This window comes from Schistocerca gregaria, chromosome 11 (genome assembly GCF_023897955.1).
Source record: "Schistocerca gregaria isolate iqSchGreg1 chromosome 11, iqSchGreg1.2, whole genome shotgun sequence".
NCBI classification, from domain to species: domain Eukaryota; kingdom Metazoa; phylum Arthropoda; class Insecta; order Orthoptera; family Acrididae; genus Schistocerca; species Schistocerca gregaria.
In genome coordinates, this window is record NC_064930.1 from 29,822,921 (window position 1) to 29,895,009 (window position 72,089).

At 40.4% G+C, this 72,089-nt stretch overlaps 1 long non-coding RNA gene across 1 annotated transcript; it reads right to left on the minus strand.

The window, feature by feature from the left end:
- Nucleotides 1–9,599: 9,599 nt before the first annotated feature.
- On the minus strand, nucleotides 9,600–36,174 carry LOC126295095 (uncharacterized). Its single transcript, XR_007552382.1, has 3 exons — nucleotides 36,084–36,174; nucleotides 19,859–20,035; nucleotides 9,600–9,693 (listed from the first exon to the last, which is right to left on the minus strand). It is a non-coding gene; the product is annotated as an uncharacterized LOC126295095 (long non-coding RNA).
- Between the last annotated feature and the right edge of the window lie 35,915 nt (nucleotides 36,175–72,089).

The following is a 72,089-nucleotide window of genomic DNA, read 5'->3' on the forward strand; positions in this document are numbered from 1 at the left end:
TTCCAAACATGTTTCCTTCTCAAACAGGTATCAATTATTAAAACAGAGCGGATCACACTCTTCAGTGATCTAAAACACACAGAAAAGAAAGTATAATGAAATTACCTTAAAATAGAATAAGCAATTAAAACCTTTTACACTCTAAAACAAAGGAACTCTTTAAACAAAAGCCCCTTGCGAAAAGACTGTGAATCTTTTTGTGTAATATAATTTGAAATACAAGTAACGATGCTAGAATGGATCTTGAAAAGGATAAAAATCTGAACTTTGACTATGACTTGAATGAAAAAGATTTTAGCAATAGCTAGAGAAAATACTATAGATAAAAGTAATAAATAAAACTTTTGCAACATAAGATTTAAAAAGCACCAAGATTGAAATGAATCGCAGGCTACTCAAAACCCTTCTCTCTAAAAAGATTCAGTACACTAATCTTAGCCAAGAGGAAAATTACAAGAATTTATTTCCTTTTTATTATAGTTGAAAACATTTGCAAGAATAAACGTGGCTGATTATACATAATTTCAAAAACACTGCACCTGTAAAGATCAAAATGAGTAATCAAGATCAAATATGGCACTCAGCAAAAATCAAACACTCAAGAGGGCGCTGAACAGTCTGACAACACAGTCTACCGTTCATAGTATACAACTTGGACACAAACGATCCCATACACTATCAGGGTATTAAACAGAGTTAATCGGTGGTATACATTAATACTAGAAGCTAACAAGAGTTTCCATGCTAAACAATGAGGTCACCATGTATTGGTTTGTGTTCTTCCTTCTTTTCATATTATGAAAATCCACAATCTATACATTGGAATCCAGCGTAATTAGCAAATGGCAAATGCTGTACTTTTTGCGCCTGTAGAGCTTTAGGTAATCCAGAGAGCCCATTCAGAAATGCTTAAATAGCTCGTAATCTCGTCAGAAAACTAGATGCCCCGCCAAGCGTAACACCCTCACATCAATGCTCTGTTTGGACTCAAGATGTATCTTGAAATTCCATTTCACTTTCAGGTGACACTGCGACCATACACTCAAACTGACGTCACTGCGAATCATTCCAAAGTAACATTGTGCGGACATCGCTGCATCAACTGCACATGCAAAAAGCTACCCAGCTGTCCACCAAGAGTCACTAACTCTTTCATTCACTGGAAATTGCAAGTCCACAAGGCAGTCTGCTATGGCGTTTTATAGCCTCATAGCTCGACTCTGCTGATGTCTAGCGAGACACTGACGAATGTGTTGCCTAGGGATGCCTCAGTACCTTTGGGTATCGAAAGCGGACTGGCTCACTGTTTTTAGACTGTTCATTTTTACAAGTGAAGTATGGTTCACACTGTCTGCTTTCAAAAGAACTACAAGTTCTCTCTCATTACTATGTCCCAAGAATTCAGCCGTACATATACTTTCAGTTAGCTTTTGTACTGTAATTTAGTGTGCCTAACTGCACTCACCAAAGTGTGGGTATGGCAGGGCTCCCTATGCATGTCTGCTATTGAACTACTATATCCAGTACTATCTTTAGCTAATGCATCCTTAGACAGAATCATGACTGAAGCACAAAACTGACATTTCAGTCTCTACAGAACTGTCAGAGCACTGTAGCCATATACATATGTAAGAAGAGGAAGTAGTTTCTTCTACTCCTTCACATCTGTGGCACAATATTCAATGTGAACTGTGTCACTAATGGTAGATGTAGAAGATAGAGTAGTAGTTTCGAGATCACTTGGTTGGACATCTAGGAAAGTTGCTTTCACGAGTACTTGTCTGAGAAACAGTTACATTCCCAAAGAAACTGAACAGAAATGTTTTGTCTTACATTCCGTTTCAAAAATTTATCTTAAGGATACTAAGTACTATGAACGCGTTATATGTGCTGAAATTGCCAAACGTTGCCTTAACGGGGTCCTTCTGTACTTTATCTCATAATTAGTACTTGAAGCTGAGTTCATTAATGCAATACTTGTCCATATAAGCTAGGCCATGAGAGGTGTTTGATAGGGCCTCATGGACTTCTCATGTCAGGCCGTTATACTTTAACGCCATCTTCTGGTCCCAAACATCTTGTCAGTTCAAAATCTTATTCATAAACAAGAAATTTTCCTAATTTTCTTTTCACTGTCAGTGGACGCTTACGTGAATCTTTCAGACCTTCATATTTGTATTTTGTTTTAAGTCTCATTGCTGGCTAACACTTTAATGCAACGTAATGAAACCTCCAGTACTCTGATATTCACACAGACTGTGTTCCTCATCTAAAGATAGAAGCTCTAGCAAACATATTGATTGAAATAATTTATTGGGTATACTACATTCCGCCTTTCAAATTTCGACGGACACATAGATTTCATACAGACGACATAGGAGTATTTTATGACCAGTTTACTTTCCAGGGTAAAGAGCTTAGTTAAGGTAGAAAATAAAACAACTTTCAATGCCAAGTTTTTGTGTTTTTCTAAAATTAGGATATATGAAGACCTGTAGGAGACTTTCCTGGTTGGTCCTGTTGTTACGAATGCTTTTTAACACGTGCACGCTCTCAATGATAAAAATTATGCTGACCAAGATTCTGAAAGATGGGGATAAACAGTAGTCTCTTTGGTGGTGCTGAGAAATATTGTCATACAATCTCTGTTTATGGAAATGTTACCAGTCACAACACAACCCAATTTAAAATCAACACTGTTGATGCCCATTATTAGAATTTTAACATAAATGAGATCACATGCCTGAAGATGTTTATGGACACATCGTGCATAACTTCTTTAAATGAAGCCAGAAAGCTCTGTGTAATGAAAACATATAAAGAGGTAGCTACAGTGTCTCCATTAAATGTTGTCCCTAGAACATTACCCTATTTATAATTCAACGATTTAATGTGCATCTGATAAATCATTAATGAGACAATGTGATCCTATGTCTAAACGTAATGGTTACAGACTTGGACAGAGAGGTTTTGCAAGCATAGTAGAGTGAGCTAGAGCTATCTCAGAATGCAGAAAACAGCAGTCTCAGTAAATACCGGCCACAAAGAGCGTCCAAACACACAGTTGCCATGACATGTTTCTGCCAGCTTGTAGAAGTAGGACTGTTCTCAACGTGTGTTGTTTTGGCGTGGAATTTATGTCGTTTTCAGCTCACAATGTAGTTTTGACGAATCAGTATTTATTCATGGTAGCCTGTGAGACACAGTTATGACTGGTCGGCGTGGCGAGCGCGTTGTTACAATCGTTCCTTTGAAAATAAAGTAGTGGTGGTTAGTAACTCGGAGCTCGTGCATTTCTGTACTCAATGACAGCATAATTGTGTCAAATCAAGGGAGGCCATAAGCTGAGGACTCAAAACCCATAACCACCTTATAGGAGTAGTGTCAGCATGGGGATCAATTACGGAAAATCCTACAGTCCACAGACAGTGCATCGATTTGTGAATTTCCAATGATTTCCTGCCATATCTCCATGGCGATTAAGAGGCAGCAGCAGCCTGGACATCACCTGTATATCATCTGACAGCATGGAGCATCCAACACGAGAATTCATGTTACTCTATTCAAATTGGGGTGTAATAAGGAAAGGCAGTGATAGATTTTTAAAACATTTTCTGTAACATAGCGTTTTTGATGGTGTACATAAATCGACATTGCAGAATCCGGCCTGAGTAGCACCGCCAATCACCAAGCCCTTGTAAACGATTCACGAAATGAGATGCAGTGGTTAAAACAGATAGAAATGTGCGCATCCCTCCACCTTACCTGTCAAATGATGACTCTTGCAAAAGTTAGCCCTATAAAGCACCTTTCATTGTTGCCATCAGTACCAGCGTTTAGCATGAAACCTGAGGAAGATGTAAAAGCAAGTAGTGGAAGAAAGCCAATTAAATGCCACTTTTCCTTTTTTGCCAAATTTATTCAAGATGGCGGCAGGAGATGTGGCAATGTCACATTTATGCCATCACCTGACGATATAACCAGATGATGTCACAGGTTTCTCACTCCTCCCCCTCTGGATTCCCCCACCCCCACCCGATCTGTACTCCTAGAACATGTCACAAATGCTGCATCGGATCACAAAGTACTCAGACACCCGCATAGGATCCAACACAAGTGTGTGGTTGAATTCATCACATCCAATTCCAAATTGCAGACAATATTTCTGAAGTTAGTGGCCAATGAGTCGTTGGATTTTGTACCATTTCTTGCGACTCCACTGCAGTTAAAGTGACTCTCCACCCAAAAAGCTATTTTCCTTTGTAACGAAATTCCTGCCTAGAATGTTCCATAAACACCTGCTATCCAGTAATCGTTCTGGCTTATAGTTATGGCTTCAAAGACATTCCTGGATGCTGAGGGAAATGCTTTATTGCAAACCGAAATATGCTAAAAATGCTGGCCCCAGTGTGAACCAGTGTCTGTGCTTGTAGAGATGGATTTTCACATCTTACCACTGTCTAGAAACGTTCCTATTGGTTCCTGTCAAATTCTTACTGACCTCCCAAACAAGGAAATTCTCAGCCATCCCCACCCTTCTCCATAACTATCCCATCCCACATCTCCTCAATGCCCCTTCCTCATCTCCCCATCTGGAAATTGGTGAGAAAAGCTGTGCTGAGCTGTTTGTGTGGAAGCAGTTGTGGCTATGTGCAGTATGTTCGACTGATGAGATGTTTGTGTCAGACAGAGTGCACTTCAATGACTGTATTACCTGTAATCATACAGCCAACGACTGTGTCCATGTCTTCCTACAACAGGGCTGGAAAGTCATGATGACAGAGAAGTGCAAAAAAAATAATTTTCATTAGGTAATTGTAATGCAGCAGGATGGCTTGAAGAAGCATTTTGGAACTGATACCGACGATTGCTGGTGTTCAAACTGCCGACATTGAAGTGACTAGATAATCTACATCTTCCACTGTACAAGAGGCGTATCCCGCCTGTCCATCAGGTAAGTCATATTAATCTTATGTGCTACACTGTGTGTTCAGCACTACACACATAGTAGTAATATGATGAACTAATAATGGCTCTCCCTGGAGCCACACAGACAGTGTTGCAGCGAACTTTATTCTTCCACAGCCCCAGACCAACTGGTGCCTGCACAAGATCCCACAATGTGATATGGAACATCTGAGGTATAAGGCTGGCACAATTGCTCACCAGTTCTTGCTTTAGTCAGTGGAGGGATCATGATATGTCAACAACAGCTGAGATCATCCAGCACCTCCCAGCAGCATAGGGAGAAGCAATGGAATAGGTGCCCCCTGCTTAATAGTATCACATTGGTATCTGTTACATCTATGTCAGTAGTTGATGTTATTACTATCACAAGTAATGGTTCTTCTTCTTATTCTTATTCTTCTTTGTCTTTCTTCTTCTTCTTTGTTCAGTGTCACAACTGCCTTCCAGCTTGTCGAGACCTGCAGCAGTACGATAGCCAAGCTTGTCCGAATCTTCTCATGAAATCTCAATCACTATCTTTCTTATCTGAAGACGAAATTATTTGTTTGACACCGACCTTAATAGGGAGAAACGATTATTATAATAAAATAAGGGAAATCAGAGCTCACACAGAAAGATATATGTGTCCTTTGCCCTTGCACGGTTCGAAAGTGAAATAAAAGATACTTACTGTGAAGATGGTTCGATGAACCCTCTGCCAAGCACTTACGTGTGATTTGCAAAGTAGCCATGTAGATGTAAGGGGAGACCTGCAGCAGTGGCAGTAACCTCTGGCACGTGGGGTTCTATAGCGGAACTGGTTAGCATGTTGGAGCCAAACAAGAATCTGCTATCGTCTGTGTTTTCATTCATGAAGACATCGCTGGCCAGTGTGGCCGAGCGGTTCTAGACGCTTCAGTCTGGAACCGCGCTACCACTACAGTCGCAGGTTTGAATCCTGCCTCGGGCATGGATGTGTGTGATGTCCTTCGGTTAGTTAGATTTAAGTAGTTCTAAGTTCTAGGGAACTGATGACATCAGATGTTAAGTCCCATAGTGCTCAGAGGCATTTGAACCATTTTTTAACAATGAGATTTATTGATACATTTAAATGAATGGCTTTAAGCCTTGATGAACTTTCTTCAAATATGAAAAAGAATCAAATGATCGACACTAGAAATTTATTCCCAAAGGAATAAGTCAGTCTAGTGATTAAGAAAAGCATTTATCCTTGTGTGTACATGGACCTTGGAAGAAATTTGATGAAAAGCAGCTTCCACCACAAGACAGTAAACAGAGTAAGTGTGATACAAGCAATAAAGGCTGATATCATACACAACAGATTTGCAAAAAAATTAATATCAAATAGTTCGGTGAAAATCATGATGTGTACCTTAAAAATGATTATTGCTGTTGACTAGTGGCTTTGAAAATTTTAGAAAAATTTGTACACAAGCTTTCAGTTTTCATTCATGCTGGTATTTTACACCACCAGCATTATATTTGATAGAACGTTAAAAATGACTGGATAACCACACAATTTATTACATGATATAGTTGTAGTGATTGAGAGGGGAATAAGACATGGAATATCTCAGTGTTGTGAAAGATATGTGAAAGAAAACAATAAATATATAAACATATTCAATATAAGAAAGCATATTTAGATGCAAACAATCTGTATAGTAGTCCATTAAATTTCGGGAATGATGCCATGCAAATAAAATTTCTTCCACTGTGGTATTTCCACAGTGTATCGTCCAGAAATCCTCAGAGTAAGTCACAAGTCCTGCAAGTCACTCTGAAAATGGTCAGACGGTATGCAATCGAAATATCACAAGATGAAATTTTATTTGTTTGGCTGCATGCCTAAAATTTAATGAACTATTCATTATGCCATGGAAAGTTGAAAATGCACAAATCTATATGGTTATGCTATGAATCAATATTTACCATATGGTGGATTTGAATTGGATGAATGAAAATTTTTGATTAAAAAATAAGTGAAATTTCAGACACTTCTGAAATAAGTTATATTTTTGAAGTAGATTTAGAATATCCAAAAGAACTACACGATTTACATAAAGATTTACCATTACGCTGTGAAAATAAAGTTGTTGCAGGAACTAAAGGGAAAGAATAATTGACTACTTTAGATAATCAATATAAATAGGTTGATCATTACAGAACTGCCACAGTATCTCTCTCTAGAAAAGACAATAAGAAAAACACATGCCATTTTAAAATCTAAACAATCTGATTGGTCAAAGCAGTATACTGACCTAAAAACAGAAAAGAGGATGGAAGTAAAAAATAAGTTTGAAAAAGATTTTTACAAATTAATTAATAATTCAATGGTTTGGGAAACAGTTGGTAATATATGCAACAGAGTTGATATAAAATTAGTCTCACATTCAGATAAATGTAATAAATTAAGAGCTAAACCAAAGTTTAAAAATAGAACTTTGTGTAATGACAAGGTAGTTGTTACCCATAAATAAGAGTAAAATTTTGTTTAAGGAACCTATTTATATAGGGATGTCTATATTTCAATTTTGAAAAGACATATGATATTTATTAATATGTCATGAAATCGAAAAATAGGAAAATTATACAACTTAGCAATGAAGACACTGACAGTTAAATGATACAATAAAAAAAGATTTTTACGAATATATGAGAATGATCATTGAGTACTTTGATGCAAGTGGTTTTCCAACAAATGATGTGTATGTTATTCCTCTAGTAAATAAAAAATATTAGGAAAAATGAAAAATGAATGTGAAGAAAAGTAATGGAAGAATTTTGTTGTTCTTGCAGTGAAAATATATCCTTATCAAGTTAATGATACGGAAGAGAAAAAGTCAAAGAGAGTTAAGAAATGTCTCCTAAAGAACAAAATACGCCTTCAGGACTACAGCGATAATCTGTTCAACAATACTGAAAAATATAGAACAATTAACATGATTCATAGTGAAAAAATAAAGTCTATACAGTTGAAGTCAATAAGAAAGCATTGAATCCACACAACAAGAACATAGGTCTTGGAAAATAAAAAAATATTATTACCATATGGATATAATTTAATTAAATACTTGAATACGATTTAGGTTTGATTTTTTACACAATTAACATGTAATATGTTTATGTTTTTCATTAAAATATAAAACAGTTATATGCTCTTTCGTTCCTAAGCTATCATAATCAGCCTTTGAACTCATAACTGCAATAAAATTTGAGAATTGCTTTTTATCATTATTCTCAATGTATAATGTATATGTCATAGTTAACATTGCCATATATTTATCAAATAACACTTTTGATATTTCTTTTAAAATATATTTTATCAAAAATTTACTAACACTTTCAGAACTTTAAATATTATCATTTTTAGATAATTATTTTTTTATTTTTGTTATAATTTGGAGTTCATTTTTTACATTTCTTTCAAAAATTTTCTTTAGATTTCGGATTCAATTCAGTCCTTTTGTTACGTGACAATTTGCTCATTTTTTGACCTCTCAGAAGCCAAATCATAATTTTTTTATAGTTCCTGTAGGTAATAATACTTTTGTTCTTCATATGCAATTCGTTTTAAAAGCTCTTTCTAATAATATTTAGAATTTTTTCCAGAAACAGAAAGGATTTGATTTTTGCTATAGATTTTTATGATAATAGTTCAAACAAAGTCTACTCATTTTTCAGTAACCATCCTTTGTAAATTTCTAGGAAGTATTAATTGCTTTCTCAATCCCATATTTTGTATGAATCTTGGATTGAACGCCTTTTCTTACTTAGATAAAAATCAAAAATATTCCTTTATTACAACATTATTTTTTGAACCCAGCCATTATGAAAGTTATCAAAGGAAAGCCATTGAAAAAAACTTTGTTTTTCTTTTTTATAATTCTTTCTACAAGATATAATATCTGGAAATTTTGTTAATGGAAGTTATACTTACACAAATTTCTTTTTTTTTTTCTCCAGTCAGTAACTTTAATTTGTATGTGACTGTTTAGAATGAATACCCTCTTCACTATCAGAAATTTCTGTTGATCAGAAAGCTGTACAACCCTTCTCAAAATTCGAAGTTTACTAATTCTAATGTTATCATTACCTTTGCATTTAGCCTTATTGTTACATACAAAGACAACTGGCTTATAATTGTTTAATTTACTTTCGCTGGCTTTATTTTTTTAATTTTTGAATGCTTTGTGTTGTTCTGTTAAACGACTTATTTTGAGACTAAATCTATCTATTTATAACTTCTTTGGAAAGCAGATCTCATTCACCTACTTTAACATTGTATTACATCTTTCTACAACAGATGCTTTTAATTCCGTAAAAATAGAGTGGTGATTAATGCTACATTTATCATTATTTATTGAAAATCTCTATCATTAAATTCTTTTCCATTATCTGTTTGTAAATATCTTGGAGTACTCTCTATAAATATTTTTTCATAAGCATCAACTACATTTTTTACGGTTTTATCTTTAACTGAATAACCTAAGCAAATTTTGAGAAGACAACGATTACAATTAATAAATATTTATTTTTAAAATTCCATTCAATTTTCCAGAATCCATTTGTACTAGGTTTGTGGACATTAATCATCTACACCAAATGAAACTATGTGTCTTTATTTAAAGGTCTTTCTCATCAGTTTACATGATTCATTAATAAATTCTTCATTAGCGTTCAGACCAGACCGCCGATCTGTTCATGCTCCAGCTGACACAGCACCTACAAAATTATTTTAAAAATTTACTCATTGTAGTCTTGCATATTCTAAATAAATCATGGTGACTCTATGAGTGTAATGAGTCTCAGTAACTTATCTGCACTTCAAATACCAGATGTGATTGTCCATTTGTATAGAATAAATATTTATTATATTTTAAGTTATTTCACTAAATATAATTATTTTTACATTGACTGGTACTGTTGAATGTATTAATATTATCGTTAGAAATCATGATTTATGTTTTTCTCTATTGATACAGTGTCACTAGCTTCATTGTAAACTGTATCAAAAACACTTAATCTAATATCAAAATAATTTATAGATTAATTTTTATTTTTATTTTGACCAACATAAACCGCTTTATTAAGAAGAAAATCATGCTCGAATGAGTAAATTTTTGGTACTTCTCCTTAAATAAATGTAAATTCGACCGTTTGAATAGCGCATTTTAGTTTAATGTATGGAACTGAATTAGTTAATGCTTGCTCTATTTCTTTTTTTGTGAAGTTATTACACACATCAAGAAAAGTTTCGCATCACCTCAGTTCCGAGAGTTCCAGAACCTGTACAGAAAACTGGTATCGAGATCAACATAAACATTATTTCCACTCTTTTTATTGCTCATGAAAACCACACACTACATGTTGTATTACCATACAGCGAGACCTTCAGGGGTGGTAGTCCAGAATGCTGTACACATCGGTACATCTAATACCCAGTGGCACATTCTCTTGTGTTGATGCATGCATGTACTCGTTGTGGCATACTATCCACAAGTTTGTCAAGGCATTGTCGGTCCAGATTGTCCCACTTCTCAATGACGATTCGGCGTAGATCCCTCAGAGAGGTTGGTTGGTCACATCATCCATAAACAGCCGTTTTCAATCTATCCCAGACAACATGCTAGCCACTCTAGTCAGCGACGTCGTTATCCTGAATGAAGCCATTCACAAGATTTGCACGATGGGGATGCGAATTGTAGTCAATGAAGACGAATGCCTCGCCAATATGCTGCCAATATGGTTGCACTATTGGTCAGAGGATGGCACTCACTTATCGTAAAGCTGTTATGACGCCTTTCTTGACCATCAGCAGTGTACATTTTCCTCACATAATGCCACCAGAAAACACCAGGGAACCTCCATCATGCTGCACTCTCTGGACAGTGTTTCTAAGGCGTTCAACCTGACTGGGTTTCCTCCAAACACATCTCCAACAATTGTATGGTTTTAGGCATATGTGAGACTCATCAGTGCAGAGAATATGATGCCAATCCTGAGTGATCCATTTGGCTTATTGCTGGGTCCATCTGTACCGCGCCACATGCTATCGTGATTGCAAAGATGTACCTCGCCATGGAGGTAGAGAGTGAATTTGCGCATCATGCAGCCTATCGCACACACTTTTAGTTGTAACACAACGTCCTGTGGCTGCACAAAAAGCATTCTTCAACATGGAGGCATTGCTGTCAGGGTTCCTCAGAGCCACAATCCGTAGGTATCGGTCATCTACTGCAGTATTATCCCTTTGGCGGCTTACCGTGGCATGTCATCGACAGTTCCAGTCTCTGTGTACCTCCTCCATGTCTGAACAATATCGCTTTGGTTCACTTCGAAACGTTTGGACACTTCCCTTGTTGAGAGCCCTTCCTGGCATAAAATAACAATGGGTAAGCGGTATTGACCGCCTAGGTATGGTTGAACTACAGACAATGTGAGCCGCGTACCTCCTTCCTGGTGGAATGACTGGAACTGATCAGCTGTCGAACTCCATCCATCTCACAGGCGCTGCTCGTGCATGGTTGTCTACATCTTTGGGCGGATTTAGTGAGATCTCTGGTGAGTCAAAGGGACTGTGTCGGTGATAAAATATACACAGTCAAATCCTATATTCACGAGTTCTGGGAACCAGGGTGATGCTAAACATTTTTTGATTTGTGTATTTAGTTGTATACTATCTGCCCTTAAACCTTGTTGGGTGTCATAATTACTGGATTGTGTGAGCATACTCATATACTGAACCTTCCTGGAAATATCTTTTAATTGATTTTCAAAATATTGGTTAGTAATGGCGTTACAACCGGTTTTTGGATATTTTACATTGACTAATCTTCTTTCTTTAAAAGTAGCTTAATCATGGTCATTTGCAAAATTTTAAGTAATTCTTTCTAAAATTGTTTAACCATTTTTCTGTTTTTGTATGAAATTAATTTAAAGTCAGTTTTATTTTTTATTATTGTAACAAATTTATTTGGCAGTCTTTTTTCCAGTAATTTCCCTTTACTCTATTCAGAATTTCATTAAAATAATTATCTGACAATAGCCTTAGCACAAAAAGACACAAATGACCACATATGGCTTCAATAAAAGTTTGAATTCGATAACCACTATAATATAGCAAAATAGAGCCAAGATTTTTAAATAATTCTTTGGGAATATTTCCTCCAAATGAATCAAACTAAAGTTTTTTATCGTTGCTCTTATAATGACTTACACAATGAACGTAGGTTGATTAGATTCATGAAGATATCCTGAATGTATTCAATTTTTTACTGTTTAACAAGGTTTTCTGTATCAACATTTGATAAAGGTTTATTATATTTTATGATTATTTTTGGAAATTTTCTTGTCTTCACTCTACTGCCAGTTGAAGCCTTCTCAATTGCTAAATAATTTCTAATGTGTTATTCTAATTCATGATCTTTTTGTTTACATCTGTAATAGCTTTAGTTACTGTACCAGCTACTGTACTTGCAGTTGATACATATGATTTGTTAATCCAGTATCTCCTTTTTTCCTTAGGTATTCGATAATTTTTTTCACAACAGAATATCTAATGTTGTAAGCAAATTTCCACCTGTCATCTCTCTTTCTTTTTTGGGCATCAGCTAAAATTTGGCAGTATTAGGTAATTAATTTTTATTGAGTTCAATTTTAATTAATTCTCTTTTAGTCTTGCCACTAGGTAATAAAGTATAATCAACGCTGAAGTTTTTCATTCACGCTAATTAATTTTTTTTTTACATATCAGTGTTCTCATAGTCACTATCCATAATTGTCAGCATCTAAATCCATTCCTAATTTTCGCTTTCCAGACATTATTCTTCTAACTACAATCACAGCTAATTTACCTCCTATTCATGCATTGGTGGTACACACTTTTTATCTTGCACCAAGCAGTAGTTCCTTACTGCTTTGTGTCCCTTTCCTAAGTCTTTATGATCTCTATGTGAAATATCATGTTTTTTTGCAAGCTTCATCAAGTGGATTTATTCCTAGATCGCCTCTAGCTAATCTTTCCTCTAATTTTGTTCCTAGACCACAGTAAACCACTTCAAAAGGTAATTTATTAAGTATAGTATTAACTAATCTTTCCCATAATTTTCGTTTTTCCAAAACGTGTGTGGAAAGCTATTGAAAAATCTAATCAGATATGATATTCCTTTTGGAGTGTTGACGACAAGACCACAGCTTTATTTCGATAACATTTATTAATTTCAACTTTTTCATTATGATACTTATTAGTCCTCCATTTTTCTCAGCTGAAGAATCTGATGATTATCTTAATTCGGAAAAAAACATCTTCAGCAATTTTTTTTATCAAACTTTTCTACTTTTGGCCTTTACCTGATTTAATTTTATTTGAATGATTTTCAGAATTATTTGAGTGCAGTACACCTGTGTAATTTGATAAATAAACATCATCCATAGTAATACTTTTGTTAGTTCACACACTCATTAATCCATCTGTGACTTCATATACTTTTCCATTGGTTGTTCATCTGTTGTTGTTGTGGTGTTCAGACCAGACACCTGTTTGATACAGCTCTCCATGCTACTCTATCCAGTGCAAGCTTCTTCATCTCCCAGTACCTACAGCAAACTCTATCCTTCTAAATCTTCATTTCTTAGTCTTCTATGATTTTTGCCCTCCATACTTCCCTCAATAGTGAATTGGTGCTTCGAGTCATTTCCTACCAACCGATCCCTTCTTCTTATCAAGTTGTGCCACAAACTCCTCTTCTTCCCAATTATATTCAGTAGCTCCCCATTAATTATGTGATTTACCCATCTAATCTTCAGCATTGTTCTGTAGTACCACATTTCAAAAGCTTCTATTCTCTTCTTGTCTATATTTATCTTCCATGTTTCGCATCCATATATGGCTACACGCCACACAAATGCTTTCATCAAATACTTCCTGACACTTAAATCTATAATCGATGTTAACAAATTTCTCTTCTTCAGAAATGCTTTCCTTGCCATTGCTAGTCTACATTTTATATTCTCCCTACTTCGACCATCATCAGTTATTTTGCTCCTCAAATAGCAAAACTCATCTACTACTTTAAGTGTCCCATTTCCTAACCTAATTCGCTTGTCATGACCTGATTTAATTCGACTAAATTCCATTATCGTCTTTTTGCTTTTGTTTATGTTCATCTTATATCCTCCTTTCAAGACACTTCTCTTCCAGGTCCTTTGCTGTCCCTGAATTAGAATGTTGCCGTCAAACCTCAAAGTTTTCATTTCTTCTCCATGGATTTTAATTCCCACTCCATATTTTTCTTTTGTTTCCTTTACTGTTTGCTCAATATACAGATTAAATAACATCGGTGATAGGCTACAACCCTGTCTCGCTCCCGTCTCGACCAGTGCTTCCCTTTTGTGACCTCAGACTCCTATAATTGCCGTTTCGTTTATGTACAAATTGTGAATAGCCTTTTGCTCTCTGTATTTGACCCCTGCCTCCTTCAGAATTTGAAAGAGAGTAATCCAGTCAACATTGCCGAGAGCTTCGTCTAATTTTAAGCCTTTCCTCAATGTATATTCTAAGATAATTCGTAGGGTCAGTATTGTCTCACATGTTCCAGCATTTGTACAGAATCCAAACTGATGTTCCTAGGGGTCAGCTTTTACCAGTTTTTCCATTCGTTTGTAAAGAATTCGTGTTAATATTTTGCAGCCGTGACTTATTAAACTGATAGTTCAGTAATTTTCACATCGGTCAATACCTGCTTTCTTTCGGATTGGACTTATCATATTCTTCTTAGAGCCTGCGGTTATTTCGCCTTTCTCATACATCCTGCTCACCAGGTGGTACAGTTTCGTCACGGATGACTCTCTCAACGCTGTCAGTAGTTCTAATGGAAACCTGTTTACTTCTGGGGCCTAGTTTCGACTTAGGTCTTTCAGTGCTCTGACAAACTGTTCATGCAGTATCACATTTCCCATTTCATCTTCATGTACATACTCTTCTATTTCCACAATATGGTTTTCAAGTACATCGCCCTTGTATAACCCTCTATATACTCCTTACACCTTCCTACTGTCCTTTCTTTTCTTAGAACTGGGTTTCCATCTGAGATCTTGATATTCATACAAGTGGTTCTCTTTTCTCCAAAGGTCTCTTTAATTTTTCTGTATGCAGTATCTACCTTAACCCTAGAGTTATATACCTCTGCATCCCTGCTGAGTAATTTTCCATTTCATGTCGATCTCATTTTTAAGGCGTCTATATTCATCTTTGCCGGCTTTATTTACTGCATTGTTATACTAGGGTCCGACCTTTAATAGTGGCAACTATTTATTTACAGCTCGTACGCAATATATACGTGTTTAAACCTTTTACTGAGCTTCAGAGTAGTCACCAGCATAGTGTATAATCCATTGCCAGCGATGTGGAAGTCGTATGATATGCCGGGATGGTTCCTTTGAAAGGGCACTGCCGATTTCCTTCCCCATCCTTCCCCCACCCGAGCTTGGGCTCCATCTCTAATGACCTCATTGTCGACGGCACATTAAACACTAATCTCCTCCTCCTCTACTAGCCCTCGCCATTCCACCTACTCGGTCCTCTGCTGCCTTCACTATTTCATCTCTCAAAGGTACCCATTCTTATTCTACTTTATTTCCCTCCCCTGATCCTGTAAATCGTTCGCTAATGTTTTCCTTAAAATTCTCTACAACCTCTGGTTCTTTCAGCTTATCCAGGTCTCATCTCCTTAAATTCCCACCTCTTTGCAGTTTCTTCAGTTTTATTCTACAGTTCATAACCAATAGATTGTGGTCAGAGTCCACATCTGCCCCTGGAAATGTCTTAAAATTGAAAACCTGGTTCGCGAACATCTGTCTTACCATGATATAATCTATCTAAAACCTTCCAGTATCTCCAGGCCTTTTCCATGTATACGGCTTCCTGTCATGATTCTTGAACCAAGTGCTAGCTACGATTAAGTGATGCTCTGTGCAAAATTCTACCATGTGGCTTCCTCTTTCATTCCTTATCTACATTCCATATTCACTGAATACTGTTCCTTCTCTTCCTTTTCCTACTGTCGAATTCCAGGCACTCATGATTATATTAAATTTTCGTCTCTCTTCGATATTTGAATAATTTCTTTTATTTCATCACACATTTCATCAATCTATTCATCATATACGGAAATAGAAGGCATATGAAGTTGTACTACTGTGTAGGCGTGGGCTTCATGTCTAGCTTGGCTACAATAATGAGATCACAATGCTGTTCATAGTAGCTTACTTGTGCTCCTATTTTGTAATTAATTAATAAACCTACCCACTGGCTGCTGTGGATGAGTGGTTCTAGGTGCTTTAGTCCGGAACCGTGCGAGTGCTATGGTCGCTGGTTCGAATTCTGCCTCAGGCATAGGTGTGTGTGATGTCCTTAGGTTAGATAAGTTTAAGTAGTTCTAAGTCTATGGGAACGGATGACCTCAGATGTTAAGTCCTATAGTGCTAAAAACCATTTAAACCATTTGAATTTAACCTACTCCTGCATTACCCCTATTTGATTTTGTATTTACAACCATCTATTCACCTGACTCAAAGTCTTGTTCCTCCTGCAACCAAACTTCACTAATTCCCATTATATCTAACTTCAACCAATACATTTCAACCTTTAAATTTTCTAATGTACCTGCCCGATAGGTTCGTTCCACACTCTGATACCAGAACACCACTTTTCTTCCTCCTGATAATGGCATCCTCCTGGGTAATCCCCACCCAGAGATCCAAATGGGGGATTATTTTACCTCCACAATATTTTACCCAAGAGGACGCCATCATCATTTAACCATACAATAAATCTGCATGCCCTCAGGAAAAATTACAGCTGTAGTTTCGCCTTGCTTTCCGCCATTCACAGTACCAGCACAGCAAGGCCGTTTAGGCATCCAGACTGTTGCCTCCGCAGGAACCACACGTTTGTCTGGCCTTTCAACAGATACCCCTCGATTGTGGTTGCACCTATGGTATATCTACCTGTATTGCTGAGGCATGCAAGCCTTCCCACAAACAGCAAGGTCCATGTTTCATGGGAGTGGGGTTTAACCCATCTCCATCAAATTTTACTGAATATTTATTAACAAATTTAAATGTACCAACAGGTTTTAATCAAAAAACCTGATCATCACTATGGTTGAAATACTTTGTTATTCTTTCACTTATATTTGTTTTTCTGACATCACCCTCCTTTATATTTTTAACAGCACCCCCAGCTTCAGCTACCTTTTTCCTATTTTTAAAATCGTCATAATATTTTTTCAATAAATCCCGTATTTCTAATTCACTTAGTGTATACCCATAATGAAACCAATTGTATTTTGAACTTATGTATCCTGGTACATCCTCCATTTCTTCAAAATATCTATAATGATATGGAACCATCTGCTTTTCGAGTTTTCCGTTTTCTGTTATAGCTTCCAGAACATCATCACCTGGAAATGCCTCCTTTTATTTTGCCAGTTCGATTTATAACAGGCTGATCTTCTTTTTTATATTTTTTGTATTGTGTTGTTTTGTTTATTCCATTTTTAAATTCCTTTTTTAATCGCTTCTTTTCCTTTTTACTTCTTTCAGACTTTTTACCAACCTATGGGCTGTATTCAGAATATGTACTCAATCCTTTGAGACGAACATATTTTACAAAAATTTAATAAGGATAAAAATCTTTTTATGGTTATGACTTATTTTCATGTTCATATTTAAAAAAATTTTTTATCTTATCAATGTACTTACCATTATTAATTTTTCTTTTCACATCTATTACAACAAAAACAAATTTATCTTCATTGCAGCATTTACTACACATTTCCTTAACATCATCAGATTTTAAATTGCCTCTGACAAATTCGTTATGAAGATGATTTAACGCTAGTACCGCCAGAACATATTATTTACCTAGAACTGCTGATGCAGTCATTTTGACCTCTATATGATAATTATTATGTTCATTCTCAATATCATTGTTTCAAATGTTTATTTTAGGTTTATGAAACTAAAATGAGATGACTAATAAAACTTTCCTCAAATTAAGTGCTATTCCTTTTATTAGAAACGAGAATAATTTGATACTTCCTGGTAGATTAAAACAGTGTGGGAGACCGACACTCAAAATCGGAACCTTCGCGTTTTGCAGGCAAGTGCTGTACCATCTGAACTACCCAAGCACGACTCACGACCCGGCTTCACAGCTTTACTTCTGCCAGTACCTCGTCTCCTACTTTCCAAACTTCACAGAATCTCTTCAGAGAAACTTACAAAACTAGCACTCCTGGAAGAAAGGATACTGCTGAGACATGGCTTAGCCACAGCCTGCGGGATGTTTCCAGAATGAGATTTTCACTCTACAGTGGAGTGTGCGCTGATATGATATTTCCTGCAAAATTAAAACTGTGTGCCTGTTCGAGACTCGAACTCGGGACCTTTGCGTCTCGTGGGCAAGTTCTCTACAAGATGGTAGTTTACCATCTTCACAAAGAAGATGATTTTGTCCAAACTTTATCTCAATCAATCGCAGTACATCATCAGGGCTGCTTACCTATTGCTGACCCATCTGACGCTTCGCTACACATCTAACCTCACAAATTGCAACTCCACATACTCACTATGCAGTCTCTACTGATTCAGAATGGTGTGGCGGAAAGGCGTATTCAGCGGCCTCTAATGGACGACTGTACTAGTTTGCAGATAACATGTATCACCCGCGCAGTAAGGCACCTTTAAATGATGCCACATCGGGTTGTGGTGTATGTAAATGTGTTTGTTCGATTACGAATACTTCCCTAGCCAGTGAGAAGTGAAACACATTAATTATATGGGGTAGGCTATAAGAGGCAAAGCAAAAATGAAATTGAATTTTCTGTTGCATGTATTAACAAAAGGTGGAAAATATCTCGGCCGTTCTCCACATGTTGTAACAGAAAGTCGCAATGAATAGCAGTGTGACCGTACAAACACAAGCAGTCAATGTCAACTGCCATTTATGTGTCATAAAGTGCCTCCAGTTTTTGTTAACGTAGCTCCACGTGAGTCTCTCTCCAAATTTTTGAAAGGCTGTATGCGTATAGGCTGATGGAAGATGTCACCCAGGAGGGTGTCATTCTTGACAGGCCATCCGATTTTCGACGTGGCCACTCGACTTCTCACTGCGGCTGGTAGAGTCGTCGATGGAAACGCTGGAAACAGTGGAATAACTTTGGGCACTGGTCCTCGACGAATCCAGGGACTTTGATTGTGTGTGGAATGATGGCCTTGTGAATGAGCTATTTGTATTTGTGTTGCTGATGCTGCATGGGGTTCTCTAAGATGGGACCTATCAGGCGAACCTCCTATGTTAGGGAGATTATGATACGTCCATGGATCATCATATACGTGCAGGGGTTCGGCAGGAGTCGGTAATCGGCCCTCTGCTGTACTTGCTGATACACTGCTGGTAACACACATTGAATTTCAGTTTGACGTATTACACATTTGTACCAGTTTTAATTTGTCATGAATATTAGCATTTTCATGCAGTTGATAATTAATAGTTAGAGGGCTAAGTTATTTTTATTAAAAACATGATTCAGTTAATCAGTATTTATATTTTTTAATAAATTTGTAAATAAAATATAAAGGAAAAATGGTAATAGTAGCATTATTTGTAACAGCAACTTTACAGTTACTACATTTTGGCACTACACTCTAAGCTACCAACGACTAAGTTATGTTTCAAACGTTTTGTGCTTAAGAGCTCCAAGAGCTTCAAAATCTATTCTTTTGATTTTTTTCTGAAGTGCAATGTAGCCAAATGATGTAAGAACAATGACCCCAAATCTTATAGCATGCAAGTCGACGAGGGCACAACAGTCCTTATGGTTACCTTGCAGGGCGGTACTCTGGTAGAGGCTCATTTTCTTCTCCCGGAGCTCATGGCTGAGACCGGTTCACACTAGACGTCAACGGAACGGAATGCAATGCAAACTGAAGCCACCATCAAATGGCGGTGTCTTCCTGCGAGATGAAACGTCAACACGACGCTGTTTTACTTATCTCGCTACTGAAAAATGTAAGCGACGTTATGAGACACTGCTTGTGGTTCAAATGTCTGAACAGTGTCATAATCAAGAAAGTAGCAATGATAAAGTTTATTAATGGCCAAAGCAAAATTTGCAACTGATGTTTCTGGCGAAGTTGGGGATAACTGAATCATTAGGAAAAGTGCTGCCCAAACATTTCAATGTATATACATTTATTTGACAGAAAATATACACATGCAGACACACCAAACACATTTAAAAGGCAACAAAGAGAGTTTATATAACTTTGCCAATTTCTTCTTTCTTAAGCACTAAATAATGTAACGAATAACACTGTATTTTGTGTTGAGAAAGCGTTATTTAATTAAAATCACTTCATAAATTTATATTCGTATTTTTACATGGTGTAGATTTTTCCCTCCGACCAGGTGTCGTAAAACCTAAATTATATTTTGTTTTTCGATATCTGGCCACCGTTATAGAAGAATATACAACAGAAAAAATGCCCAACTCATCATGGAAAATCTGTAAAGTGCCGAGAAGAAATCCATTATTACCACATGAGTGGGCGCAACGAAAACAGGTTTCCACGTGATGTCAGCAGGAGACGAATCAGCCTCCTGCCCCTGCCTACCGCCCCTGCCCACACCGACGTCGACGCCTTCCCGAGATACACTGACGGCGGCACCGTTTTATGTCCCTTTGCCGGTCTGTGTGAATGCTGTCATTTAAAAGTAATTGCGCAACACTTTGATGTGCCATTCAGTGAGGGCTGAACTGACTTTTCGGACTACATGATTGATGAACACGAAGTATCTAAGTTGTGAGGGTAAGTTTCTTCAATTTACATTTCCTCTTGTTCCACCCTCAGTTACTACACTTTCTTACAGTATGTTAGTGTGTCTCATGCGGTACTGCACTCAGGGACATTTTGTAAAGTGTAAGGATCCTCTACAATCCATGGGTTCTTAAAACACGGTATTACAGAGGTCGATTACGAACTCTCTCTTGACATATACTCCAGAAGTTTTATTTACTTGCTGGTGGGGAGAGTTAGGTTAACTGGGCCACATTTTAAAAAAAATGGTCTGAATCATTTTCTGTACAACTTATCAGTGTTTAATTTTATGGGAAGCCTAGGATACATGTTTTTTTTTTGCAATGTAGTGTTCAAGGACACTGTATTACTTTCAGTTTGTGTGAAATTTGAGGTAATAAACTTCTTCGCAAAATGAACACTTAACCTAACCAGTAAGGTTAACTGGTCTGAGGTGGTATGGTTAACTGATCCAGGTAGTAAAATCAATAGAAATACAGTAAATACATTTAATTTTGAGTTTTACAATGTTTTAAAGTATATTTCACCAACATTTAGTTTTTATTACATTACATGTCAAATGTACTGTTTGAAATTTTAAATAAAAGCAGTCTTAGCGAAGTCTCTATTCTTATAAATCGACATTGAAATCAATCATGTCTTCAAATCTTTGACGGAAGTCCTTAAGGGGCTGGGGTAGTTTCATAATAACGTCTGCAGTGGCAACAAATGCACTTTCATCTGTTAGACGATTTGTGCCGCTTACAGAAAATCACTTCAGCCCCTCAAGGGGATGAATTTCCATCACATCAACTACTTAAACGAGTGGTTACTTTAATCTAATAAAATTATGTTTTGAATTTTCCTACATTAGTACTATGTCTACTGGAAAACTAGATGTCTCCCACGGACAAGTATTTTATCACTTACTTTATCTGATCAAAGAAACTTCAGGACTCTAAATCTTCTAGGTATTAGAACCTTCTTTCAGATCAGATTCACTATCAAAAATTCAAATATGTTTCCATTCAGTATTAATAATTCACATCTGCACCAACTGCTACAGTTCAGAGAGAATTACAGAACCATTTATAAACAAAGAAGGTTGTGTGGTTTCTTCCCTTGTCAACAGTAGTTTTGAGTTTTCCTGATTGCTATCGCTGCTCTTCATTGTGGTCAGCTTCTCAGCCTCTGGTCGTGAAAGTCTACCAGTGATTTCCCCTTTACTCTGTCTCTCTTGTGTCACCATCAGAATCTGTTCCTTTTTCTTTGTAACACCAAACATATCCACACCTCAACAATATTGCCTAAAAAATTTGACTCGTTTACTATTGATGACTATGGGAGACGGTGGTATAAAATTATTTTGATGATTATTGACATATGTGGCAAAATGATAGCTCCATTTTGGCTTATCACAGAGCCTTCTTTTCTTTGGATCTCATTAAAGACCATCCTCCATTACTATAAATATCATCTTTCTTCATTGTATCATTATTATAACATCCTATCACCTAATATATATCTTCTCTACCTATTTAGAAAAATGCAAATCAAGAAATGTTGTCAGAACTTTTATGATATATTACTGAATGTTATATATCGTTCTCTTTGCTGCAAGAGTAGAATTTTTGCCTCCTCCAGTTTCATGTAACATACTGTAATTGCCTTTATTTAATTTAGAATATTTCTCCATAAAGTCATTCATTCTACACATGGATATAATAAAGTTAGTTCTGATTTCATATTCCTAAAGAACACACAAGCAGATTTACAGATTGGTTAACCTTTTTCTATTTGATTTCTGGATATCTAATCTTCCAGTCAATTGTCATATGTATAAAGTGGCAGGAAATTAAAAAATTGTCGGTAAATTCGAAATTTAGTGAGAAACTTAAAGATGCCCAAGTGTGACAGGTGACTTTCCTCACTCCTATGAGAGAACATTGGATATAAGGCTTTAGTCCTAAGTGTAAATTGGCTGGAAATCCTTGATGGTGCATGATCCTGCTGCCACTTGTAATGAATAATTTGGGATATGGACACAGCCTGGATTGTTGCAAGATTTCGTGTGTTCCCCTGTGTCTATCATCTGAGACAATGTTTTCTTCGCCTGCAGGTCCAAGTCTGTCTGTTAGATGAAGGACGCCACTCAGACCTTGTAGATATACAGACATGTTATTCACCCTGTGGATAGTAACCATTTCAGCAACATGAAAAGCCACATAAGATGGTTGTTTTAAGCCAGTAGTCACTCAGAACTGCATGGTTATTTATAACAGTCTGGTCACTTATAGAATTCCCTGGATATCGCAAACATATTGCTTGTCCTAGGCCGAATTTTCATTACGTTTGGATCTGTCCACTTGTGCTACGCTTTTAACACTATGTGAGGGGGGAAGGGACCTCCCCATTCTACACCACCATCCTGTGCACCTCCACACCCCATGCCACAACACTGAGCAAGTGTGTACAATGGGCAAAATGTGCCATAGCTTCCACCTCTGCCCATGCCGTGCTAGATAGCAGCCAAGGTGCATCACCATCAACCAGGCTGGGCAGTCAGATGGCAAATTTACCTGTGTTTCACTGTCACTCAATCGACAGAGCACTATTCCAGTCATCTGCCCAGCATTAACTATAATCATATTATAATGCTTCTAATGAAGTGTAAATAACGCCATCTTAGAGAAATAAATGTGCAATGCAGATGTACATCCCTACTGTAAAAAAATATGGTACATTATGCAGCCATTTGTGACTGAGTGTAGCAAAAAAGAAAGAAGTGTAATTGCATTCATTCTTATAGAAAAAGATTTAAGATTTGTACAATTCAGTGCAATCCAAATGTAACTGCGCGTTGTTATATATATATATATATATATATATATATATATATATATATATATATATTGTACAAAAACTGTGCATTCAATATTTACAAAAAATAATTTAACAATGTACAGAAATATATACACAATATCTCTCCTAGGTTAATACTTTTTTGTCTGCAGTTGATGCACTCATGCATTTCCCTTCCAACAGCTAGGAGTAGGCATAACACAATTTAAGAAGTTGTAATACATTTGATGAGCTTATACATTTATGCACTTTAACTGCAGTCGCCAGGGAATTTTTATTCGCAAATTTCGTGGGAGATACAACATTGATTTAAAATAAATCCCTTCTGGCATGGCCAGCAGCAGCAGAACGTAACCCATTGTACAGACATACACACATGATATAACTCATTCATATTGTGTGCAAAAAACAAACTCAAAGTATGTATGCAATGTATGCATTCACATATTGCCATGCACATGCACTTTTATATATATATATATATATATATATATATATATATATATATATATATATATATATATATGATGGTCCATTGATAGTGACTGGGCCAAATATGTCACGAAATTAGCATCACACGAAAAAACTACAAAGAAAGAAACTCGTCTAGCTTGAAGGGAAAACCATATGGCCCTATGGTTGACCAGCTAGATCGCGCTGCCATAGGTCAAACGGATATCAACTGCGTTGTCTTAAATAGGAACCCCCTTTTTTATTACATATTCGTGTAGTATGTAATGAAATATGACTGTTTTAATTGGACCACTTTTTTCGCTTTGTGATAGATGGCGCTATAGTCACAAAGTACATGGTATCTCGTAACATTCCGCCAGCGCAGACGGTATTTGCTTCGTGATACGTTACCAGTGTTAAAATGGACCATTTACCATTTGCGGAAAAGGTCGATATCATGTTGATGTATGGCTATTGTGATCAAAATGCCAAGAGGCGAGTGCTATGTATGCTACTCGGTATCCTGCACAATATCATCGAAGTGTCTGGACCGTTCACCGGATAGTTACATGTACGTTATTTAAGGAAACAGGATGTGTTCAGCCACATATGAAACGTCACCCGCGACCTACAACAAATGATGATGCCCAAGTAGGTGTTTTGCTGCTCTCGCGGCTAATCCGCACATCAGTAGCAGACAAATTGCGCGAGATCGGGAATCTCAAAAACGTCTGTGTTGAGAATGCTACATCAACATTGATTGCACCAGTACGATATTTCTACGCACCAGGAATTGCATGGTGACGACTCTGAACGTCGTGTACAGTTCTGCCATTGGGCACAACAGAAATTACAGGACTATGACAGATTTTTGGCATGCACTCTATTTAGCGATGAAGCGTCATTCACCAACAGCAGTAATGTAAAGTGGCATAATATGCACTATTGGGACACGGAAAATGCACGATGGCTGCGACAAGTGGAACATCAGCGACGTTTACGGATTAATGTATGGTGCAGCATTATGGGAGGAAGGATAATTGGCCTCCATTTTGTCGATGGCAATCTAAATGGTGAAATGTATGCTGATTCCCTACGTAATGTTCTACCAATGTTACTACAAGATGTTTCACTACATGACAGGATAGAAGCACCATACCATGGCCTGCACGTTCACCAGATCTGACGTCCCCGGATTTCTTTCTGTGGGGAAAGTTGAAGGATATTTGCTGTCATGATCCACCGACAACACCTAACAACATGCGTCAGCGCATTGTCAATGCATGTGCGAACATTACAGAAGGCAAACTACTCGCTGTTCAGAAGAATGTTGTTACACATATTGGCAAATGCATTGAGTTTGGTGGACATCATTCCGAGCATTTATTGCATTAATGTGGTATTTACAGGTAATCAGGCTGTAACATTATGCGTTGTCAGAAATAATAAGTTCACAAAGATACATGTATCATATTGGAACATCCGAAATAAAATGCTCAAGCGTACCTATGTTCTGTATTTTAATTTAAAAAACCTAGTGTTACCAAGTGTTCATCTAAAATTGTGAACCATATGTTTGTGACTATCACAGCGAGATCTACCACAAAGCGAAAAATGTGATTCAACTAAAACATTCATATTTGATTACAAACTTCACGAATTTGTAATAAAAAATGGGGGTTCCTATTTAAAAAAACGCAGTTGATATCCGTTTGACATATTGCAGCGCCATCTAGTGGGTCAACCATAGTGCCATCTGGTTTCCCCCTTCAAGCTAGACAAGTTTCGTTCTTTGTAGCAGTTTTTTCGTTTGACGCTTATTTCTTGAGATATTTGGCCCAATCTCGACTAGTAGACCACCCCTCCTAACTGTCTGTATATGTGTGCAGATGCGACACAGTATGACCACTTATCACAATATATATATATATATATATATATATATATATATATATATATATATATATATATATATAATAAGAACACCGTGAATTCATTGTCCCAGGAAGGGGAAACTTTATTGACACATTGCTGGGGTCAGATACATCACATGATCACACTGACAGAACCACAGGAACATAGACACAGGCAACAGAGCATGCACAATGTCGGCACTAGTACAGTGTATATCCACCTTTCGCATCAATGCAGGCTGCTATTCTCCCATGGAGACGATCGTAGAGATGCTAGATGTAGTCCTGTGGAACGGCTTGCCATGCCATTTCCACCTGGCGCCTCAGTTGGATCAGCGTTCGTGCTGGACGTGCAGACCGCGTGAGACGACGCTTCATCCAGTCCCAAACATGCTCAATGGGGGACAGATCCGGAGATCTTGCTAGCCAGGGTAGTTGACTTACACCTTCTAGAGCACGTTGGGTGGCACGGGATACAAGCGGACGTGCATTGTCCTGTTGGAACAGCAAGTTCCCTTGCCGGTCTAGGAATGGTAGAACGATGGGTTCGATGACGGTTTGGATGTACCGTGCACTATTTAGTGTCCCCTCGACGATCACCAGAGGTGTACGGCCAGTGTAGGAGATCGCTCCCCACACCATGATGCCGGGTGTTGGCCCTGTGTGCCTCGGTCGTATGCAGTCGTGATTGTGGCGCTCACCTGCACGGCGCCAAACACGCATACGACCATCATTGGCACCAAGGCCGAAGCGACTCTCATCGCTGAAGACGACACGTCTCCATTCGTCCCTCCATTCACGCCTGTCGCGACACCACTGCAGGCGGGCTGCACGATGTTGGGGCGTGAGCGGAAGATGGGCTAACGGTGTGCGGGACCGTAGCCCAGCTTCATGGAGACGGTTGCGAATGGTCCTCGCCGATACCCCAGGAGCAACAGTGTCCCTAATTTGCTGGGAAGTGGTGGTGCGGTCCCCTACGGCACTGCGTAGGATCCTACGGTCTTGGCTTGCATCCGTGCGTCGCTGCGGTCCGGTCCCAGGTCGACGGGCACGTGCACCTTCCGCCGACCACTGGCGACAACATCGATGTACTGTGGAGACCTCACTCCCCACGTGTTGAGCAATTCGGCGGTACGTCCACCCGGCCTCCCGCATACCCACTATATGCCCGTCAACTGCACATACGGTTCACGTCCACGCTATCGCGGCATGCTACCAGTGTTAAAGACTGCGATGGAGTTCCGTATGCCACAGCAAACTGGCCGACACTGACGGCGGCGGTGCACAAATGCTGCGCAGCTAGCGCCATTCGACGGCCAACACCGCGGTTCCTGGTGTGTCCGCTGTGCCGTGCGTGTGATCATTGCTTGTACAGCCCTCTCGCAGTGTCCGAAGCAAGTATGGTGGGTCTGACACACCGGTGTCAATGTGTCCTTTTTTCCATTTCCAGGAGTATATATATATATATATATATATATATATATATATATATATATATATATAAAATAAGTGATCATACTGTGCCATCTGCAAACACACACACACACACACACACACACACACACACACACACACACACACACATACACCAATTTTCACCATATATATGCAACATATATTCATACATTCTACTGCTCAAATGAAGAGTGGGTATGGTAGCATACCAATACTGTCACCAAAAATGACTTGCTTGTCATATCTCATAATAGGCCAATACTCAGTAATGATGTACTACACACCTAATGACATTGTGCTTGAGTACTGAGCTGGTGCTCAATGTGTGGTGTAGGAGACAGAATGCAGCCAACATGGCCATGTGGGTACTTCAAGTAGACTTCAACCTTCAGACATTGGTGCCACACAGCTCACACCCATAGCCCAGGTGTCAACACCTGCTTTATTTGGGATTGGAATTATTATATTCTCCCTGACAGCAGAGGGTATTTCGCGTGTTTCACATATCTATCTCACCAGATGGTATAGTTTTGTCAGTGGTGACTCTCCCAAGTCTATCAGTAGTTCTAACGGAATGTTTTCTACACTCCGGGCCTTGTTTCGACTTAAGTCTTTTAGTGCTCTGCAAAACTCTTCATGCAGTATCAGATCTCCCATTTCATCTTCATCTACATCCTCTTCAATTTCCATAATATTGTCCTCAAGTACATTGCCCTTGTATAGACCCTCTATATACACCTTACTGCTTTCCCGTCTTTGCTTAGAACTGGGTATCCATTTGAGCTCTTGGCATTCGTACAAGTGGCTCTCTTTTCTCCAATGGTCTCTGTAATTTTCTTGTCTTCAGTATCTATCTTACCCGTAGTGATATATGCCTCTACATCCTTACATTTTTCTTCTAGCCATCCCTGCTTAGCTGCTTTGCACATCCTTTTGATCTCATTTTTGAGACGTTTGTATCCATTTTTGCCTGTTTCATTTACTGCATTGTTATATTTTCTAATTTCATCAATTAATTTCAATATTTCTTCGGTTATCCAAAGATTTCAAGTACTCCTCGACATTTTACCTGCTCGATCCTCTGCTGCATTCACTATTTCATCTCTCAAAGTTACTCATTCTTCTTCTAATGTGTTTCCCTCCCCCGTTCTTGTCAGTCGTTCACTAATATTATCCTTGAAATTCTGTACAACCTCTGGTTCTTGCAGCTTATCCAGGTCCCATCTCCTTAAATTCCCACCTCTTCCCAGTTTCTTCAGGTTTAATCTACAGTTCATAACCAATAGATTGTGGTCAGAGTCCACATCTGCCCCTGGAAATGTCTTACAATTTAAAACCTGGTTCCTAAATCTCTGTCATACCATTATATATCTGAAACCTTCCAGTGTCTCCAGGCTTCTTCCATGTATACAGCCTTCTTTCATGATTCGTGAACCAAGTATTACTTATGATCAAGTTATGCTCTTGCAGAATTCTACCAGGTGGCTTCCTCTTTCATTCTTTACCCCCATTCCATATTCACTGAGTACTATTCCTTCTCTTCCTTTTCCTACTATCGAATTCAGTTCCCCGTGATTATTAAATTTTCGTCTCCCTTCAGTATCTGAATAATTTCTTTTATCTCATCGTACATTTCTTCAATCCCTGCATCATCTGCGGAGCTAGTTGGCATATAAACTTGTACTACTGTGGTAGGTTTGGGCTTTGTGTCTATCTTGGCTACAATAATGCGTATACTATGCTGTTCGTAGTAGCTTACCTGTGCTCCTATTTTTTATTCATTACTAAACCTACTTCTGCACTACCACTATTTGATTTGGTATGTAATACCATGTATTCTCCTGAGCAGATGTCTTGTTCCTCCTGCAACCGAACTTCACGAATTACCACTATATCTCACTTTAACCTATCCACTTCTCTTTTTAGATTTTCGTACCTACGTGCCCGATTAAGGTATTCAACCCTCCGATCCGTAGAAAGCCAGTTTTCGTTCTCCTGATAACGACGCCCTCCTGAGTAGTCCCCGCCCGGAGGTCAGAATGGGGGCCATATTACATGAGGAATATTTTACCCAAGAGTTCGTATTAGTACTCTTAACTAAAATTCTCATTGTTCCTTTCAGCGAAACAACTAAGACAACTTTTTACACAAAAACAATTTAAATGGTGCCTCTTTACATTAGCTTGGCACTTCACAAGTCTATAAAACAGGAAAGATTAATCAAACACTTGGCAGTAACCCCAGATAGTTATAAAATTAGAGTGAAACAACAGGGTAAACCAGTTTTTTTAAAGTTCACGAATTATTATTCATTAACAAAACATAGTTTAAATTAATGGTTCACGCTGTGCAAAAGTAAAATACTGTACCAATTGTAAATTGGTATTCAAAGTAAGCGCGGTAGTCTGATGAGATATTTTGAAAAGTACTTAGCGAAAATCCAGTTCTGGGATTCGAGGATCACCGCCAAAGACGTTATTATGATTCTAAAAACGAAGCTACCGATTGCGATCAGAGAAAAGTTAGTAAACGTGTCTGAGGACGATTCGGACCCCTTCCTGTGCGTGTTAGACTCATTAGGTCTGATTTACGAGGATGCCAGAGTTGATGTTAGGAACGCCCACTTCAGTGCAGGCGACCAGCACAGTGCGGAGTACACACGCAACAATGACGGCCGAGCGAAAGCGCGTCACAGCGACGGCCAGTACCAACCCCTCAACGGTTTCAAAAATAAACACACTACGTACTCCAACAGTAAATACAAAAATAAGTCCAATAGCGGCCAGAGATACAATCCAATATATAATTCGTCACCACATCAGTACGGGAATGCACATTATAATACACAGCCCCAGCAATATGGGCACAAGCAACCGACCAACGGCAATTATCAAAACGATCAGTCTTAAGATTCAAATCGTCAGAGGAAAGGAAATAAATGGCATAATCAAGGTGGAGACTAACGTACATCTTTCAATAACGGCTACAATCAACACAAGCCACAGCAAAATACTTTTCAGCCACAAAATATACACTACACGCAACAAGCGAACGGACCTTCGGGAAGTCTGAAGCCTAAACGCCCGCATAATACGCAAATTTATTATGCGCAAGTGAATACACCAGGACAACAAGATCCAATTCCACCCGAGCTCGTACCACAAAACCAACACCAGTTCGAGGCAGAAGAAACTTTAAGAAATATAAATCAGCAGGAAAGTAAGCGTCGAGCGGAAAATTAAAAGCAGCACCTTTGAGCCTCCTAGAGGATGCTGCAGGTTTGAATGGGGCACTCTGTCCATTAGTCCACACGAAATTAAAGCAATTAGGTACGACGAAGAGACAAACTTACGGGATGATCTAATAGCAGACACTGAGACCGAAGACAATGATGACGCATGGGACGAACAAGTTCAAACTTCCATAAGAGTATCAATTGCCAGCATACCAGTAACAGCCATCGTAGATACAGGAGCTAATATAAATGTCTTACCTGTATGTTTATTTAAGCAAATATCCTCTGTAGGCAACGTTTTATCACTTCCAATTCAAGGCTGCACCGTTTCGGGAGCAATTGGTCCACTAACACAACGTGTAAATCTTCAGACTCGGCTTCAAATCCAGACAGAGTCTATTTCAGTAACATGCATTTTTCTTATTGTTAAAAACCTATCAGTACCATGTATCCTGAGTATGGAATACTTGAGACAGATGAAAGCTAAAATTGACATCGAGTGTGGAATCTGTAGTCTAGTAGTAGGTCATCAACAAGTAAAAGTAAATTTGTTAATAAGTAAGGTGAAGACAAACTTTGGTGTGCTTCAAATAGCAGTACCACCATGGACTAAAAGACAACATTACAGTCAGACAGGAGACAAGACATCTTGAAAGTGTTATTGACGATGAGTATAAAGACCTAATTGCCGGTCAGAATGAATTCTACGTAGAAGCTAGTGAGTCCACTGAAGTACGCAAACAACAGAAGAATGAGTTTTACAATTTGTTAACAAATTACGTTCAAGTATTTTCTAGGAAACTGGTATTAGTAAAAGGCTTTGAATATCGAATGGATGTCCTGACCCATTCAAACTACTGTAGAACAAGCTATTCCATTCCATATGCGAGACGGGAAGCTGTCAATTTCGAGGTCAGGAAAAGGTTACGCTGGAATGTGATAGAAATATCTCATTCACCTTATTCGAGTCCTTAATTGTCTGTACTAAAATCAGATGGTAGCGTAAGGCTAGTCCGAGATGCAAGATTAATCAATAAAATTATAGTACCCATAAGAACGAGACCAGAGGCTGTTGAAGAGCATCTGCAGAAGTTTCATAGAGTTAAGTTATTGAGCACCCTTGATTTGAAAAAAAGGTACTGGCAAGTAAAACTTGCGTAGCAGTCTAGGAAGTACACTGGGTTTATATCTGCAGGTAGATCATACCATTTCGAAGTTGTGCCGTTTGAGCTAAATGTGAGTTCCGGAATTTTTATGTCTGCCCTTGACTATGTACTAGGTCCTGAACTTTTAGATGAGGTAACAGTCTATGTGGACGACGTTCTTGTAGCATCGAAAAATTGGGAAGATCATGTGGCCCTTCTGGAAAAGGTATGTCAACGATTCAGAGAGTATGGTGTTACAGCAAATCTTAAGAAATCCAAGTCTGGAAAAAGTGAAATTAAAATTTTAGGGTGCATCATCACCCCTGAAGGAATTAAATCTGACCCGGAAAAATTGTCTGCTATAAAAAACTTTCCAACCCCTGTTACAAAAAGGCAACTGAGAGGATTTATCGGTCTTACGTCATTCTTCAGACGTTTTGTTACCAATCAAGTATTGAACAATCCCGCTCTTCACAACCTTTTGAAAAAGAGCTCACATTGGAATTGGACGCGGGTTGCCAAGGCGGATTTCAGAAAATTAAAGACAGTTTGATTAACCGTAACATTCTCCATCATCCTCAGATGGTTAAGCAATTTTGCATCACTGCAGACGTTTCCTTTGTGGGTATCGACGCTTGTCTTTCCCAGATTCAATTAGTAGATGGACACGAGCAAATCCAAGTGTTTAACTTCGTAAATATAAAAGTTAATGTTATAGCAGACGCACTTTCTCGATCACCTGAGGGCTTACCAGAAACCAGCGAACTGGTGGAACAAATGTCTAATTATAAAGTTTTGTTAATGAAATATCCAATTCACAGAAAGTATTTTCTTCAGTTATGTAGGCAGATTCAGATTCTTCAAAATAAAGATCCAAATGGAAAAAGGTTAGACAAATTCTTCACGAACATCCAGCCCACAAGTTGTCAAAGTTTTATTAAGTTCATAACCAAGTGCTATTTCATAAGACGTCTGAGTCATCTGAGAGGTGGTGTGTTTGCATCCCTCGAAATGTCATTGAGCATCTTCTGCGGTACACTCACATTTCACGGGGTCACTACGGACCACGGAAATGTAAAAGGAAAATCTCGACTTACTGTTATGTTCCGAATCTACATCAGAGAATCCATAAATTATTGAGAAACTGTGCCATCTGTCAAAAGGCAAAATTCCACTAAATCCAATAACTGCTGAAAGGTCAAACCAGCTTCTTAGTATTGATTTGGCAGGTCCACACCCACCGGTAGGGGAGGCGCTAAATACTTAGTAGCAATCAGGGACAATTTTTCTAAAGACTGTACGTAGTGACATCTTCTTGTGCAAATCCGAAAATTCATCGCATTTAAAACGATTATTTCCCACGATTCGGGGTTCCTGCATCAATCTTGTCCGATAATGCTTCAAATTTCACATCACGCCCGAGGCGTGCATTTCTTGCTCGCCATGGAATCAAACTAATTTTGATATCCCGGTTTGGGCTGCAATCGAATCCGACAGAAAGAATCTTCAAAGAATTCAACAGGTTTATAAGGAAGTACATTCCGAATAAGCAATCTAAGCAGGTAGACTTCGTAACACCTTTTGAACAGATTGTAAACCACCTTCCTCATCTGTCGACCGGATTCATGCTACATGAGTTAATGTCAAGATCAAAAGAAAGGAATGAATGGATAGACCGCCTTCCAAAGTTACAAGACAACGAATTGGACCTAGACGCAAAAATCAGGCAAGCTCTCATATCATTGACAACGTATGCTAACCTCCGAAAAAAGGCATTTGATAAGAAGGTAAACAGAGTTATCTATTTCAAAGAAGGGGAAAAGGTATTAGTCAAGACTCACTTTATATCATCCCTGTTGTTAAAGAAGAATCGTAAGTGGCAACACATTTATGAAGGTCCCTTTGTGATAATGAGGAAACCACACATCGGTAGCTATTTGTTATCTGACCCTGCCACGAATAAAATCAAAGGATTGTTCCACCATCATGATCTAAGAAAATTTTATAACGCCAGGAATTAAGCTAATTTAAGCTGTAAGAAAATTCTAAGGTATTGGAGATCAGGATTAACCAATGAGTGACAAGAACTGAACTGAACTGACTACGGACGTTAATCGGTGCTAAAAGGAAACCTTATGTATTAAAACAACGTGTCTGGAAAATAAAATACAGAATAAGTTGTAGACAAGTATTTATATGAATAATCTTTATGTAAACAGGTGGAAATGTCCTAGAGGCGATTTGCAGTTTTAGTTATAAGTTAATATGTAAAAAAAATCATGTACTAGAGAGGTGTTAATTAGCCCCGAGGTACTAAAATGAGTAAAGAGGAAGGAACGAATAAATGCACTTCTCTCGGTAAACAGTAAATATGAAAATGATGATGGTTCAAATGGCTCTGAGCACTATGCGACTTAACATCGGTGGTCATCAGTCCCCTAGAACTTAGAACTACGTAAACCTAACTAACCTAAGAACATCACACACATCCATGCCCGAGGCAGGATTCGAACCTGCGACCGTAGCAGTCCCGCGGTTCCGGACTGAGTAGCCTTAACCGCTAGACCACCGCGGGAAAATGATGATTATATGCTCTTAGTATTAGTAAGTGAAATTTAATCGAGGACAAATTAATGACCTGTTTTGTAAGAAAATACTTAACGTCCAGACAAAGGAGGAAAGTAGTGTGAAAAGATTCGATTCCATGAGGTTATTCCCTAATTTCAAATGTGAAGTAGATAAAGCACCACCTGCTAGCGCAAAACAGTCGGTAGATTTAACTTGTAAGTTCCAGCACAGTGCTGTACCAGCGATAATATAACATCTCTTTGAAGTAAACAGATACCTAGGATTAAGCATGAACAGATTGATAACGCAGTGCAATTGTTCTAATAAGACCTGACGTTAACCTTGAGTAAAAGCGTGGTGTAATAAAAAGGAAGTTTATTATATAGCGCAAAGCAAGAGTCCAGACTATAAATAAGCTGAGTAAAAGAACATGTGAGTAGCATGGTTTATTATGGCAACTTCACGGTACTATTGAGCATTAGCGATACTGCAAATTCACAAGATAGCAGCAAATAGAATAAGAGTCTCACCCAAGCTTCACAGATAGCCACAGCAGCATACAACAACACTCTAGTGAGAGCCTTATATATACAAATGATAATTAATACCCAAATGCGTAATGCATAAACTTTACTTAGTCTCGGAAATGAACAAAGAGCAGTAAGCAAGCTGCAGAAAGATACTTATTAGATATACATGCCTGAAGTGATAGATTTTATTTTAAGTGCACACTGCAATATTCATTGTTTTGTCTGTGATTATGTGATTATTGAGTCCCTTTCCTATGTGCAAATCCTTTAAGATCCTTGATCCTATCCACTCCCCAGGATCAACTTGTAAAGCTGCACGTGTGCTTGGGAAGTGAGTCATTACGTATAAAAATGAGTAGGTTCGCGACACGCAGATTGCTTTTGTATTGCACAATGTAAATTAAATTTTCGACCTCGTTGAGGACTAAATTAAATTCTGTCGACGATCCGCGAGTAGGCCCGTTTTGCCCACTTTTCTTTTTCAACTGTTTGTATTTCCACACGAAATCCAAGAGGTGGATTTCCTATTTCCAAATCTGTCCTCGAATTTTCTTTAAAGACAAGCACATACGAGAGAAACTTTGACATAAATGAAGCACCACTCACAAGTCACTAAATAAGATGAGCATTAAAAATGTATTAGGTCTAAAAAATGAATAAGCAAGCGTGATGAAGATTACTATGAATGAAATTAATATGTAAAGGAGATTGGAATGAGTTTAGTTAAAGAAAAAGAACTTTTAATAGCTTACCTGTGACCGTAGGCATAAATGGTAAAAGAAAAGACTAATTAAGAAAAATTGTTCTAATTCAAAGTGGTCAATGCGATTATTTCTCGATTTAAATGAACTTTTGTAAATATTAGTATGTAAATTAACTTGTAAACAGTGTAATGTTATGAAGTGAGAATTTCATCGAATACAACGTTCACGCAGACGCTCACCACAGTGCAAGTGAAGTTGTTAAGTTCGACGATTTTCAGTGGCAATATTCTACTGCACCATATGTGGGAAAAAATTTATTGATGTGTGCGGTGTGTCATAATCAGTGTCATTCCACACATGCAGCTGCCGCGGTAGCTACCACTTACCTGTGAATCCGTAACTGGATAGTGGACAGGAAGTGATGTGAGGCAGTTCCGGTGGCAGGAGCTCCCTCCAGCAATCTAAATAGCACCAAGCCACGATTCGACGAACAACAGCGACGCACGGCACCTCAAACGGGAAATCAACGCTCAGCAAGTAAGCTCCGGTCACGTGCGCTTGCAGTTTGAATTTCAAGACCGCAACACTAAAGGCGGACAGCCACCATGTGACGAAATAATGAAAACGTTCAACCGCCAACAGCAGTTACTGTTCTCTACATTCTATAGCAGAAACATTGACACCCAGTACTGAAAACATTTTGTATGTATCATAAACCTTCTGTGAGACTCTGATAAGTCACAAGGTCACCTCTGAACACTGTTGAAATGTAAACTTTAACGAGAGGTCACGATGCGAATGAAAATAAGCCCACGAAAATACGTCAAAGGATCCGATCGATCCTACATCCCATCCCACATGTACATAAAATTAGCTTTGTAAGCTATTGTAATATGAGTAATTTTATCTGTTTCATATGTGAAATAATTCAGAGAGCCACTCTCGAGCCCTGAAAGTGAAAGATATGGACTTCCTTGTCGAAGCCATCACCAGTGGCTGCTCTAAAATGCAAATCTATCGTTAAGTAGTGTATGTGCGACGAAAATAAATGTATAATTACTTGCGATAACGGACAAAGCAATCAACTGACAAGACGATGACAACATAATGAAAACAGTCAAAACAGAAAGTTGGGTACCAGTTGTGATAGTCAAATTACTTTTGCAACGATGAAAAATGAAGTCCGACTTTTCTTCCTTATAAATTTTGTAAATATGTGTACTTATAGCCTTAATTTTAAGAATCATCAAGAAAGACTGAATCCATACAAGGACTAATAGAAAAACAGAACAAATTCACAATGATCTATCGTCAGTAATTACAGATTGTAACGTTAATTCTTTTATTATGGAATGAATGTGAAATGACAAATTTTAATAACCTGTATGTTACACCCGAAAATTAAAAATAGTCCAATGGGCATGAGGATGAAAGTAATACATTCGGTATTCGTTCCCTCCTCATGGTAGGCAGTGTAATATTAATAGTTTTCGCTTAACAAACATTAATATACGCTCAATACTACACGCCTGATGGCCTAAAGTTATGGAACAATTATAAAGTAAAAGAAATGAACCATCGCATACGAGCGATATAATCTATTATTCTTTATCTTTTCCGTTCTTGTGCGGTGCCTGTCAATCTCTATGTACATGTATCGATTGCTGATATAAAAAAGAATTCCGTTGTTTCAAGACAAATGAAGCATTCGGCGCCTCACCTTCTACTGTTCGTATTCCATGAAAGGCGGACGCGGACATGCTGCGTTCCACAACGGTATTTTATATTTCATGTGAAAATATTGAGTGAATATGCTAATTGTTATTTTTCCAATCAGAAAACATGTAGTTTTCTTGTAATTGATTACGAACAGACAGCATCAAGAGGACATTTTGACTGTTATGTATAAAGTATTTAACCACAATGGTCATCTATTGCAATTTAATACGAAAAGGTACGTAGCATTAAAAAAACGTGTGTTAAAGATAAGTCTGCTTATTTTAGTAAATTAACCTTGATGATTTCCATCTCCTAATTTACTTGAATGATAATTATTTTCTGTTAGTTCATCACCAGAAATTACGATCACGATGATGGGCTGAAAGCAGCATGAGGCAGAAGGAACATTATCGTTTTCCTATTATTTCTTAATCAACTTTTTTTTATATTGTAGTGTTGCATTTCTTTTAAAGTCTATAAATCTTCTGGTCCGTTAGTGTTGTTCCGGGTATGACTACATCGCGACTATAAAAATGCATAGAAATGATAATGTTTCTTCCGAACGATCTCAAATATATCACTATTCTGCTCTTATTCAGGTATTTAATGCTCACCGTATGTTATTATAGCAGTGTAACTAATCCCTGATTCTGTTGCCAAGTGGCCCATCAAAATATTAACTTTTTCGACATTGTTAAAAAAATAATAAAATAACAATTCTTTTTCTTTTCGCCCCCCGAGAGCAACGCTACAAATTGTAGCTTCCCACTAATCGAGAGATATACACCGAGCATATTAATAAGAGACGGCACTATTCTGTTATGGCGCACAGAATGGGTCACTGTTAAAGAAGAAACGAAAAAAAGCATTGTAAACTTAAAACGACGCAATATCACCAAGATAGAGAAGTTTTATAGAAACTCAAAATGCGAGACGCTTTTAATAGTTTCCACAACGGAACTTTGCCTCCACATCGCAGAAAACCCAAACAGATTCTGGTCGAATGTAAAGTACAGCGGCCACAAGACATACTTAGTACCTTCTCTGCACGATGGCAGTGGTAATGTTACTCATCAAAATTCTGCTAAAGCGAAATTACTAAACACGGTATACATTATAGAATTCGACGTGAGTAACTTACGAGTAGGTATCCTCGTTGTAGAGGAGCAACTTAAATCACTTACAGTTTTACGTATAATCCACCTTGATTTCAAAAATGTTTAATCACATGACTGGTTTCGGTTCCTCTAGAACTATCTTCAAATCTGCAGTTTCGGTTACAGGAGTAACTGTAATCTGTGTGTGGACGGGTTACTCCTGTAACTTTTCGGCCAAATTGTGCACCAGTGAGGACGTTTAACGAGTGTGGCCGTATAACATGTCCGTATTTAGCAGTAATCTACAATCGCTAACCAAATGTCCGCACCTAAGGAATGGGAAGTTCCACATATCACACCGACAGTCAAGAAAGGAAATAAGAGTAATTCATTCAGTTACTGCCCCATACCAGTAACTAAGATTTACAGTGAGGTTGGGAACATACACTGGGTTCGGACATTAAAAATTATCTCGAAGAAAACTATCTATTGAGACATATTCAGCACCGTTTCAGTAAACATCGTTCTTTTGAAACACAACTAGCTCTTTTTGTCATTCAAGGTAATGAGTGCTATCGACAATGGATCTTAAACTGATTCCGTTCTAGCTTTCCAGAAGGCTTTTGATACCATTCCACAGGAACGGCTTGTTATTATAAGGCATACGCACGGAGTTTTGTCCCAGTTGTGCGACTGTATTCGTCATTTCCTGTTGGAAGACATAGGGAATTGTTACAAGCAGTCTGCTATTTCTAACCTGTATAAACGATTTAGGAGACAATCGGAAAGCCCTCTCAGGGTGTTTGCACATGATGCTGTCGTTTAACTTCTAGTAAAGTTGGCATAACATCGAAAACTATTACCGAATGCCAGATTATTTAGCCAAAAAGTGGCAAATGACTCTAAAAATGTACATGAACACTAAAAAGAATCCATTACGTACCGGATACACGATGAACCACATAAATCTAAAGACTGTTATTTCAACTAAATACATAGTAACTACAGTTACGAACTATTAGAATTTGAACGATCTTACAGAAAATGAAGGCGAACCAAAGACAGCGTTTTATAGGCAGAACGCTTAGAAGACGCTACAAATGCACTGAAAAGACTGCATGCACTACGCTTGTTCCTGTTCTTCCGACAGAGTTGGTGGAAGATTTCGAAAACGTTCAAAGAAGTGCAGTTCGTTATGTACCGTCGCGAAATAGGAGAGAGAGTATCATGGATACGATCAGCGAGTTGGGATGGCAGTCATTTAAACAAAGATGATTTCACTTATGGCGAGAACTTCTCACGAAACTTCGGTCACCAACTTTCTCCTCCGATTGCGAAATACTTTGTGGATATCTACCCAAATAGGGAGAAATGATGATTGTAATAAAGTAAGAGAAATCGAAGCTAGCAAGCGAAGATGTAAGAGTCATTTCTCCTGTACAATGTTTGAGAGTGCAACCGTACAGAAATACACTGGAGGTGGTTCAACGATCCCTCTGCCAGCCACTTAACAGTGAACTACAGAGAAGTCATGTTGATGCAGAAGTAGATGTAGATGAGCTGTCCCCCGACACCCTTCCTATGGGTCAACAGTGTAGTTGTGGTAGAGAGACTGGTCTGATGGAACTCTCTACGTCTGTGTAGAGCCCTGCCATGATATGAATCTCAATCTTCTTACGGTAATCGAGCGCTGGTACCCCCCTCCCCTACAATTTTAACCTTCAGTAATTCGCTTTAGAAACTCTACGATTCCTCGATGTCTCTATGTGACCTCTCAACTTGACCCTTGTTTAAGACAACTCACCACTTAAGTTTGCCCCATGCGATTGAGTATCTCCTCATTAATAACTCGACTTACGCACTTAATATTCAGCAGTTTTCTGTAACGCCATTTTTAAAAAAACTTCTCTTCTCTTCTTGCCTTAACCGCTGTTCAACACAACTGCCTTCCGGACATGTTAGTAACATTCCTATATTCACACACCAAAAAAAGTTTTGCATCACTTCGGTTCTGAGAGTTCCGAAACATGCAAAGAAAATTGGAACTGAGACCAAAATAAACATTATTTCCGCCCTTTATATTGCTCATGAAAATTACACATTGCATGTTGTACCACCAGACAGCGATAGCTTCAGAGGTGGTGTTCCAGTCTGCTGTACACACTGGTGCCTCTAACACCCAGTACCAGGTCCTCTTGCTTTGCTGCATGCCTGTATTCGTCGTGGCATACTATCCAAAGTTCATCAAGCCACTGCTAGTCCAGGTTGTCCCACTCCCCAGTAGCAATTCGGCGTAGGGAAAATGAAATTTGAGAGAACATCCTATTTATTTGAGATAATATTCTTCGAAACTTCTAATCCTAACAAGTGTCTACCGACAAAGATGCAAACCTAAGCTAAAATATTGCGTATGAATAACGTACATAGGAAAGGCAACGACCCAAAAGGGCGAATAAAACGGCATAATGTAAGAAATACAATGATATTATTAAATCTGCTTTAAGAGGTACATAAAACGCAGGAAAAGCCACCGATGCTCAACATAAAACACTGAACGGAACATGTCTGAAGTGTATATACAGGGTTGATTGGTAAGCCTGGAAAATTTACTGGAGCATTTTTATTGCGCCTTTATGATTGGTAAGCTTGATTATTCAGAGGCTCTTATAGAGAAATTCAACAATGTACAGCATACAGTTCACTGTTGACAGCCATCTGCATTAATCAGTGTTTTGACCACAGTTGAAAGTGGATAAAACAGCATCGTGCTCTTATTAAACATTTTCACCTGAGAGATTGGGCTGCCACACAGGTAAGCTGGTAAAGTTCATGTTTTTCTGTATAATCACTAAAGACCATTTAATTTTGAATTATAGTATTTAAATGTGGCCAGACAAGCTCTTAAGGCGAAGAGCGTTCCAGCTGTTCAGTTGAGGTCACTACAAAGGAAACCATTTACAAAATTTATAATACATTAATTCAAGATCATCCAATATAAATTCGTGAGATCGCAGATATTGAGGTTATCTCAAATGAACGAGTGCATAATATCCTGTACGGAAAATTAGCTGGGAAGGAGTTGTGTGCACGGTGGGTGGCGCAATTGCTCACTGTCAACCAAAGTGTATCCAGCACAACATTTCAACACAATGTCTGGCCATGTTTAAATGCAGTCTCCAAGACGTTTTGCACCGATTTGTAACTGTCAAAATTGCAGTCAAAACAACGGGGAAAGGACGGTGAAATATGCACCATCAGCTGGTAAAATGGCGGCCACTGGTTTTTTGGCATTCTCATGGAGTAATCCTCATAGATTACTTGAAAGATGACGAAACAATAATTGGACCCTATTGTCAATCATTGCTGGATTGTGTGAAACTTGCATTGTCTGAATAAAAGACCGGGGGTGGCACGCAAAAAATTGCTCTTTCGCCAGGATAATACACCATCCCACACATGGGTAATAACAGTGGTGATAGTCTATGAATTGGGTCTTAAGTTGGTTCTTCATCCTCTCTGTATACCACATATAGCCCCAAGTGACTATTTCCTATTTCCTGTTTATTACCTTTAAACTTTGACTTGATGAGGAAGAAAGTTCCATCAAATGAGAAAGTGATAATTCCAGTCAACGCGTGTGTAGCAGATTTTGACAGAACCTAGATTTCTGATGAGATGGAAATGCTGGAGGGTGGCTGGACCAAGTGTATACCACTCAAAGGAAACTACTTTGCGAAGTGATGTGAGTTGTTCACGAAACAAAAACTTTTTATTGCTCTTTTTCCACATTTATTAAGATGAAACAAACAAAATCATAGAATGGTTACAACTGCTCACAGCATCAGCTTCAGCAGGGAATACAGCTCACACGAATCAAATCATATCAGTCAGTTCAGAGCTTCGAGAAAGATACATCACTGACTAATTATGGAGACAGCTGTCATGAGCTTCACAAACTAGCACACAAAACATTCCCATTTAGATGTCCAGATTATATGCCTGGGCACATACACACTCGATTCTGCCTTCTACACTCCTGGAAATTGAAATAAGAACATCGTGAATTCATTGTCCCAGGAAGGGGAAACTTTATTGACACATTGCTGGGGTCAGATACATCACATGATCACACTGACAGAACCACAGGAACATAGACACAGGCAACAGAGCATGCACAATGTCGGCACTAGTACAGTGTATATCCACCTTTCGCAGCAATGCAGGCTGCTATTCTCCCATGGAGACGATCGTAGAGATGCCGGATGTAGTCCTGTGGAACGGCTTGTCATGCCATTTCCACCTGGCGCCTCAGTTGGACCAGCGTTCGTGCTGGACGTGCAGACCGCGTGAGACGACGCTTCATCCAGTCCCAAACATGCTCAATGGGGGACAGATCCGGAGATCTTTCTGGCCAGGGTAGTTGACTTACACCTTCTCGAGCACGTTGGGTGGCACGGGATACATGCGGACGTGCATTGTCCTGTTGGAACAGCAAGTTCCCTTGCCGGTCTAGGAATGGTAGAACGATGGGTTCGATGACGGTTTGGATGTACCATGCACTATTCAGTGTCCCCTCGACGATCACCAGAGGTGTACGGCCAGTGTAGGAGATCGCTCCCCACACCATGATGCCGGGTGTTGGCCCTGTGTGCCTCGGTCGTATGCAGTCCTGATTGTGGCGCTCACCTGCACGGCGCCAAACACGCATACGACCATCATTGGCACCAAGGCAGAAGCGACTCTCATCGCTGAAGACGACGTCTCCATTTGTCCCTCCATTCACGCCTGTCGCGACACCACTGGAGGCGGGCTGCACGATGTTGGGGCGTGAGAGGAAGACGGCCTACCGGTGTGCGGGACCGTAGCCCAGCTTCATGGAGACGGTTGCGAATGGTCCTCGCCGATACCCCAGGAGCAACAGTGTCCCTAATTTGCTGGGAAGTGGCGGTGCGGTCCCCTACGGCACTGCGTAGGATCCTACGGTCTTGGCTTGCATCCGTGCGTCGCTGCGGTCCGGTCCCAGGCCGACGGGCACGTGCACCTTCCGCCGACCACTGGCGACAACATCGATGTACTGAGGAGACCTCACGCCCCACGTGTTGAGCAATTCGGCGGTACGTCCACCCGGCCTCCCGCATGCCCACTATACGCCCTCGCTCAAAGTCCGTCAACTGCACATACGGTTCACGTCCACGCTGTCGCGGCATGCTACCAGTGTTAAAGACTGCGATGGAGCTCCGTATGCCACGGCAAACTGGTTGACACTGACGGCGGCGGTGCACAAATTCTGCGCAGCTAGCGCCATTCGACGGCCAACGCCGCGGTTCCTGGTGTGTCCGCTGTGCCGTGCGTGTGATCATTGCTTGTACAGCCTTCTCGCAGTGTCCGGAGCAAGTATGGTAGGTCTGACACACGGGTGTCAATGTGATCTTTTTTCCATTTCCAGGAGTGTATTACAACATCCGGGACGTTCGTGGAACAGAGTCTTAAATGAGATATCAACACTGAACTGTTGACCAATGCTGATACATTGCTTTTTTTCGAATGCAGAACTCACAGGGCCTTTGACAGTATGTGCTACAGTATGCCAATGCGAATAACCTGTGAATGATTGCGAAGGAACACAGGCTGACTAACGATGCAAGTTACGTCCTTCACTAGGACGTAAAAAATCCTTATGGACAAGCCATACTGCAATCTCTGCTGTTTGGAGGGTTTTAATTGCTGTGCAAGTAGAAAATCTGCAGATTGGAGAAGAGATCCATCGTGTATATGCAGATGCTGCCGAGGAGTATGTCCTGCAGGCAAACCTGGCATATCCCCTCCATGTGAATGATGCACACAGCGGTTTGCCACTGTCTCCAGAGCGCCTAGACGTTCAAAACTGGTCTGCCCCCAAATTGATGAAAACACAGGGTAGTAAGCGGAGATACATGCAACACTACGGGAACTTCCAGCAATTTCTGTTTGGATATGAGACTTATTAGGTGGCATCTCCTTCAATCAGCATCCTTGGTTGAAGAAGTACATTGATGTAAATATCTAAAAGAGGGACCTCGCGATTTGTGGTTTTGAAAAGAATTTTTATAAATTAATGAATAGATCTGTTTTTGGCATAACTATGCAGAATGTAAAAAAAAATGCCATGAATTTCATTTAGTTTACCGCTGGGACGGATGTTACGGTGCAAGAGATCACAGTGCAAACTTACATTTTATGTAGGCCACGGTCTTCAATGAAGGACTAGTTACGTTTTAGGGTTTCAGTGGTATTTAGGAAGCCTGTCTATATCAATTAGTCTATTCTGGACCTCTGAAAATTTCACATGTACTGATTCTACTTGCTGATCCGTTTTATAAAGATACAGATTATGGTATTTTCTGGGTAAAATGTTGTGATTCATACGAAATTATTAGGTACCATAAAAAGAAGATCGCCAGGTCTGCATATGCAGCTGATATTCCTTATGGAGTAATACCCCAGAAGAAGTTTATCAGGCTGATGGAAGATGGAAAGAATGTTTCAAGAGTATGTAATTTGTGTGGTTCAGACCCAAAATGTATGCATACCAAATACAAGCAGGGGCCACCCAAAGATGGGCTAAGGTAGTGCATTGCACAGCGGTGAGCTCTTATGATTTAAGACCACAAGGACCACCTGCATGGTGGTGATGCGTCTCTGCATATGGTCCACCAAGCAGTCTGAATTACGATATCATGTGCTACATACTACAGGTAAAAGCTCATTGCACACTATGTATGCAAGCAAATTGTACAAACATATACCACATTTGTTTATGTATATTGTATGTACACCGAAGTCACATAGAAACTGGTATTTAATACAGAGATATGTAGACAGGCATAATATGGCGCTGCAGTCTGCAACACATATATAAGACAAGTGTCTGACGCAGTTGTTACATCGGTTACTGCTGCTACAATGGCAGGTTATCACGAATTAAGTGAATTTGAATGTGGTGTTATAGTCGGCGAACGAGCAAAGTGACACCACCCCTCTGAGATAGCGATGATATGGGGATTTTTCATACGACCATAATCATCAAATCTCTGACATCACTGCAGCCGGAAATACATCCTGCAAGAATGGAACCGATGGAACGTGACAGAAGTGCAAATCTTCCACAAATTGTTGCAGATTTCAATGCTGGGCCATCAACAAGCTTCAGTGTGCGAACAGTTCGATGAAACATCTTCGATATGGGGAATTTGAGCTGAAGGACCAATCTTGGCCCATTAGCTCTGACATTGGACTGTTGATGACTGTAAACATGTTGCCTGGTCTGACGAGTCTCGTTTCAAATTATATCGAGTCGATGCACATGTACGGGTATGGAGAAAACTTTATGAATCCATAGACCCTACATGTCAGCAGTGGACTGTTTAAGTTGGTGGAAGCTTTGTAATTGTGTGGGGCAGATGGAGTGTTATGGATACGATGCTGAGAGAGGACATATATAAGCATCCTGTCATCCAACGGACTTGGGCAATTCCAGCAGGACAATGCGGTACACCACATGTCCAGAACTGCTATAGAGTGACTCCAGGAACATTCCTCTGAGTTTAAACACTTATGCAGGCCACCAAACTCTCCAGATGTGAACATTATTGAGCATATCTGATATGCCTTGCTACGTGCTGTTCAGAAGAGATCTTCACCCACTCGTACCCTTCTAAATTTATGGACGGCCCTGCAGGATTCATGGCGTCAGTTTCCTGCAGCACTGCTCAGACATTAGCTGAGTCCATGACCTTGTTGTGTTGTGGAACTTCTGTGTGCTCGCGCGGGCCTTACGTGATATTAGGCAGGTGTATCATTTTCTTTGGCTCTTCAGTGTATCTATGTGGTTCTTTCTTAACTTGCTGCTGCTAGTGCTCGGATATTATAAGCACATACAAAAACTAATCAGAAAAGAAAAAAATTAGTTTCTAATTAGTACTTGGAATTAAATGCAAATATGGTAGATGATCGAATACAAGAAAACACATTATTTACTAGTTCAACCCTTTATTTGGCAGTGTTGCTCTCAAGCAACATCAAATTTACGTTCGCCTTGAGGGACAAGAAACACTTCCCAGTTATTTTTTACTGGCATAGATGCCTCCAGGCAACGTTCCTTTACACACTGCGAATGCCAGTTGTTGTAATAGTTCAAGGTTTTCCACACGAGATGGCAGTTTGTGCAGTGGTGTTACAGAGATCTCCTCGTGTGAGCAACAGGGGTGTCTTATTTTGGTTCTGAAAGAGTGGATTTCAATAAAGTGGTAGTAATCTTAGCAGATTTTCTTCAAGAAATACCCAGAGATGAGTTTACAGCAGAAATATTTCAATCTAATATTGTTTTAAATTACGTAAATAGTATAAAACTTTTATCTTGCCTGTGAGCAATATTGCCCATAGTTGGGACATGTGCCATTAGTATATTACATATGTGGTCTAGCGGTTCAGGCGCTCAGTCCGGAACCGCGCAACTGCTACGGTCGCAGGTTCGAATCCTGCTTCGGGCATGGATGTGTGTGATGTCCTTAGGTTAGTTAGGTTTAATTGGTTCTAAGTTCTAGGGGACTGATGACCACAGATATTAAGTCCCATAGTGCTCAGAGCCATTTGAACCATTTTTTTTATACTACATATGCTTACGGCAGGTATTCAAAACAATAAAATCGTGACACTTGCAAGCTCATTTTGTGGTGTCCAACCACCCTGAACAGTAAAATGATGTGACAGCAACAAGAAGAATTGATGTACCCTGTCCCAGTATTGTATGTCAGTACAACAAACATATGGGAGGAGTTGCTCTTACTGGTATGCTGATAGAGCTCTACAGAGTACCAATGAAATCTAGGTGTTGGTACATGAGATTGTTTGGATTTATGCTAGATCTGAGTGTTGTAAATGCCTGGCTGGTATTTCGAAGAGAATCTCTGGACACGAAGACCTGACTGAAGTCATTCAGGGCAGATATTGCCAATGGTTTGATGTTTTCAGGGAAAAGGAAAGTAGGAAGGCCCTCAATAGACATAACACCACCACAAAAGAAGAGGAGGAAGCCAACAGCTCCGACTGTTACACAAGATGTCCGATTTGATGATATGGAGCATTGGCCTGTACACGGTTCCAAAGGTCGTTGTCGTTATTGTCCATCTGGATTTTCTACAGTCATGTGTTCAAAATGCAATCTAGTATTGTGTTTCGTTCCAAAGAGGAACTGTTTCCAAAAATTCCATTGCAAGAAGAACTAGAAGGGAAAATGAAACAGTTCTATTACACAGCAGGAATGCATAAATGTGTTTATAAATGAAATTATTCACGTAGAGGAAACCTTTTGCTTGAGGTTATTGGAAAACACTTTTTTTCTATAATATGTATAAATGTGGTCTACTGCTGGGAATGTTGCTTGTAAGCAACATTTCATAATTTTCATAATTTTCGTCAAAAATGTCTAAAACTGACTGAATGGTATTTCTTTAAGGATAATAAATAAATATAAGCACTGAATTTTTTTTGTTTTTATTTTCACTATTTGCATAATAAAGGGTTAAGCTTATGTATGGAATTAAATTTGAAATATTATATGTGATTAAATTGTATGCAAATGTACACATTAAAAATGTACATCGGTCATTTTGTTTACAAAAAAGATTGTTAACTAAAGAACCACTAGCTGTTGTATTGTTATATCATTGTTATTTCGAAGAAAGGAACCTTATCTTTACAAATGGTTAGCCAGATGTAAATGATGAAAAAGAAGAATTTCCTTAAATCAGTGTTGTAAGATGTGGCTAGCTATTTACAGTGTGCTGCTTTGAACACGTCTTTCCATCACGAACAGACACCTTTGCATATCAGCATAAAGTGTGTTCAATAGCAAAGTTCAAGGTAAAAAAATTAACAATTAATAATATTATATACAGTCATAGCAGCTTCATAACACATTACCACACAGTTGCCGTAACTATATATATTTCATAGTAACATTAAGATGGTGAATGCTGCTGGCCACGTGCTCTGATGTGACACCTCCCTGGCTGCTCTTCTGTGTTCACCACGAGCTGTGGTGTGGCGTCAGCACTACAGTGGAGGCACAGGCTGGGTGGGGAGCTGGCTGCGCCCCCCCCCCCCCCCCCCCCTCTGCAGGTCTCCTCCTGAGGACAATGCTGCAGACTTTCGAGTAAGCATCAGTAGCATTCACTCCAACAAGGACTTATCATATATATGAGTAGCTAAATCATCCCTGAATTCCGCTTCAGTGGACTTCATACTAATCGGTTCTCCTGGCACACGGAGAATACATGCGTTTATAAACTGGTACTCTTACATTCAGGTGCCAGAATGTTAGTCTTTCTGAAGCAGTCGCTAACACACAGTGTAAATCATCCCAATCCCCCACACCAGAATGTTTTATTTAAATGCGTAGATCCCATGAAGTTAATCAAGCATAGCTTCCCTGGAGACATCCACTGCTGAAACCCTCTTCCCTTACATTTTAATGTGAGTTGGTGAATGAAATGGAACACACTCTGTCGTCATTTACATTTTTTAAACTCCCTTACGCTACACAGGCAGTCCTCTCATGCCATAAACACATCGAAAGTTTTCTACGTCTGTACCCATGATGGGCCTACATCCGCGTGTTTAGTTAGACTCGCACTCACATTATATGTGTTGGTGAAAAGCAGTACACTTCTGCAACGTAACTGAGACTTGGAGAGTTGAGGAAGGTCAGAAATCTGCACAAGATAGTAGAAAGGCTGCAGAGTCTGATAAATCTGAAAGGTTGTTTGTGGCTTGCCGTTGCACTTCAGCTGTTCGATGTCTTCCTGAAAAAAAAATACATAAGTATAGTCGAACATATTTGGTTTCTTGTCGATCCCTGCTGACAGCACTCTGTGATGTTCTTTTCACCGCTGTATACGGACCTGAAACGATCTTTATTGGGCGAGACCAATTTGGGAGAGTGCAGTGAAGGGGGACGGAAGAGTGAGAGGACGGGAGGGTGGCATAAGAAGTTTTGTCTACTGTAATATCACAGCGGAAGAAAAGAGCTGACAGATACTGAGGCAGCGATTTCGCTCGCAACCCATAATGATCCTACGGTACGAACCCTCACTGCAGTCTGTTAACGAATGAACGAGCATACACAATACGTTTCTAGATATGTGAGTGGTACGAAAATTTATTAATAACAGAACCCCTTACATTGTAATCGGCAACGAGTGTTCATGAGAGACAAAGGTATCGCCGAGAGTGCCGCAGAACACAATTTGACAGACAGGATGAGCTGATGATGCTGTGGTGTAGGGGGAGATGTAAGTATTGCGTAACTTTAGAAAGGTATAAGATGACTTAAACAAAATTTGTAGTTGGTAAGATGATTGGTAATTAGATGTAAATGTAGAAATATTCGAATACAACATTAGCGGTGTGCCGCTTGACAGATTTATATCGATGAAATATCAAAGTTTAACGTTGCAAAGCTATGGGAAATGGAATGAGCATGTAAGGATGGAGCACAGAAGGTGAATGCTCGACTTCGATTGGGAGAGTTTTAGGAAAGTGAGGTTCATCTCTAGACGACAGAATGTAGGACACTAGTACAACCCATTCTTGGGTCCTGTTTGAGTGTTTTGTATCAGCACCAGGTCCTATGAAAGGAAGACTTCGAAGCAATTGAGAGGTGTGTAGCCAGATTTGTTACCTGTAGTTTCGAATAACATGCGAGTGTTATGGAGGTCGTTTGTAAACCTAACTAGGAACTCCTGTAGGGATGACGATGTTCTTTCCGAGAAACACTATTGAGGAAATTTAGAGAACCGACAACGTTCGAAGCTGACTGCAGAACGATTTCACTGGCGTCAACGTCCATTTGGCGTAAGGAGCACTAAGACAGAGAAATTAGGGTGTTTGTGGAGGCATATAGACAGTCGTCTTCCCCTCGCTGTATTTACGAGGAAAGGAAATGACTAGTGCACCATACTGTGACGTATGACGTACGTATGGAGATGTAGATATAGATCGACAATCTGCACCAGTACTCAGCATGCCACCTGGCTCTGTGTGGCGGAGGGTGCCTCTAGCACTACTAACTGACAGTCGCTTTACTGGATTTGTTGCATCTTCTGGGTGCCCTGCAAACAAACTCTCTTTGGCTCGTCTTCCCTACAAGATTGGTCCTAATTGTAACCCCTTGGCAGTTAGTTGAATTGGCACCCTTTGGTTTTGTGTGACTCATCGAGTAGCAGGAATTTAACGGATTCCTTCTAATTCTCAAGTGAATGCCACAATACTTTTCATTATTTAGAATAAACTGCCACTTTTCGCACCGAAACCAATACATTCTCTAAATTATTTTGCAATTGTTTTTGATCTTCTGATGACTTTACTAGATGGTAAACGACAGCATCATCCGAAAACAATGCCTGCTCAGATTGCCTCCTGAATCGTTTATATAGACGAGAAACAGCATAACGCCTACGACGGTTCCTTAGGGAAGACCAGATATCACTTTTGTTTGACTGCGCGACTTTTGTGAGTTACTACTGCACACACAGGGACATGGCTGCGGTGCGAAGGAGAGGCGTCACGTGCGCTGTGCTTGGCCGTCCTGTGGCAGACTCGCGCCTCACTCGTCGTTATACCGAGGCTGCGCTGCCTGCGGCGCGCACTGCCTCTGAGCGCTGCCCAGTGTCGGCAGCAGACGACGCATCCGGCAGGAGTGGCGGCTCTGCTCGCAGGCAATGGGACCTCGGTGCTGGAGTGCGTCTGCACTCGCCGTACCGCCTCTGTACGCCCGGGAAACAGTTACGCTGAATTCCAGATACGGAGGAACTACTGTGACTATCCCGGTAAGTGCTTTTTCGTGCAGTACGGAGTCACAAGACTTATGCACAGTGCAGTTTTCAAACACTCACAGGTGGCTTGGCTTTCACATGCTGTTAGCAAAGTTTATAGTTTTCTCCCTGACAGTGAAGGACTACGTTTGTCATTGGTAAACTGCACTGCATTCTCTACATTTTCGGTCAATGTTTTTTGCAACACCCTTTTGCGTGTGAGAACATATCGCAAGGTACAATTTCGAAAGACTCTAAATTAATCATCTATATTCCTTAACTGAGCTAAAAACGATTTCCATATGTGTGACAATAGATGTAAGTAAGATGTTGCCAGTTATAATGAGTAAATTCTGTACTAACAAAGCACTTACGAGCACAAGTTCTGACGTACCTAGCCATAATTGCACCCTTTACGTATTTTCCACAGTTATGTATTCTACATAATCATGGGGATTGACATTATAATAATAAACAATTCAGAATCAATTTAGCGATGTCAAACGGCTGTTAACTATTTAAATTACAGCGATACATCGATAATGAAGAAAATGGTTCAAATGGCTCTGAGCACTATGGGACTTAACATCTATGGTCATCAGTCCCCTAGAACTTAGAACTACTTAAACCTAACTAACCTAAGGACATCACACAACACCCAGTCATCACGAGGCAGGATAATGAAGAGAATGAAATGAAAACTAAATACAAAATTTGTATCGTTGCGCAAGTACTGTGAAGTTTACTACCTTTACTTCACTGTGCAACTTACCTTTCCGAATAATTTAATTTTCCAAATTATTTAAAATATTTTTATAAATCTAAAAGTACCCTACAATGAGCTTGACGACGTTCGTGGGATTGAATCGCCTGTAGATATATAGAGAAAGTCCATCCGCCTTTCCTTTTTCGTGGTGGATCTATGACTCCGTGGTTAATATCTGTAGACATGTGAATCGTATCCTTCTCAGTAGAAAACATGGCAAGAACAAACAGCCTTCTTCTATGGTACTTCTAAGAGAGTGATTGATCCACGACAGAGTGTGGAAACACCTCTCTGATTCACACCATCTCATGGGATAGCAGCCGCTAATTTCGGCATATTCGTGGAATCGCCAAAAGATTGTTGTAGGCTATTTTCGATGAAAAATTTTATAAGGGCTACTGCGCTTTTCTTTTCTTAAAAATTATTTCCAGAATAAATGATTTACAGTTCTGTTTTTACCTCAGCTTCATTCGAAAACTGCGCAACAGCAAAAAGAATTTTTACAGGACACTTATTTGTCAGTGAAAAGTAGAACTGCTGGGAAGTAAATTAGAGGCCTACAAGTCGTTTGCTCTGTGGTATTACGAACAATGTCTCTAATTTTCAAAATTTCGTTCACTTATCATAGTTCCGGACATATGACGTCATAAACAGTGCGATGCACGACAGACTGCCTCATCATACATGACGTTTATATTTATTGCTTCTTCCCTACTACTTCTGTTCGCAACACATTCTGCACAGAGTACCGACGTACGCTGCTGAATGTACCTACAAACTCATATCGTTGTACGACACATGGATCAGGAGATATGGCGTCATGAACACTGAGATGAGTGAAGAAATTCCGCATCATGTATGAATTTTTAATACATTTATTCTATATTATTAGGACATATACAGAGTTGAGCCCACTTAGAGAAATCCCTGACACATGGCAGAGCTTTCGACAGCTTTCAGCTGCAAAGTGCAAACGGCTGTAGGCGAAAACATTAGGCGTCTATAGAACTATGAAGTGCCAATAGAGACGTTTGCAAAATTGCAGTTTACACATGAGAATGAGCTATGCTTACACATCTGGAAATTATGCATATTTCTTCGTACGACTGTTTCTTAATTTCAAAAGTGTTTCCACAAATACATGCCAATGAAATTTTTTCTATTTACAGTGAGACATAATTCATTTTTGTTTTCATTTCTCACAGAAAACTGCGAAATGGATGTCTGTATATTGCTGGGTTTTTCAGGTCATTATTTTAGAAAGTATCTGTAACCGAATGGGAAATTATGAGTGTTGGAATTTTTAACCTTAGACCAAACGTTTGATTTACCATTTTCGTCTGGTTGCTGATACCTTGAGTGTGTTTAACATTCCACAATGGCCTCTTCGCTCTTAGGAATTATGAGGACTTTGCACGATGTAAAGTTGCGCCTTATGGCTGACCCATGAGGGATTCTTCGTTTCACAGTTGCATCTGCAGCAGCCACTTGTCGAGGTTGCTACCCCTGCATACAGTTATGAAAAACAGTTTTAATTGTTTCGACTGGTAGGTTGGGCAAGCATTAAGTTCAGTTGGTGTTCATAGGAAATCCACATAATACATTAAGTTAAGATGTTTTCTTACAGTGGTTTACATTTCTCTGATTTTCACGCATGACGCAGGCGCCATCATAAATGGGAGATTTTATGTTTCCTTTCGGTGTTTGGACAACATCGGCGGGCACATTTTTAACTGAAACAGCTAAGGAGGAAACACTGTTACGCGACTGAATTAAAAATGTCCAAAATCTTTCAACCGGCTGTTCAGTAGATAACAGGCAATGAAATACTACAAACAACTGAAACTTGGAAGATACATTAGAAGTTTAATCTGCTATCACAGACAGAAAGTCTGTCTTAGCTATTTCTGAATTGCGTGTCTCATGACACACATGTAACGAACAGTCCAGTAAATTCTTTTGTACACCATTGGATGTACCTAAAAGACAGCAGCACTGTTCGTGTGCTCTTTCACAACTGCAGCTAAAGCTCTCTGAGTATTCTAGGATTGTTAGATTCTATTGTTTCATCATGTACACGTAACACAAGTTAAGATTCACTGCAGAACTTAATACAGCCAGTTGTCTTGGAAAGAACATTGTGGTTTTCCCTTACGTTGCCGTTCTGAATTTCTGTATTTTACATGAAAGCTGAACTAAAGAGTTCCCTAATTTCTGTTTTTCCAAGGGCTGAAAAATATTAATAAGCATTCTTATGTCCAATAGATTCCTCTCGATTCTTAACCTTCTCTGTTAGATGACCTACAAGGAACAGACCAATCTTCAGTAAGGCTCATTTGAAAGTGAAAATTTCGACACGGAAAATATTAACGTGTAATGACTCACCATCTCCACAGAAGAGGAGAGTCCGGTAGGTACAGAGATCAACCTTCAATGGGATGCATTCACTTCACGAAGTAGATATCGTCGACCTTCAGGAAATGTTTAGAGCAAGCCATTAAGCTGCATCATGAAAACGGAATAAAAAAATGGCGCGCATTAGTGATCATAAAGATTCGCACCATCAAGATCAAAGGCGAACTCATTGGGAGCTACAAACCTCGCAAGACGTTCAGCTAGGTACCCCATCTTAAAGACTGCATATACAATGACACTGGTGTAACGGGCTTGATGAGAAAGAATGGAATGTTATGGCGTGCAGCCGACTGCAAAACAGCCTGTAGTGGTACTTATAAAGAAACTGGCTGTCCTTTAAGGCGTAGCTGCAGATAGTGCGGTAATATGATTTATACGCACGGGAAAGACAGACATCTGGAGGTTGAGTTCATCTGGTCGATCCAGTTGGTATAAACTGCAATGTCGCACACTTACCAGACTATGATTTTTATACGCAGACTACGGATCAAGGAAAAGCAACTTATTTTGACGAACTATTAGCCAAAATCAGTGTTCATACCAGAGTTGTAGTTCTCTTAGCCCTTTCTCCCACTGTTGCTTGCTGTGACGTAAGTACTCCCTATTGCCCTTGCCAAGATCACACACACAGGAAATAATCAATCTTAATTCTCGCAGCGCAATAAATAGCGTCCAGCCAATTTACCACCTGGTTTAAAAGCTGGCATAATTGTATAGGAATGCGTTAAGGAATTTATATTAGATAAAATTTTCAGGTTCCCTTTCATATGCTTTTCCTCTTCAAATGCCTATTGGTTGCAGTTGAAAACAAATTCCTTACTGAACAATGAGATAAGTTTGTTTACCTCCTCTACAAATTTTTGGGCCGATTGGTTCAAATGGCTCTGAGCACTATGGGACTTAACATCTGAGGACATCAGTCACCTAGAACTTAGAACTACTTAAACCTAACTAACCTAAGGACATCACACACATCCATGCCCGAGGCAGGATTCGAACCTGCGACCATAGCGGTCGCGCGGTTCCAGACTGAAGCGCTTACAACCGCTTGGCCACAACGGCCGGCGTTAGGCCGATTCCGTAGTTTTCTGTGCATCGCCAAGTTGAGGCTTTGTTTGAAATCTCGTCCCCTTACATCTTCCAATTGTGTGGCATTGTCTGAAGTTATGCCACCATCCACTGCTTCTCTTGAAATTACTACAATGTATGTCGCGCTCAATTTGAGGTGCCTAACGTAGTAGGTCTCTGGCATGTACTTCCCGTAAATTGTGTGGAGCACCCTTGAAACGCGCAGTCATCATGAGTGTTTGTGGCAAGTGCGCCCTGTCCTACGTTGAAGATCCGTAGTTTCTTTCTGCACCACCGCTCATATTTCTGCGGACTTATTCAAACTCTCCTCATGATTGTTCTTTAGTCATGCTGTGAATGATTTTCCAAGTACATAAGAATATTTAGTACCTTTTCCTTGGACAACGATTGTCCTTTACTATGTTTCACCGAAGACGGGAATTGGGACAACCCGACAAAAGTGGTGGCTCGACACCTGTCTCAGTACCACTTTCTCTTGCTAAACACGTAATCGTCATCACTGCACTCCTCACGTACACTATTCGCACTGTCGAGCATATACGACACCACGCATTCCACTGACTCACCTTGCATAAGCGCAAATTTTTCATGCGCCACTGCTTTCTCACTCGGCGAGATTTCTTGGGTTCCTTTCTCATGAAAACTCAACTTCGGCTACTGTTATTGAAGATATAACAAAATGTTTGCTTTGTTTATCGTTGCCATTGCTCTGATTTGTATCAACACCACCAGCACTGTCCACAGTCCCATCAGAAGCTACTCTTTGTACGTTTACAGCCCGACGGTCCCACCGGCTGCGAGGGACATCATCAGAATTAGCAGTATCACGGAGGCCGTACGAGACCTTTTGAGTGTTTACTGACGGGATTAGCTCATCGTCGAGGTGACCTCATCTTGACTCCCCTCAGCGAAGCGGATCTGACGGGTGTAGCCGCGCGGGCTAACCCTCTGTTTCTTTACAGAGATATTACGCTTTCTTCCTTTTTTCTTAATTTTGCATTCTAGCTCACTGCGGGTTTTCTCGCGCATTTGCTCAGAAAGACTTAATTCGCCCTCGGCCGTTATTGTTTCATTCTTAGTGAGGGAATGAACAGGCAGAATACTTTTTGTGTGTCCAGAGACTCTGCCGTAAACTTTCTGGCAGATGAGAACGGATCGCCACTTTTTAGTGCAGAGCCACTGCATGCCACTCAGTGCCTTCATTGCTGCTTGATTTGGGCGAGGAGCCGTTTCTCAACCGCACTACCATATCGGTCGATAATTTCAGTACGATTATTTCTAAACTGATCTGAACATTTGATGAGTACATCGCCATTACATTTGTTACCTCCACGGACAGCCACCCAGAGAAAGAGGGGGGAGGGGGGGGGCGCTCCGCGGCCTGGCGCAGCTCCGCCGCCCCACGGAGCGCCAATCCTCGGAACTCGTTGGGGAGCTCCGCTGCATCGACTCCTGCTCTGTGCCGAGGTACGTACCCCACTCCACGCCAAATCTACTAACTGCACAACTAATCCTCTTCTCCTGCCATTAAATTTGTTGTCAATGCTGTCTCCTACCTCTCCTATTTTCCGAGACTAACCATCTGCTAATAAGCATTCATCAGTGAGACCCAAGGAGAGAGTGCGCTAATACCTTTTACCGCCGCCTCTTCTGTTGACACTTGCCACCGAGTAGTCGAAGAATGTGTCTCGGGACATACATCTCCCCAGTCGCTGCCTCCGCATATTGCTACAGGAGACGGTGCATTGGTCTGATGATGATAGTCAAAGATGGAAAGCGGTAATCGGCAATAAAACATTTTGCGATCGAGACTGATTACCTTACTGAAATTCGATTTGAATCTCTATTTCTCAACCATATTATCAAAAATCAATAAGAGTACAGTGTCATTTGAGATGACAACAGTTGTAGTTTGTTGTCGTTGTTAGTTGTAAATAAGTTCAAAAGTGAACAATAAACGCCGCCAGTGGCTGAATTAATTACTTTATCGAAAGAAACAATTAGAGTCAACACCCTGCACCACCAGATAATAGTAGTGCTCTATATCATTAAAATCTCTAACACGGCAGCAGTTAGCAACAGTAAAACTATGGAAGCCAAGCAGTGCCAACCAGTGGGCACGTCAGAAGTTTATTCAAACTTTTATCCAGGTTTCCTGTTCATTACGCCATGTGGCTGTACCTTAGCATTTATATGGATCAGTTTATTGTTGACCGAGGCTTATGAGCTGGTTTCTCTTTTCACACAATAAGTTTACACTTCTTCCAAGGAAGACAGGTTTATATCTGTTGATAAAAAGGTAAACATTTGAATAAACTTTTGATGTACAACTAGCTGGTTGCATGATTCCCATTCTTTCCACACTTCATTAAGTCACAGTAAGACAGCCAGATTCAAGCCAACTTTTTCTTGAAGGACCAGGCAACGGCATCACGATATCACCACCTTTAGCTTCGAAAATTCCGTCAATTCGCCGAGGATTATGGTATCGAAATTTTCTTCAGATGCACAGCATCCACCCGCCTCCCACTGACGACCAGATCCCGTAGAGCTACCAGTCTCTGGGGAAGTCGGTTGCCACCGAGCAGCTGCTGTTCCAAACAGTACCGTACAATGTCTGCGGCTATAAGACTGGGTTGTCTAGTGGTCATCTCGAGGTGCTGAAGGACGCCTGAGTGTTCGTGAAACCAGGAGTGTATACACGCAGCCCTGAGAACACGACTGTGTCATCTTCAACAACGCAAGTGTCCAGAGAATATTGATCAGGAAGGTATAGAAGATAGGGCAATACTTCGTCACAGAGAATGTTGAAATAGACGTGCTGGTTCAGCTTCACATTAATCTTAATATCTGAATCCAAGTCATGCTTGTGGTGGTTAATCCACCCTAATCAGCCAATTGCTGTTGAGTGGGAGCGCCGGGCCACATAAGCAACATTCACAATTTATAACAACAACACTTTTACTAACTTTCCCTTGGCCAAATGAAATTTTATCTTTAAATTTCAAAATCCTTACAAGCACATGCAACTGCCCTATTCAAACAACAACATTAAGCTTTAACCAAGCATTAAGTTACTTAAATTCTATACACAGTAAAGCTCCCAAAAGTAGACTACAATAATGAGATAAAGTTTAACCAATTATGGATATCACAAAATTTTTCAACACAAAAGAAAATACCAACAGATGCACTCCTTCGTGACACATTTTCAAAACAGGTGATGTCACGTAGGCACGGGCAAATTCAAGTAGGAGAAGGGGGCCAACTGGACCCAGACCAGAGGCGGGTGGACCCAGAACCCACCGAGGAAGCGGGCGAGCTGGACAGGGTGCCGCACACAGTACACTATAACACACTGGAAAAAAGGTCTTAGAGCCTGTGCTAGTACACAATTCCAGAAAAAGGGGAGGGGGGCGGGAGATAACGGCAAACACTAATTCCTCAATCGTAAAATAATTATGATGTATAAAATAACAGCCTATTTTACGAACATTGAAATAAAATAGCCAAGGGTGAATCAATAACTAATGCCCTTGACGTAACCCTAAAGGACGAGGGCGAATAGCATAGTACCAAGACAGCTTAGAAGTTTAAACTACACTGTTAGGTTAACATACACTCACTGAAACTGGGAAGCTCATTTAAGTTACCCCTTAACAGGATACTGATAAACTTAAACAGTGAAGTAGGGCTACCATTTCGCTGTTTACGAGTGAACAAGTAATGCATTTAGATAACAACGTCCACATGGCTCACTGCACCAGGAAAAATATTACAGTTTCACCATACTGGCTTGTGCCGTTCGTCGCTCCGAACAGCAATAGCACCAAATAATACACCTCGCTTGCTCAGACTCTATCGCATCACAAAATCCAGGTAAACCTTTAACCAAACACAATAACATGTAATGGGATTTTCACTCTGCAGCGGAGTGTGCGCTGATACGAAACTTCCTGGCAGATTAAAACTGTGTGCCCGACCGAGACTCGAACTCGGGACCTTTGCCTTTCACGGGCAAGTGCTCTACCATCTGAGCTACGAAGCACGACCCACGCTCGGTCCTCACAGCTTTACTTCTGCCAGTATCTCGTCTCCTACTTTTCAAACTTTACACAAGCTCTCCTGCGAACCTTGCAGAACTAGCACTCCTGAAAGAATGGAGACTGCGGAGACATGGCTTAGCCACAGCCTGGGGGTTATTTCCAGAATCAGATTTTCACTCTGCAGCGGAGTGTGCGCTGATATGAAATTTCCTGGCAGATTAAAACTGTGTGCCGGACCGAGACTCGAACTCGAACTCGGGACCGAGATCGACTCTCGGTCGGGCACACAGTTTAAATCTGCCAGGAAGTTTCACAATAACACGTGTTTACTTAAACAGCACTAAACAGCGGGGAGCTTTTGGTTGGCAAGATAACAGTTTCCAGTCATGGTGCCGATACTTGGGAAGCAAGGATCAGTATAATATGCGCACCAAAAACACAACAAGCAATTCTCACCAAATATTTTATAAAAACCTTTATAGATCCAAATCAGGGCCGCACGACTCGATTCTACATCTACATCTACATCTACATTCATAATCCGCAAGCCACCCAACGGTGTGTGGCGGAGGGCACTTTACGTGCCACTGTCATAACCTCCCTTTTCTGTTCCAGTCGCGTATGGTTTGCGGGAAGAACGACTGTCTGAAAGCCCCCGTGCGCGCTCGAATCTCTCTAATTTTACATTCGTGATCTCCTCGGGAGGTATAAGTAGGGGGAAGCAGTATATTCGATACCTCATCCAGAAACGCACCCTCTCGAAACCTGGCGAGCAAGCTACACCGCGATGCAGAGCGCCTCTCTTGCAGTGTCTGCCACTTGAGTTTGCTAAACATCTCCGTAACGCTACCACCGTTTCCAAATAACCCTGTGACGAAACGCGCCGCTCTTCTTTGGATCTTCTCTATCACCTCCGTCAATCCGATCTGGTACGGATCCCACACTGGTGAGCAATACTCAAGTATAGGTCGAACGAGTGTTTTGTAAGCCACATCCTTTGTTGATGGACTACATTTTCTAAGGACTCTCCCAAAGAATCTCAACCTGGTACCTTCCTTACCAACAATTAATTTTATATGATTATTCCATTTCAAATCGTTCCGCACGCATACTCCCAGATATTTAACAGAAGTAACTGCTACCAGTGTTTGTTCCACTATCATATAATTATACAATAAAGGATCCTTCTTTCTATGTATTCGCAATACATTACATTTGTCTATGTTAAGGGTCAGTTGCCACTCCCTACACCAAGTGCCTATCCGCTGCAGATCTTCCTGCATTTTGCTACAATTTTCTAATGCTGCAACTTTTCTTTATACTACAGCATCATCTGCATGGAACTTCCGACACTACTAGGTCATTTATATATGTTGTGAAATGCAATGGTCCCATAACACTCCCCTGTTGCACGCCAGAGGCTACTTTGTCTATAGACGTCTCTCCATTGAGAACAACATGCTGTGTTCTGTTTGCTAAAAACTCTTCAATCCAGCCACACAGCTGGTCTGATATTCCGTAGGCTCTTACTTTGTTTAACAGGCGACAGTGTGGAACTGTATTGAACGCCTTCCGGAAGTCTACCTGGGAGCCTGTATTTAATCATTTCTGGGTCTCATGAACAAATAAAGCGAGTTGGGTCTCACACGATAGCTGTCCCCGGAATCCATGTTGATTCCTACAAAATAGATTCTGGGTTTCCAAAAACGACATGATACTCGAACAAAAAACATGTTCTAAAATTCTACAACAGATCGACGTCAGAGATATAGGTCTATAGTTTTGCGCATCTGCTTGACGACCCTTCTTGAAGACTGGGACTACCTGTGCTCTTTTCCAATCGTTTGGAACCTTCCGTTCCTCTAGAGACTTGCGGTACACGGCTGTTAGAACGGGGGCAAGTTCTTTCACGTGCTCTGTGTAGAATCGAATTGGTATTCCGTCAGGTCCAGTGGACTTACCTCTGTTGAGTGATTTCAGTTGCTTTTCTGTTCCTTGGACACTTATTTCGATGTCAGCCATTTTTTCGTTTGTGCGAGGAGTTAGAGAAGGAACTGCAGTGCGGTCTTCCTCTGTGAAACAGCTTCGGAAAAAGGTGTCTAATATTTCAGCTTTACGCGTGTCATCCTCTGTTTCAAATCCATCATCATCCTGGAGTGTCTGGATATGCTGTTTCGAGCCACTTACTGATTTAACGTAAGACCAGAACTTCCTAGGATTTTCTGTTAAGTCGGTACGTAGATTCGGGTAATTTGGCCGAGTACGGTTCCTACACTACAAGCCAGGTGCGGTCTTCCGAACGTGTCAAACCCACCACAGCCTCTGCGTCGTGCCCCGCCTGCTCAACCACGCTCGCCTCCGATTCTCACGCCGCCTCGCGGCTCTCCGGCTGTCCCCTCTCTAGCGCCACAAGCCCGTCCCGGGCAAAAGCCACGTCAAACGGCCCAGCCCAAAGATCACACCATCCCGACACGATCGATCAATCGATACGAGCCGGCACGGCTCCGTGATGACAGAAACACTCGCATAATCCATGAGACCACCACTGTCCTGAACTACATCCTCTACACACTGCAGCTTGAACGCCTCATTCAGCCGTCGGTCCAATCGACACCTCAATAATTTCAACGCACCTCCAACCAGCCACTGTGTTTTTGGCCCACTCAAGACGCGCTGCTGTGTGTGTCTCTGTGAGCGACGGTCGCTGATTCGAAATGTCGAGTCTGCAACGATTTCTCCACAGCTGGTTCAGAAGGAGCTGCTTCGTCTGGCAGTGCCAATTTTTGTGTGGTTTGAAACTGATCGCCGGTGACGTGGAGTGACACTCATCAGCAGCCTTGTCGGCTAGAATCTTTTTACGCCACTGCCTTACATCACTACGAGTGGTTCACCATTCGTCGCAGATACATGGAAAGTCTGCATTGACACAATAACAGATTGTCCAGCTTTGTTCATGGTGTGCTCGTGGACATGTAGAAAGGCAAAAATTCCCTCCTGCCACTCCTCGACATCGCCACGTCCATCCAGGTGACCGCGCTGATTCTACGTGAGCGACTGGCACGTACACACCGCGATCGCCACATCACCGTCACCACTGACGTCAGCGCTGGGGCGTCACGTGACCTCCTGGTGCCTCCCCTGCACCACAGCATCCAACACTCCAAAGCCACCCCTGTGCATAGCATTTCGCCTGAGGAGATTATTTCATGGGGTTCATGGTGTGGGTTCCTGTAGTCATGTCCTAGTTCATGAACCACGGGCAATGTATGAGTGGGCAAGTAACTGGTCCCAACAGTCGGGATACCAGTTACTTTGGAAGAAGGCTGGGCATCTCGGGCATATTCTGAGTCGTGGTCACCTTTGTGCTCATACGGCAAAGACTATCAAATCCACTGGTTAGTCCCTCAGTCGTGAGGGGTAAAACCCAATGGGACTCAGGGCAAGTAAGGCAAGCAACCTGCTGCCCTGGTACTTTAAATATGATGCTGGCACCAATCAGAGCAAAATGCCTCGGGTCTTTGGAGGTGACAGAGTCCCACCTCTAACTGACAAACCAGGGGCTCCTAAGATACGACTTGCCAAACAAATGGTAATGAGATGGGAAGCTATTAATATCAATGGGGTCTATTTTGTGAAGAAGACAGAGCTGGCAGAGGTTGCAAGTAAGATGGGGCTGGACGTTTTAGCTGTTAGTGACATTCGCGTAAGGGGTGCGAAAGAAGTGGAAGTGGGAGAGTACAAGGTCTACCTGTCAGGAGTCAAAGCAGGAATAGCACAATGGGGTGTAGGGCTTTACATCACGAAAGAAACGGAACCCATCATAGTTGTGATAAGGTATGTAAACGAACGACTGATGTGGATATATTTGACAGTGTCTAGCAAGAAAATTAGGATTGTGTCAGTATATTCGCATTGTGAAGGGGCAGATCAAGATAAGATGGATAGTTTTTATGATACACTCAGTGATGTAGTTGTTAGAGTAAAGGACAAGGAGAGTGTTCTGCTCGTGGGTGATTTTAATGCCAGGATTGTAAATCGAACAGAAGGGCATGACAAGGTTATGGGTAAATTTGGAGAGGATATGGAGGCTAACAGGAATGGGAAACAACTCTTTGATTTCTGTGCCAGTAATCACAAACTCCTTTTTTTAAACATAAGAACATTCACCAGTATACTTGGGAAGGCAGGGGAACCAGATCTGTCATTGACTATATAATAACAGGTCAGGAATTCAGGAAGGCTGTGAGGGACACACGTGTATTCAGGGGATTCTTTGATGACACTGATCATTATTTAATCTGCAGTGAAATTGGGATTGTGAGGCCGAAGGTGCAGGAGGTCAGGTCCATATGTAGGAGGATAAGAGTGGAGAAACTTCAGGATAAGGAAATCAGGCACAAGTACATAACAGTGATCTCAGAAAGGTACCAGTTAGTTGAATGTAGTCAATTGCAGTCATTGGAAAAGGAATGTGCAAGGTACAGGGACACAGTACTATAAGTGGCTAAAGAATTTCTTGGAACAGTAGTGAGTAAAGGTAGGATGAAGGAAACAGCTTGGTTGAATGACACAGTCAAGGCAGCCTGTAAAAGGAAAAAGAAGGCGTATCAAAAATGGCTACATACTAGAACTCAGGTAGACAGAGAAAGTTATGTTGAAGACAGAAACAAAGCCAAACAGGTAATTGCAGCATCCAAGAAGAAATCTTGGGAAGACTGTGGAAACAGGTTGGAGACTTTGGGTGAAGCTGCTGGAAAACCATTCTGCAGTGTAATTAGGAGTCTTCGAAAGGGAGATAAGAAGGAAATGACAAGTATTTTGGACGGGTCAGGAAAACTGCTGATGAATCCTGTGGATTTCTTGGGCAGATGGAGGGAATATTTTGAAGAGTTGCTGAATGTAGGTGAAAATACGTTGATTAATGTTTCAGATTTCGAGGTACAATGGGATAGGAATGATGATGGAAATAGGATCACATTTGAGGAAGTGGAGAAAATGGTCAATAGATTGCAGTGCAATAAAGCAGCTGGGGTTGATGAAATTAAGTCGGAACTCATCAAATACAGGGGAATGTCAGGTCTTAAATGGCTACACAGGATAACTGAAATGGCCTGGGGGTCGAGACACGTTCCATCTGACTGAACAAAAGCACTAATTACACCAATCTTTAAACATGGAAACAGAAAAGATTCTAACAACTGGAGAGGTATATCTTTAATCAGCATTGTGGGTAAAATCTTCTCAGGTATTGTTGAAAGGAAAGTGCGAGTATTAGTTGAGGACCAATTGGATGAAAATCAGTGTGGGTTTAGGCCTCTTAGAGGTTGTCAGATCTTTAGCTTACAGCAAATAATGGAGAAGTGTTATGAGTGGAACAGGGAACTGTATGTTTCATAGATCTAGAAAAGGCATATGACCGGGTTCCTAGGAGGAAGTTATTGTCTCTTCTACGAGATTATGGAATAGGAGGCAAACTTTTGCAAGCAATTAAAGGTCTTTACATGGATAGTCAGGCAGCAGTTAGAGTTGACGGTAAATTGAGTTCATGGTTCTGAGTAGTTTCAGGGGTAAGACAAGGCTGCAACCTGTCCCCACTGTTTATATTATTTATGGATCATATGTTGAAAACAGTAGACTGGCTGGGTGAGATTAAGATATGTGAACACAAAATAAGCAGTCTTGCATATGCAGATGACTTAGTAGTGATGGCAGAATCGATTGAAAGTTTGCAAAGTAATATTTCAGAGCTAGATCAGAAATGTAAGGACTATGGTATGAAGATTAGCATCTCCAAAACGAAAGTAATGTCAGTGGGAAAGAAATATAAACGGATTGAGTGTGAAGTAGGAGGAACAAAGTTAGAACAGGTGGACGGTTTCAAGTACTTAGGATGCATATTCTCACAGGATGGCAACATAGTGAAAGAACTGGAAGCGAGGTGTAGCAACGCTAATGCAGTGAGCGCTCAGCTACGATCTACTCTCTTCTGCAAGAAGGAAGTCAGTACCGAGACTAAGTTATCTGTGCACCGTTCAATCTTTCGACCAACTTTGTTGTATGGGAGCAAAAGCTGGGTGGATTCAGGTTACCTTATCAACAAGGTTGAGGTTACGGATATGAATGTAGCTAGGATGATTGCAGGTACTAGTAGGTGGGAACAATGGCAGGAGGGTGTCCACAATGAGGAAAGCAAAGAAAAACTGGGAATGAACTCTCTAGATGTAGCAGTCAGGGCGAACAGGCTTAGCTGGTGGGGTCTTGTTACACGCATGGGAGAAACAAGGTTACCCAAGAGACTCATGGGTTCAGCAGTAGAGGATAGGAGGAGTCGGGGCAGACCAAGGAGAAGGTACCTGGATTCGGTTAAGAATGATTTTGAAGTAATAGGTTTAACATCAGAAGAGGCACCAATGTTAATACTGAGTAGGGGATCGTGGAGGAATTTTATAAGGCGGGCTATGCTCCAGACTGAAAGCTGAAAGGCATAATCAGTCTTAAATGATGATGATCACATGCATTGGATTACCCATCTCTCAACCATACCGTTTTCCAACCTGATCAAGACCTTGTGCTATGCTACAGACCAGTCAGTCTGCACGACTCGGATTTCAGGGAGGTGGGCACTGCGGGAGTCGGCAGAGGAGTATTTGTGAATGCACAAGAAACGCAGCATTACTCTGTGGAGACGAGCGCACAGACTATCTTCTTTATTCTTTGATTTTTATCAGTATTCTTTGTACTGACTTGCGTTGTCAGTTCATTGGTCTTCGAGGTTCTGTTAACCAGAAGTAACAAAGAGCCGGCGCATGTGACAAAAGCTTGCACAGCAGCAACATTTTGCACAGGCAGACAGGCAGTTAGGACTCTGGAAAGCAGGTGTTCAGCTATATCTACAGGAGTTTCATACACCACCAACATCTTGACATAACCCCAGAGAAAGAGGTCCAGGGTTGTAAGATCTAGCTATCGCGCTGGCTGTCGCATAGGATCTCCCCTTTCCAATCCAACAATGAAGGTGGGTGTTGTTTAGGTGTTTGCAAACATTAACATCAAAGTGAGCCGCTACACCAACCTGTTGACACGACGCGATTCTGTGGACAACAAAAGATACATTCTGCAAGAAATATGGTAACATATCTCGCAGAAACGCCGGGTTATGTGGACAAATCAGATGGGGAGGCAGCAAATAAGATCGTATGAGTGATATTGGCTAACAAACAGAAATACCTTGACAGAGAATGTTTGCTGATGGCCACCGATATGAGAAGTCTGGGGATTGTCCTCTTTCCAGATGTGGCTGTTCGGCTATCCACCGCCATAGGTAAATGAGGCTTCATCAGCAAACAATACAAACTGTATGAAGTCTTATCGTACAGCACTGTGGAGGATAATGTATTGATAGAAGCCTAGGCGAGGTTCAGAATCCTTTTGTCCCAGTGCTTGCACACGTTCCTTAGGAATGTAATACCTACTCCACCAGTACTCGACACACTCTGCTCTTTGTAGCGTTTCAAAGTCTGTTGCTCAGATAAATCTTTGGTGGGTATTTTGGCTGCCCCTCCGTGGCGTGAATGTTCCTCTCTCTCTCAAGTCGGTGTCTACAGAGGTAAACTTCTGCCAGTTAGGATGATGTCTGTTGAAAAAGCATTCCCTGTGCGCTCATGTTGCTTTACAGCCACTACATCCTACTCGACCGCACGTTAAACGCGTGGTCTGCAAACTCTTGCGACAAGTGAGGTTCCATATATAACTACTCACCGTGCTCTGTACACAGCAACACACCTCACAATGACCCGTCACAAGCTGTTTGACGCAATGGACAGCTGACAGCAGAGTCAGTGGTGTGCTTGCAGCGCAGATTATTGCTCCAGTGCGATGCTTGCAGTCGTCACACGACACACGTGCTATGAGCCAAGTTGTGTACAGTATGTATGTTCGGTGGTCAGGGGTGTACACTGTTTATCAGCTGCTACTGCTCGAGTGAAGAACGGACACCCGAGATCTTGGCAAGAGTATGAATAACTGCAGGCATTATTACAATATATGCATTGAGACTGACAGTCGTTGGTTGCAACAGTTACTATGAGCTACATTGTTGTTAGGTGGTGCATGCTGTGTACGTCATTAGCACAATAAATATTCATTTTCGAGCATTCGTTCCCTATCTCAGTATACTGTGTTGTGGAACCCCTGTCACCTGTTTCAGTACGTCCCAAAAGGATTGGGACACCATGTATAGAGAACAAGAGTAGTTCTGCCCCTCGGCCACTACTGATGGCACCCTTGCCTGTGACGAGCACTCGCCTTCGAGGACAACATACTGCGTGCTCTTACGTAACCAAAAAGACTGTACCTGTTCGAGACTGGCTTGCAGACTTAGGGTTCAGCAGAAACCCCCTGTCGAGAATAAAGAATACCAACCATTTTTGCCAGCTGTCGATATGATACTGGTAACATATTGGTCCTAGCAATACCAAAACCGCTTCAGAATTTCTACAGTAGATCTTCAGCCTAGCCCGAACAAACAAGAACAAGCGAGCAGGGTACCTCAGTTTATGTAAGCAGGGAGAGAAGATTTACTGACGCATTTCTCTTTATGTACTAAAAAATGACTACAACATACATTTTATGTTTGGATGCACTAATGTTCGTATGTTATGCTTTTAACAGATGATCAATGCAACGCATGTCGAAAAGGCAAAAAAAAAAAAATTCATGTGATATAATGACAACTTAACAAATTTCAGATTTTTTCCCTTACTTGTACTGGAAAACTCAGTTGTTGCGAAATCTCATGACTGTAAGTCAATGGGGAGCACCCTATAGTTTCGATAAGTGAGTTTTCGATTATCAAAATATGTGACATAAATGGCCGTATCTGTTGACTGGAGCGATTTATAAACTTACAATTTTTACGCCGCCAAGGGTCTGACATAAATTTGAAATTGATACCTAGAACTAATCCAGAGAAAAAGAATCCTAGCAGACGGACAGACAGACAAATAACAGACTGACAAAAAATAATACGAAAAATATTTTCTAGAATTATATAGTTACAAATTAAGGACTTTTAGATTTGTGCCATATCTTTTGATTGCACTGACTTAGAAGCTTACAATTTGTCCAACGCCAAAGGAGCATAGACCTCAATATGTGACGTAAGTTTGAATTTCGTACCCCAAACTGGTCCAGAAAAAAGGATCTTAACATTCGTATAGGCAGACAGACAAATTGATAAAAACAAGACAAGGAAGTATTTTTTATTGTTATATAACTAATATAATTACAGATTAATAATTTTCGGATTCTTTTCGTTCACTTGTACTGTGAAGCCTCACTTGCCAAATTTCACGATTCCAGATCAATGGAAAGCACCTTTCAGGGTTTGACGAGTCAGTTTCCGAGTGTGAAGATATATAATTAATATAATTACAGATTCATAATTTTCGGATTGTTTCCGTTTACTTGTACTGTGAAACCTCGCTTGCCAAATTTCACGATTCCAGATAAATGGAAAGCACCTTTCAGGGTTTGAGTAGTGAGTTTCCGATTGTGATTATATGTGATATAAATGGTCGTATCTCTTGATTGGAGTGACTTTCAAGCGTAAAATTTTTGATACCTCGCCAGGAGCACAGACATTAATACGTGACATGAATTTGAACCTGATACGTAGCGACAAGGGTTCTTAGCAGTCGGACTGACAAACGGAAAGCAAAGCGATTCTATGAGGCTTCCATTTTTACAGATTTAAACATCGAACTCTAATGATTCCACACTATTGTGTCTTCATCCACTGGAGTTATTTTGAGACTTTTCTCTGTTTGGTTTCTGTGTTAACATCAATTAGAACAACAGGGACAGGCTAATTTTGTCTCCTAAGAAACTTCAACGTCAATAAACCGTGCTACATCCCTTCAAATCTGCAATATTCGAGACGTGTTGAGATATAGACGACATCGTTTTAGGTGACGAGCAATAAACGGAAATTTTCAGAAAAGTGAGCAGCCAGGCAATGGAGCTACGCTACAGAATGCTGAGTCAAACTGACATTTCACATGTCACAATTAATTCAGATAATTTTTCTGATATGGAACGGCTGATGTATATCAGGTGTATTCCGATTTCTCATAGCATTGGTAACGAGTAAGATTTTGACGGAATAGTCAGCGATCTCACCATTCTATTTTCGAAAATCGCTCAAAAGTTTGGATAGAACCTCCCCAGAGCCACAGCCTCGCCATGTGGCTCTGCACGTAGGAACTGCTGGTGGCCCCAGAACACTGCAGTCGGACACGTCGTTACGAGAGCATGTATTCATACATCCAGTCGTTTGTAATGTCAACTACCAACAAATACCTGCGCCTCTCTTACCTGATGTCATAGCTTGAGAAATGTGTGTATTTAATAAAACTCCACTAGGCATCTGCTGTGCGTAAATGTTTCAATGCATGCACAAAACTGAATGTACTACACTCATGCGCTGGCAGTAATTTCAGTGTTATTTATTAGTGGTTCACGTAACTGTAAATTAAGACAGGCTGCTGCTTTTCAGTGTTATGCAAGTAATTTGAACTATTTGCTGTGTGTCTCAGGGTAACCACACGAGTGGTCAGCAACGCCACGGTTGGATGAAGGACGTGGAACGTGTGAAAGACATGCTGCACACGAAAGTAACTGGATTGGTACACGACGCGCAATTCGTCAGCAAACAGGTAGAGCACTACGAGATGGAAGAAGACAAGGACAGGCCAGGACACTTGATATTCAGGTATGAACCAGTGTGCACTCAAATCTTTGCCGTACTCACTATGATTCATTAGTGTTCATTTCACTTTTTTCCGTGGAAGTATTCATTACTGCAATAGAATATACTGGGATCATTTAAGTCAGAGCGGAATAAAGAACTAGGAGCGAGAGGCAGTAGTGAAAGAGATGGTTACAGTAACTAGTCATTTGCAAAGTATTTTGATTTCATATAGCCTTTGATTTTTTGGTTCGTATTATGTCTTAAAATGTGCCACGTATGACGTAACAGGCAGCGCGAAAAGAGACACAACGAGCGATGTTACTGCTTTGACTAGAGAAAGTATTGACGATTGCAGATACGTCCGAAGTTTTCATAATTTGTGGAAACAATGACGTGGAACCTGACACAAAAACTGAGTGTGTCCTCATCTTGTGCTGAACAAAAAGAAAGTTACCTGCGGGATAAATTACACCAATACCGTGTAGTGGGGACTCTAGCCCATATATTGGCATCTAGTCGGTGAGGAAAAGAGGCCATAAGTCATGTTCATCTCAATAGACGAAGAAAAAATCTAAGCACCCATGAGGGAAGATGTCAGCAGAGTGAAGGAAGCGGGTTGGTGTGCTTAAATCAGTCCGTAGCATATAGCGTAAATACCGGAAGTTGCAAGCGAGAGGGAAGCGGAATAGTCTATCGAGTGGTTTACATACGAGGCCGTGGAAGGGAGTAGTGTAGGAGATATAGTGGCAGCATGGAGTGTGACCAGGTGGCTTCCTATGTGGTAATGGGTCAGCTCCCAGTAGGCTTCCCACGTCTTGTGGCGGTGTTCTTGGATTATATTAGGTGGCTTCTTGTGGGATATCTATGGAGGTGGGAAACATGGATTAGGATCGACAAATAGACTCAGTCGTCATTGCTTCCAATTGGACGAAAGACTTCTGCAGTTACGTCTGAAGAGCTTGGTATGCGAATGTAGACGAGATGTGGCCCAAATTCAAAGATATAGTAGCAACAGCAATTGAGATATTCATACCTCATAAATTGGTAAGAGATGGAACGGATCCCCCGTGGTACACAAAAAAGGTCCGAACGCTGTTGCAGAGGCAACGGAAAAAGCATGCGAAGTTCAGAAGAACGCGAAATCCTGAAGATGGGCTAAAATTTACAGACGCGCGAAATTTGGCACGTACTTCGATGCGAGATGCCTTTAATAGGTTCCACAACGAAACATTGTCTCGAAATTTGGTAGAAAATCCGAAGAAATTCTGGTCGTATGTAAAGTACACAAGCGGCAAGACGCAGTCAATACCTTCGCTGCGCAGTGCCGATGGTACTGTTATCGACGACTGTGCCGCTAAAGCGGAGTTATTGAACGCAGTTTTCCGAAATTCCTTCACCAGGGAAGACGAATGGAATATTCCAGAATTTGAAACACGAACATCTGCTAGCATGAGTTTCTTAGAAGTAGATACCTTAGGGGTTGCGAAGCAACTCAAATCGCTTGATACGGGCAAGTCTTCAGGTCCAGATTGTATACCGATTAGGTTCCTTTCAGATTACGCTGATACTATAGCTCCCTACTTAGCACTCATATACAACCGCTCGCTCACCGATAGATCTGTACCTACAGATTGGAAAATTGCGCAGGTCGCACCAGTG